The sequence below is a fragment of the Rhinoderma darwinii genome, chromosome 9 (assembly GCF_050947455.1).
Source record: "Rhinoderma darwinii isolate aRhiDar2 chromosome 9, aRhiDar2.hap1, whole genome shotgun sequence".
Lineage (NCBI taxonomy): Eukaryota > Metazoa > Chordata > Amphibia > Anura > Rhinodermatidae > Rhinoderma > Rhinoderma darwinii.
Window position 1 is genome coordinate 48120872 of NC_134695.1, and position 72089 is coordinate 48192960.

Genomic DNA, 72089 nt, shown 5'->3' on the forward strand with positions numbered 1-72089 from the left:
GTAGAAGTTGATGGTGGTACAGTTGTAGATGTCGGTATGCTTTTGCTTGTTGTCACTGTAGTAGATGTTTCAGTTAAAGTAGTGGGTGAAGTTGTGCTTTTAGTGATCACAGTGCTAGTTGGTGTTTCAACACTTATGGTGGATGTTGGTCTACTACTCGTTGTAGATCCAGTTGATGTTTTTGTGGTTACCGAAGCTGTTGAAGGTTTAATGGTTGTTGAAACTGTACTAGTACTTGTGGATTTAGTAGAAGTTGATGTTGGTATAGTTGTAGATGTCGGTATGCTTTTGCTTGTTGTCACTGTAGTAGAGGTTTTAGTTAAAGTAGTGGATGGTGTTGTGCTTTTAGTGGTCACAGTGCTAGTTGGTGTTTCAACACTTATGGTGGATGTTGGTCTACTACTGGTTGTAGATCCAGTTGATGTTTTTGTGGTTACAGAAGATGTTGAAGGTTTAATGGTTGTTGATACCGTACTAGTACTTGTAAATTTGGTAGAAGTTGATGGTGATACAGTTGTAGATGTCGGTATGCTTTTGCTTGTCGTCACTGTAGTAGATGTTTCAGTTAAAGTAGTGGGTGAAGTTGTGCTTTTAGTGGTCACAGTGCTAGTTGGTGTTTCAACACTTATGGTGGATGTTGGTCTACTACTGGTTGTAGATCCAGTTGATGTTTTTGTGGTTACCGAAGCTGTTGAAGGTTTAATGGTTGTTGAAACCGTACTAGTACTTGTGGATTTAGTAGAAGTTGATGTTGGTATAGTTGTAGATGTCGGTATGCTTTTGCTTGTTGTCACTGTAGTAGAGGTTTTAGTTAAAGTAGTGGATGGTGTTGTGCTTTTAGTGGTCACAGTGCTAGTTGGTGTTTCAACACTTATGGTGGATGTTGGTCTACTACTGGTTGTAGATCCAGTTGATGTTTTTGTGGTTAACGAAGCTGTTGAAGGTTTAATGGTTGTTGATACCGTACTAGTACTTGTAAATTTGGTAGAAGTTGATGGTGGTACAGTTGTAGATGTCGGTATGCTTTTGCTTGTTGTCACTGTAGTAGATGTTTCAGTTAAAGTAGTGGGTGAAGTTGTGCTTTTAGTGATCACAGTGCTAGTTGGTGTTTCAACACTTATGGTGGATGTTGGTCTACTACTCGTTGTAGATCCAGTTGATGTTTTTGTGGTTACCGAAGCTGTTGAAGGTTTAATGGTTGTTGAAACCGTACTAGTACTTGTGGATTTAGTAGAAGTTGATGTTGGTATAGTTGTAGATGTCGGTATGCTTTTGCTTGTTGTCACTGTAGTAGAGGTTTTAGTTAAAGTAGTGGATGGTGTTGTGCTTTTAGTGGTCACAGTGCTAGTTGGTGTTTCAACACTTATGGTGGATGTTGGTCTACTACTGGTTGTAGATCCAGTTGATGTTTTTGTGGTTACAGAAGATGTTGAAGGTTTAATGGTTGTTGATACCGTACCAGTACTTGTGGATTTAGTAGAAGTTGATGGTGGTATAGTTGTAGATGTCGGTATGCTTTTGCTTGTTGCCACTGTAGTAGATGTTTTAGTTAAAGTAGTGGGTGAAGTTGTGCTTTTAGTGGTCACAGTGCTAGTTGGTGTTTCAACACTTATGGTGGATGTTGGTCTACTACTGGTTGTAGATCCAGTTGATGTTTTTGTGGTTACCGAAGCTGTTGAAGGTTTTATAGTTGTTGATACCGTACCAGTACTTGTGGATTTAGTAGAAGTTGATGGTGGTATAGTTGTAGATGTCGGTATGCTTTTGCTAGTTGACACTGTAGTGGAGGTTTTAGTTAAAGTAGTGGATGGCGTTGTGCTTTTAGTGGTCACAGTGCTAGTTGGTGTTTCAACACTTATGGTTGATGTTGGTCTACTACTAGTTGTAGGTCCTGTTGATGTTTTTGTGGTTACTGAAGTAGTTGAAGGTTTAATGGTTGTTGATACCGTACTAGTACTTGTAAATTTAGTAGAAATTGAGGGTGATATAGTTGTAGATGTTGGTATGCTTTTGCTTGTTGTCACTACAGTAGAGGTTTTAGTTAAAGTAGTGGATGGTGTTGTACTTCTAGTGGTCACAGTGCTTGTTTGTGTTTCAATACTAATGGTGGATGTTGGTCTACTACTGGTTGTAGATCCAGTTGATGTTTTTGTGGTTACTGAAGCTGTTGAAGGTTTAAGGGTTGTTGATACCGTACCAGTACTTGTGGATTTAGTAGTAGTTGATGGTGATATAGTTGTAGATGTCAGTATGCTTTTACTTGTTGTCACTATAGTAGATGTTTCAGTTAAAGTAGTGGATGGCGTTGTGCTTTTAGTGGTCACAGTGCTAGTTGGTGTTTCAACACTTATGGTTGATGTTGGTCTACTACTAGTTGTAGGTCCTGTTGATGTTTTTGTGGTTACTGAAGTAGTTGAAGGTTTAATAGTTGTTGATACCGTACCAGTACTTGTAAATTTAGTAGAAGTTGAGGGTGATATAGTTGTAGATGTCGGTATGCTTTTGCTTGTTGTCACTGTAGTAGATGTTTCAGTTAAAGTAGTGGGTGAAGTTGTGCTTTTAGTGGTCACAGTGCTAGTTGGTGTTTTAACACTTATGGTGGATGTTGGTCTACTACTCGTTGTAGATCCAGTTGTGGTGAATGGGGTTTTACTTGTAGATGTTGCAGTGGTGATTGTTTTTGTAGTGCTGCTATATTGTGTTGTACATGGCAATTTCTCCACTTGTGTAATACATAATTTGTCACATATAACTATATATTCACAGCCAATATGGTTTTCATCGCTCACAATTGTTACAGTATCTGCAAAAAGGAAACAAACATAGATATTGTCAGGTTACTGAAAATTTTAAATACCAGTGACGGAATACCATTTTAACTCTGTAACAAATATTCTTTAGTACTAATGGTACCTTTACTTCAAATATTTCAAACCTCATTCGGCTATGAGTATTTCCCTTTCTCAATGAAAGAGGCTATTATTATTGTAAGCTATATTTTTCAATTATGAATCCTAATAAGGATTTTCTGTGTACTTCTTACTATAGGCCAAGCACACTAATAAATATGAACATAAAAGAACTGTCTGTTAGTGGACATACTTGTATATCAAACAAATTTTATACCCGGTAAATCCAATATGATGAATGTTAGGAGATTATTTTTTTAATATTCAAACATGTTTTGGACTCAGGCGACTCCCACTCAATACCTTCAAAAGTTGCGGTGAAGGCCTTTAACAGGGTTGACTGGGATTTTCACTTGGCGGTTTTGAATGCATTTTGTTTCCAAGAATGTTTTTTATGATGGGTAATGATAATTTATGGCATCCCTAAAGCAAGGATGAGGGGGAATTATCTTTTATCTAAACTATTTGTTACTTTTGAGACTGCAGAGAATTTTGGGAAATTTTCTGTCTTAGGAGTTAATTGGGAGAAGTCAGTGCTATTGAATCTGAATAACAAATATGTAGACACAGCATGTAGATGCAATTTTGCTAACTCAGGGATCTGAAAAGAGTGAATTTGAGAAATGTTTTTAAGATGGAAGCGGCAGCAAGTGATAAGTGTTTGTATGTGGGGTCTGAAAGATAACGTGAAATCAACATTTTTTCTAAGGCAGCAGACTTGTGAGACTGGGGAAAGTGTGGAGCCATTAACCGTGACTGATAGTTCTAGAAGGGGCCTAAATGAGATGGGGAAAGATGATGAATTCCGTTTCCTTAATGTTAAGTTTTAGGAAGCAGGAGGAGAAGAAGGATGAGATAGCTGATGGACACTCTGGACTCCCCTCTGCAGGCGCAAACGCTAATTCTCAGTTTTCTCAAAACTAGTGCCTAACTGCTATCATGTCTTCTATATACTGCACACAGAGTAGAGGAGAATCCTGCTCTCCTATCTCTATCTATCAAATATATAGAAGTAGCAGCATGGATTACATCATACAGCAAAAAGTGAGCAGTGTAGCTGAGAATCCAGCATTGGAGTGAGATGGAACACTTACTAGGAATCTTTTGCAGCATCTGTTTCTCTTTCACTGCTCCTGCTCTCTCCTACTCCCCACTCCCCTCTACATAGACTTCTATGGGCAGCTGTAACCTAATCCCCCAGTGAGCTGATAGTCTGTCTTGTCTTGAGTAGATGTAAAGAATAAGTAAATTCAGAATGTGTGAACAGTTGGGAACATTTGGGAACAGTTGGGAGGGGTAGGAGCCTGATGATTGGAGAACGAGGCATTTTTCTATAATATGATATATTACAAAGTTTCTTATATTCACTTGTACTATTGATTTATACAATGTTTGTTGAAAAAGTTAGTGACCATTTAATATGCCTATATTCAATGGGTCTGAAAAAAGTGTAAGGAAGTTTACAATTTGAATATTCACATAGTGACATAGTCTCTCTGCCAGACATACACTATTAGGCTAAAATAGTTTTTAAAAAAAATTGCACACGTTTTTGTAGGAAATATAATCAAACCTTTTGCTATATTCACCTTTTAGTGACCAGCCTATTTTGGCCTTAATAACAGGGGGATTTTTTTCCGTTTTTGATCGTTGCATTTCAAAAGCCATAACTTTTTTATTTTTTTCTGCAGACATAGCAAGGTGTGGGCTTGTTTTTATACGAGACAAGTTTTATTTTATTAATGGTATCATTTTGGAATACATAATTTTTTTTAGGGGGTAATGAAAAAAACAAAATTTTGAAATTCTTTTCTTCACCTTAAATTTACACGTTAATAGTATTTTATAAATATAATAATAACTTTATTATGTGAGTCGTTACATTTACGATGATACCAAATGTATATATTTTTTTATGTTTGACTACTTTTGCACAATACAAACACTTTTTTTGCTTGTTTTATTTTATATTTTTATGGAATTCACAGTACGGGTTAGGTAACATAATAGTTTTATAGTTCGGGTCATTACGAACACGGCAATACCAATTATTTGTACCTTTTTTTTAAAAATTTGCGTTTTTTTCCATAATAAAGCATTTTGTAAAGGGTAAAAGTGGGTTTTGAAACAATTTTTAAACTTTTTTTTTGTCCTACTATGAGGCTATGTATGTGCTTTTATAATACACTGCACTACTTCTGTATTGCTGTGTATTATGCCTGTCATTGTAAAATTGCCAGACATTATATGCCACTGGCAGGGCCTTATAAGCATACACTAATAACAGACTTGGAGGTCTTTGTTAGGCCCCTGTCTGCCATGAAATCCATTGTCACCCCAAGATCACATTGCAGGGTTGATGATGGGGTAACAGAGGGAGCCTCCTCCCTCTGAAACTACTTTGATGCTGCGGTGGCTATTAAAAGGGTGATGCTGTGGAATACATACCCTTAATGATTGCTATAAAAAGGGCGTAAGGGTGGTCATTAAGGGGTTAAAGGAAGAATTATATTATTTCCTATTGTTTATTAGAGATGTGCCCACATCTTGTTCCCATTTCTCCTGTGCTTTAATGTTCACATTGTCTTTACATTTCCTCATTAAGCTTCTACAAATCCTTAACAATTTTATATATACCCTTAGTGTACATAATAAATCAATAACATCACATGTGCCCACCCTTAGTTTGTGTTTTGCTGCAACCCCGGTACCTGCGTGTTTCATCTAAAGATATATACATCTGCCTGTGTCGGTAATCCTATATTTCTGTCAGATTATTATTATTATTATTATTATTATTAATAATAATAATAATAAAAATAATAATAATAATAATAATGGGTTTTATGCCAAAAAATGACTGGGCTTCACATATTGTAAGTATGACTAGTGGAATGCATGTGAATGAAACCTGTGGGTTCTGCGCAGTTTGTTTTTTCTCTCTCTGAGACAGGTGTATTACTGAGGATGTGCCAAGGTGTCCATTGAACGCAGGATTAACTGAAATTGGAGATACAAAGGTGAAGGAGTAGAGTCTGACTGCTCCCCAACCTGCGTGTCATCCAAGCAGAGCATACTATTGAACATGGAGAAAAGGAACCCAGGGAGTAAAACCCAAAGAACATTAATGAAACCCTACCGAAGTAAATGACGTAACTGACACAACATCTTGGAGGAAACAAGACTGAGATTGTGGAAGGGTGAGGTAAAAAAATCTGTTTCCCAAACTGTAGGACGGGACCCCTTGGGGGGTTGTGTGAAGACCTCCTGGGGATCGCAAACCACTCACCAATGTCCCGGTTTCAACTGTATCTGCGTCCTAAGGACACAGATACAATTGAATCGAATGCTAGAGCAAGGAGCTGACGGCTTCTTGTTCCAGTATTCACTATGTCGTGAGTGGCTCAGTGCAGACAGGCGCGATGTAGTGACGTCATTGCGTCTGTCTATGCCGAGCCACACACTGCACAGACCTGGAGGAGGAGATAGATCTCCTCCACTTGTTGTGGGAACGTGGAAAGGTGAGTAATTATTTTATTATTTCTTTATTACACAATATGCAAGCATTATACTTGGTATGGGGTGCCACTATGGAGCATTATACTGAATGGGGCAGCTATGGGGGCATTATACAGTGTGGGGGCAGCTTTAGGGGCATTATACTGTATGGGGCAACATAATGTATGGGGCAGCTATAGGGACATTATACTGTGTGGGAGCAGCTATGGGGGCAGTATACTGTGTGGGGGCAGCTATGGGGCATTATACTGTGTGAGGAGGCACTGTAGAGGCATTATACTGTCTGGGGGAAGCTATAGGGGAATTACCCTGTTTGGTGCAGCTATAGGGACATTATACTGTGTGGGGACAGCTATATAGGCATTATCCTGTGTGGGAGCAGCTATGGGGGCAATATACTGTGTGGGGGGCCCACTGTGTTAAACCCCTAGCTACACCTCTATTGGCCACTGAAGGACAGGTTGTGTTACGTGACACACCATCAGCAGCCATAGTCGGGCCTCAGCGACGCACAGAAGCAGAATACCTTAAGCCCGCTCTATCCCCTGCCCGCACAATTATCGTTGTTTTCGATATTGCAGATACTTATTTTTCAAATGGAGGTAGGTACCGGTGTCTAACTGCGAATAATGTTGACATACGTCAGACTAAATGGGCTAAGTACGCTCATAGGAGTAATTAATGCCATAAATCAAGGTTATGATTTCCACTATTCTCTAGACAAGGCCTTCTCAATCGTTTTTTAATTTGATGTCAACATAGCTATGTGCAGTGGCTGTATAAAATTCATAGATTCATACACTTTTTGTGACTTTGGCACCAATGTGTTTTATTAGGTACACTTTTTTTTGTTTTATATAATCAATAGAAAGAAGGCTTAGGTAGCCAGCCTTATACCATTTTTGTTGGTCCCCCTATAATCTTCCTACCCAACTGATATATAAATATATATATATATATATATATATATATATATATATATATATATATATATATATATATATATATATCCATAAAAAAAATATATATATAGATATATATATATATATCTATATATATATATATATCGATATATCTATATATAGATATATAGATATACATATAGATATACATATATCTAGATAGATAGATAGATAGATAGATAGATAGATAGATAGATAGATAGATAGATAGATAGATAGATAGATAGATTTTCAATCAGTCCAAGCATTCTCAGTTGATATACCAACCTTGTATGTGGTACAGTATCAAATGCTTTGGAAAAAAACAAGATATATGACATATAGGACTCACACGGTTCCAGAACTTATCCACACATAGAAGCTGATCAGATTAGTTTGACAAGACCGATCCCTCATAAACCCATACTGATATTATTATTTAAGTATATTCTAATTAAGATACTCCAGGTTATCATCTCTTACAAATCCTTTAAACATTTTATCCATATTGGACGTTAAACTTACTGGCCTAAAGTTTGCGGGCTAGTGTTTTTACCCTATTTTAAATATTGGCACCACAATTGCTATGCGCCAGTCCTGTGGAACAGACCCAGCCATTAGAGAATGTTGCATGCCGATATTATTGCATAAAAGATTTTGTTTCTGGTTTTGATCCATTAAATTTAATGTATTACATATATTACACATACTGTTGATGAATCTGGTAAAGGAAAAAATGATTGCCAGGTCTCATCTGGCGTTGTTGTCCACCACTTTTCTTCTGAAAAAAGTGGCATAAAAAGTTTAGAAATTACTCGGTGCAACATTTGTGAATGTGTTTGAAAAAGGTGTGCAGAGGCTTTATAATTATGATGTTCGGTCAGAACACAATACTTTTGAGTGTATTTATGCCAGAAACGGGAATATATTTAAAAATCTGCCCCAATGTTTCAAAAGCCCACCCAATGGTTTCCTCGCTAGTATTAACATCCAGTTGGGCTACATTTGCAGGTTACATCAAAGAGACTCTCCGGCAAGCGCTGAAAACCAAGCGCTGTCACATCTTTTTTTTTTATAGTATAAATTACTGAAGTCCAATGGATAGAGTGGAATGGACTCTTGGCCTCCAACAAAATGATTACCCCATTTAATGTTGGAGGCGATTGTTCTAACATCTTTTTTTTTTCTATGCCCAGGGGTCCCACTTGGAAAGTACAAGAGTTGAGACTCGCACAGCTGTACCCCTGAAACTCCCTGCTTAAATCTAAGACAGAAACATTATTTATTTCCCTAATTTAGATAAACAGTACTCCACCTTTAGGAAGAAAACTGTCTTTCTAGTGTCACCTTTAGATGTCCGATAGCATAAATTATGTTTTAAGTCTCTTTAAAAGGCTGGACATTGATTTGCATAATTTTTCAAGAGAACATTGCATTTAAGATCCTATTCGCTGGATCTTTGCAAGGAGAATCAGTGCCTTCAAAGAGCCTATTAATAAAATCACTCCAACAAAAAACAAGTTGATAGATTTTAGGCAGAACCAGTTTACATAAGTGCATCTTACCTTGAGCATATCTTTTGTTGTTAAAGAAGCAGAAGCATGCTGTTGTCGTTGGTGGTGTGGTTCCTGTAGAAGTGATAGTCACTGTGGATGTGCGAGTTGTGCTACTTGTACTTTCACAAAGAATTCGGTATTCATTCGTAGTACCATTGACTTCACAAACACGGATAACACAAAATCCATTGCCAATATCTTTGACATAGATTGTTTGATTGTAGGCATACATTTTTCCATCGTATTCACAATAACAGGCTGCGGAGGGAACAGGTGTCAATATGAGAATGTGTATACAGAACATTGCAGATAGACTAAAGCAGTGATCAAACTGTATCTAAATGTCATGTTAATACCGTTCAGCAAGTATTCCTACAGAACACAGATATCAAATTGGTAGAGAGGGTACTTTCAGTTGTCACAACAAAGGTGCCTTTTTTCGTGCATAGCGTGTTTCCCTTCCTTAGTTCATGTGTGATGTGCATCAATGTAACGGCTGATGGATGTACAGATTGACTGGCAGATGTCTAGTAATTTATTTTTTAACAAGTTGATTATATTTTATTTTAGTATGTTTTTTCTTTTGAAAAAAATGTTGTTCAAAAAAATATTATACATATGATCATATAAGTATATTACTTTATGGAATCCCATTTTTTTTCTATAAGGGAAATGCATGAACAGCAATCCCTAACCCCTTTAAAACTGGGCCATTTTTGGCTTGGAGGACCAGAACAATTTTTTAACTTTCCCTCTTTGCATTCCAGCGAGCATAACTTTTATTTTTGCTTCATCTTAAATGTTTTTTTATTGACAACGACTATAAAGGGGGTTTTACACTGGGCGATTATCCGGCAGACAAGCATTCATAGAACGCTCGTTGCCGATAATTGCCCTCTGTAAACAGGGCAGTGATCAGCAGATGAACGAGCAATCATGCTCGTTCATCTGCTGATCGTATCGTTTTAGAAAAGTTAAATATTATTGTTGTCGGCAGCACATCTCCTGGTGTAAACAGGGAATTGCACTGCCGACATGATAATAATGTATGGGGACGAGCGATCAGATTAACAACCGCTCCTCCCCATCCATAGCTCCTTGTGATAGGTGGAACCAAGCGCCGATCAACGAGCTATTTCATTTATCGGTGCTTGCTGCACCGGCCAAAATTGGCCTGTGTAATAGAGCCTTTACTCTGATCACATTAGCATCATGGCTGCTGTTTATGCCAGAGCCATGACTGCTTTGACGGATCTGTTTTCTAACAGATACAAAACAGACACTGATGGATTCCAGTGACTTTAATGGGTCAACTGAAATCCACATATGCAGCTTTATACTTAATACTGTATATATGTAGGTGTTATGTTGAATTAGAAAAAAATTGAATACTTCTTTTCAAAAAACAGTGCCAATCTTATCTATGGGCTTTTCTATGATATTGCCGTTCAGATCTATTCAGGTGAATGTGGCTGATCTGTACTACCAGGCATAGCTCATGGTAAAAAAAAGTGGTGCTGTTTCTGAACAAGTAGACCCTTTTCTCTAACCCAGGACAATCCATTTAGGATATATTTAAAAAGACAAGGTGTATTTATTTACAGTTATTCTTCACAGTATATATATATTGATAATGGTAGATTTCAATATTTATACAATTATATACTATACAAATTTATCATTTATATAAATACATGTATGTTTGTCTTAAAACTTACCAGATACATTATATTCACAAATAATGCCATCGGTTGTGCATTCACTGAAAAATAAATAAAAAATATAAGCTTTATATGGCAGGAAAATATGTTAGAAATTTGTTTTTGTTTTTTAAAAAAAAAGGAAGTACTGTATATTCTAATAACTCACCAAACATAACAGTTATTGCAGGATTCAATTTTGTCTCCTGGTTTATAGTAGTATCCCATATTATCATAGCAGCCACACTGAGCCACACACTCCATACTAGTCTCTTCAAAGAAAGGCTGATCTTCAGGGCAATTAGGATAGCAGCCTAGGGAAAGATAAATATAGATTGACTGGAAGCAGCATAAACAGAACTAAAAGGGTATGTTGAAGCAACTCAAATTTCTTCAAATAATTTTTAAATAATTTTAAATTATCATAAAACTGACTGAATAATTAACATATTGTTTGTCTGAAGCCTTACAAAAGGTTTTCCCAGAATCATAAATTGGATATAGAATGGAATAGGTGATTATTTTCTGTTTGCTGGGAGACGCTGGAACCCCCACCGTTCGTGAGAACGTGGGTCCCGAACCTCCAGATTCTCCTCACTGCAATCCCCGCAGTGAAAAGGAGCTTGAACTCGGCTGTTTTCGTCATTCCCATAGACTTTGAATGGAGCGGCAGCACGCATGTTCGACCGCGGTTCCATTCAATGCTCTCCTTACTGCGGTCAAGTAGTGAGGAGGAATGGGGGATTCAGAACCCATGTTCTCATGATTGGTGGGGGTGCCAGCGGTGCCCCCCCCCCACCCCCAGTGATCAGAATATTCTCACCTATCCTGTGGTTAGGTGATAATTTAGGATTCTGGGAAAACCTCTCTAAAAGAACACTCCAAACAAAACTGATTCACTGAGGCAGATGTCTCATTGTATTGACATTGACAAATATGAAGTCCCGGCAGCACTTTTTGTGACACATACAGTACGAATGTGTTGGAAAGAGTGTCTGGGGCTTAAGATATTAATAATTTCCAAAAGTTCCCCAAAAATTCGGACACCATTCTAACCAGAAAACAAGGAAAACAATGGCAGGTCCAATGCCCATACTATGCTGCCCGTATATAGGGCAACATAGTCTGCTGACTGATGCGAATTAAAACACTTGCAGATTCATCAAAAATATTGCGCCAATATTGATGTCTTCCCCACTGTGTTATGCATTGAGGGGGGACATGGCTCAGGGATTCAAAGAACAAAAATAAGTAATGCACCTCAGGTACTAGAACTGTTTTCTTTTGTTTAATGTGTACATTTAAGAATTTAGAATCAGCTTGGAGACATAATTTATAACTATCTTTTTTATTGCCTTTTAACAGAATGCATCAGAAGAAACTGATAGAGGTCTGATTGTAGTTTTAAAAAGAATGTACCTATTTGACCACCTGCCTTTGTAATCAAATAAAACACTGAATATGATAAGTTAAAACAAATGAATTTACAATTTTTATATTCAATTTGCCCCTGAAAAACAATATTTGATGAAGGTCTCTATAAAATTCATAAACTCTATAAATGTCATTATGAATATCAAGCAGAAATATATTAGAAAAGACTAAATAAAAATTGACTTACCTTCCACTTTAGCTGGTTCAGATAAACAATGTCCAGATGGATTTCTGCAGGTCTTCATGCAGTTGACTCCACAAGGTTTATAGTGCCACTCACAATTCCCTTCCTCGTTATAATAGTCACAGAACACAGCTGCAGAAAAAAATATCAATCACATATTGTATGGATATCTATAAGATATTAGAAAAATATAATTTACTGCCTAGCGGCCCAAAGTCCTCTAGGAAAGGCAGAACTGGTTATTATTACAGACCCACACAGTAACATGACCCCGTAGCAGCCCGCAGCGTGTATGGGCCGGTAAAATTGGTGACTATGCTGTTAGTGATGTATAGTATAGCATTAGCAGTATCCCTCCTTAGCCCTTGTAGTGTACAGACCATGCTCAGGAGCTGGGGACTGCTGTTTAGATTCCTTATGTGGCCCCAGTAATGGACGATGCCCAGCAGAGCTCGGCTCCTGCATGGTATGCTGTCTGTACACTATAGGGAGGGATACTGCTACTACCCTGTATAAATCCATGAGGTGTGGTCAAATCACATATTTTGCATGATTTTACAAAACTCGCTGCAAAACCGTTGCCTTTTGTTGTGATTTTTGCAAAATTGTGGCAAAAAAACTGATTTGCCCACACCGTGTAAATACACTCCTACAGCTCATGTGTGTGTTATTTTATTTTATATATGTGTGTGTTATTTTATATATGTATTATTTTCATAATATAGCCGCTTATTAATGTCCGTATTACAATGGCAATAACCGGACCCCATTGGGTTCTCCTTCACCTAACATAGATAACAGTAGAACCCTATGGTGATCTACATAAGTTCGATCCAGTAGATCCTTGTGTTGTGGTCCTATAACGGACGCTACAATGCTGCTGTATTTCGGTCATGTAAAACCGGCCTATGTTACAAGTCACATTCTGTGTGAAGCCATGTCCCAAAACCACAATTTTTTTTCACCAGGGATAGAGGGCTGGTATTCTTGGGTGAAAAATTTGGCAATCCTGGGTCTATATCGGTGATACTTACGGCAACGGTTTGGAGTTCTCCAATCAACACAGATACAATGAGAGAGACAGGCCTGAGCATACACTGCGATAGCTGTACAATAACAGTCACAATCCCCTCCTTCATCACAAGCACAGGAGTCTTTCACGCATGCTTCATAATAGCTACTGGGATCGACCTGTGAGAGTAGAAGTGAAAAATCAGTGATATATACCTGAACAAAAATGAGTATGTAGATGGTGCAATATTACCACATGGCTTTGAGACTATAAACAAGTTTAGTTAAGTTTTTAGTCAGTGGCTTGTCGTGGATGAAACCAACTTGACAGTAATAAAAGTTATCCTCCATTTTTAGATACTTTACATACATTTTTAGGGATCTAGACCACCAGCAATTCTCTAAGAGTTGTTATTAACACATTTATTCCCACTGTCAATGAGCACAAACTAAGCACAGGGCAGGTAAATTTGCTCTGAAATCATGTCAGCAGACTAAAAGTTACTTTAAAGCGAGCCCCCAGTACCAGACAACATTTTAAATATGATGGTGTATATGGAGTATTAATACCTGGTGACCTCCAGTTGTGCCCCACTGAGGAGGATCTGACATTTTAGGGTTCCCTCTGTGCAGTCCTAAAATGGCCGCAGTGCTTCTTAGACTACGAGTCTAAGACACTTACCACTGTTTTCGGATTGGTCAGAGCCCCTCACGTGAACAGTTCTGTCAAATCTGTGAACAGAGGGAGTGTCTTGAAGTCCTGGTGCTGTTACTGTGTTCTATGCTTTTCTCTATTTTGTACTGGGGAATTGATTCACCCCCTGGTAACGAGCACATAGCCTGATTTTCTGGAATTCTTGGAGTGCTGTGTTCATCTATTTCTGGACTGTATATATATAGTGAAGGAAATAAGTATTTGATCCCTTGCTGATTTTGTAAGTTTTCCCACTGTCAAAGACGTGAACAGTCTAGAATTTTTAGGCTAGGTTAATTTTACGAGTGAAAGATAGATTATATTTAAAAAAAATACAGAAAATCACATAGTCAAAATTATATATATTTATTTGCATTGTGCACAGAGAAATAATTATTTGATCCCTTTGGCAAACAAGACTTAATACTTGGTGGCAAAACCCTTGTTGGCAAGCACAGCAGTGAGACGTTTTTTGTAGTTGATGATGAGGTTTGCACACATGTTAGATGGAATTTTGGCCCACTCCTCTTTGCAAATCATTTGTAAATCATTAAGATTTCGAGGCTGTCGCTTGGCAACTCGGATCTTCAGCTCCCTCCATAAGATTTCGATGGGATTTAGGTCTGGAGACTGGCTAGGCCACTCCATGACCTTAGTGTGCTTCTTTTTGAGCCACTCCTTTGTTGCCTTGGCTGTATGTTTCGGGTCATTGTCGTGCTGGAAGACCCAGCCACGAGCCATTTTTAATGTCCTGGTGGAGGGAAGGAGGTTGTCACTCAGGATTTGACGGTACATGGCTCCATCCATTCTCCCATTGATGTCGTGAAGTAGTCCTGTGCCCTTAGCAGAGAAACACCCCCAAAACATAATGTTTCCACCTCCATGCTTGACAATGGGGACGGTGTTCTTTGGGTCATAGGCAGCATTTCTCTTTCTCCAAACACGGTGAGTTGAGTTAATGCCAAAGAGCTCAATTTTAGTCTCATCTGACCACAGCACCTTCTCCCAATCACTCTCAGAATCATTCAGATGTTCATTTGCAAACTTCAGATGGGCCTGTACATGTACCTTCTTGAGCAGGGGGACCTTGCGGGCACTGCAGGATTTTAATCCATTACGGCGTAATGTGTTACCAATGGTTTTCTTGGTGACTGTGGTCCCAGCTGCCTTGAGATCATTAACAAGTTCCCCCCGTGTAGTTTTCGGCTGAGCTCTCACCTTCCTCAGGATGAAGGATACCCCACGAGGTGAGATTTTGCATGGAGCCCCAGATCGATGTCGATTGACAGTCATTTTGTATGTCTTCCATTTTCTTACTATTGCACCAACAGTTGTCTCCGTCTCATCCAGCATCTTACTTATGGTTTTGTAGCCCATTCCAGCCTTGTGCAAGTCTATGATCTTGTCCCTGAAATCCTTAGAAAGCTCTTTGGTCTTGCCCATGTTGTAGAGGTTAGAGTCAGACTGATTAATTGAGTCTGTGGACAGGAGTCCTTTATACAGGTGACCATTTAAGACAGCTGTCTTTAATGCAGGCACCAAGTTGATTTGGAGCGTGTAACTGGTCTGGAGGAGGCTGAACTCTTAATGGTTGGTAGCGGATCTGTGCACAATGCAAATAAATATATAGAATTTTGACTATGTAATTTTCTGGTTTTTTTTAAAATATAATCTATCTCTCACTAAAATTAACCTAGCCTAAAAACTCTAGACTGTTCATGTCTTTGACAGTGGGCAAACTTACAAAATCAGCAAGGGATGATGTACTTATTTCCTTCACAGTATATATGTATATATATATATATATATATATATATATATATATATATATATACTACACACAGATATCACAGACTGGGGTCTGAATTAAATAATGGGTCATGTTTGCGTCTGGATTCATTTTAGGGACTGGTCTAAATTAATTTTGGGGTCTCGGGTCTGAATGTATTTAGGGGTCTGAGGTCTAAATGCATTCTGAACTGAATTCATTTTTGTGTTTGGGGTATGAATACTATTTGGGGTCTGGATCTGCATTTATTTTGGGGTCTGATTAAAAGTCCTTAAGTCATTTTTGGGTTCTGTTAGCAAAACCCCTAGGCAGTAATTACCTACTTGTGCGCTACTGTTGCCTTTAATAAAAATTATAGTAGCCCTGTCTTCAATACCTTAATTGTTTAACTTTCTATCTTTTTATTATACTTTAAGGTTATTATAAATTTTTTTAACATATATTTGCTGTTGTAATGTTTAACTGCTAGATAGGTAGTTATTAAAATTACCTCAGAATGGCAGGGTTTGAATGAGTCACTCAGGATGATGCCACACTGTCTTTGAGCCCATGACTTTCGGTGGGGGTTAATCTCACAGGGTTCCACCATGATTTCAGTTTCTGGACATGATGGTAACAGTTTCCAGCTATTACCAAATTCGATCACATCTTCTACAGTACATTGACCTCTGGTATTAAAATCATTGTTTGAATTGCCATCGTAATTTCCACAGAGTCCACAGACCCTATGCTATTAAATATAAAAAAAGATAATTATATATTATTATGCATAATAAACTATGAGAACAGTGTACACTAGATATTCTTCGCACCATGCCCTTAACACCATATATTTTTTAGGTCCAACATTCTGGGCTAATTAATTTAATCACATATCTTTAAGGGATCAGAGCTTTGTTTTTCAGATACAGTAGAGCGCTCCCAATCACCTGCTTCCCACCACTAGAGCATAAAGATACTATTACACAGCTCGTTGATCATCGCTCGTTTGCTCCTATCACACAGAGCAAAGATTGGATATGTATAGGGACAAGGGCTCGTTACTACGATCACTCGTCCCCATACATTTTCATCAGGTCGGCAGCACGTCTCCCTGATTACACAAGGAGATGTGCTGTCGACAACGATGATTTTTAATTCTGCATAAAAGAGCAGATAATCCGTTTGCTCGTTCATCGACTCATCATTGCCCTTATTACACAGGGCAATCATCGGGAACGATCGTTCATATGAACGCTCCTTTGCCCGATCATTGGCCCGTGTAATAGGGCCTTAATGCATACTGTTTTATTATTGAATTCACTGTATAAGGCCAGATTCACATGAGCGTGTTCGGTCCGTGATATACGGTCCGCATGCCGGCCGCATTTCTAAGACCGAACACAGTATAGGGAGCCGAGCTCCTAGCATCATAGTTATGTATGAAGCTAGGTGTCACTGCCTCCCTGCGGAACTACTGTCCCGTACTGAAAACATGATTACAGTACGGGACAGTTGTCCGGCAGCGAGGCAGGGACTCCTAGCGTCGTACATAACTATGATACTAGGAGCCCGGCTCCCTGCACTGTGTTCGGTCCGGGAAATGCGGCCGACATGCAGACCGTATATCACGGACCAAACACGCTCGTGTGAATCCGGCCTAAATGGTGTGGCTATGTAGGAAACTTGGAACTATATATCAAGAAAATGGAGCTCTGACCCCTAAAAATATATATTTTGCAATTAATCAGCACAGGATTTTGGATCGATTTTAAAAATAAAAATGGTGTTTAATTGGCACTAGTAGGATTCTATGGTAATTATAAATTTACAGGCTATGTAAACCTTTGAAAACTTATTTTTTTACTAAAACAATGTATTATGATGTTTAACCCCTTACCGCCGCAGCCGTTTTTCAGATTTTCATTTAAAAAAAAATTCTCCCCACATTCAAAAAGCCATAACTTTTTCATTTTTCCATCTATACAGTTCTATGAGAGCTTGATTTTTGCGGGACAAGTTGTAGTTTTGCGTAGCGCCATTTATTTACCATATATTGTACTGGGAAACGGGGAAAAAATTATTTGTGGGGTAACATTTTTTGAAAAAAACAGCGATTCCCCCATTTATTTTTTTGCGCTTCGTTTTTACTGAATTCACCGTGCAATTAAAACAACATGTTAACTTTCTTCTGTGCCTCAATCCCATTACGGCGATAACAACTGTATATAGTTTTTTTCTATGTTTTACTACTTTTACAAGGAAACAATTAACTGTGGGAAATACAATTTATTTTGTATCGCCAAATTCTGAGAGCCATAACTTTTTTATTTTTCGTCGATTAAGCGGTATGAGGGCTTATTTTTTGCAGTATAAGCTGTAGTTTTTAATGCTATTATTTTGGGGTACATTCGAGGTCACTTTGTATTCAATTTTTTGTTGGAGATGAGATGACCAAAAAATTGAGATTCTGGGGTTTAAATATTTGTTTTTTATGGCGTACACTGTGCGGGTTAAATAATGATACATTGTAATAGTTCCATTTTTTACGGCTGCGGCGATACCAATTATGTTTATTTAAATTTTTTTTACAATGCTTTAGGTGGAAAATGGGGAAAGGTTTTTTTTGGGGACTTTTAATATTTTTTTGTACATAAAATAAAACGTTATTTCACCGATTTTTACTTTTTTTATTAATCCACCTAGGGTACTCGAACCAGCAATCATTAAAACGCTTGCACTATATACTGCAATACAAATGTACTGCAGTATATCGTCTTTCTGCCAGAGGCAGGTCTTAATAGGAGCACAAAGATGGCAGACCTAGGCACCTTCATTAGGCCCCCAGGCTGCCATAGCAACCATCGCCACCCCGCGATTGCATTGCGGTGGGCACGCTGAGCTGCTAGAGGGGGTCGCCCCCCTCTTTCTAACGATTTAAATGCCGCGGTCGCTATTGACCGCGCCATTTATTGGGTTAAATTAGCAGCTTCTATGTATCCTGGATACATAGAAGCTGTACCATGCGCGGAAACCCCAATCTCTCAGGTCAGCAGTACTAGCGGCCTTAGTGATAGCGGGTCCTTTGTGTCTCTTACATGCAGCATCCACCTGTTATTAATCACATCCAGGGTCATAACTTAGATGTGATCTATAACAGGTGGATCCAGAGTGTATAGATGTATATATGCCTAGAGCAGATATATACATCTATAATGCCAAGCACCGGAGATAGCTCCAAATTTAAAGAATAATTACTTGAAAATCTCCTGTGATCTTGATAGCAAGACTTGTTTTTTTATCCCAAATCAGGACCAATCCATTGCTTGTAGTAATGATCAAATAAAGGCTAGTGTTCTTGATCTGAAATGGTGACTCTGAAACTGTCCCTTCATCAGTTAATTCTACTTGGCCATCTGATAATTGGAGAATATGGTCCTATAAAAAAAGACCGGTTTAGTATTAAGAAAATGTAAAAGAATAGAATGATGAACTGTGCACAATAGTACAATTTTTCATATTTATTTTAGTTACTGTACAACATTTTTCTTTAGCCATTATTAACTCAGAGAAATATTCTATAATTACAGGTGACCGAAGTGTGCAGCATAACAAAACAATGTTAAGCTTTGGGCCATAAATTTGATTTCAACCAATGGCAACATTTACAAAATTTGTATGTTCTGTCTGTATGCTCTAAGGGTAGCTATCGGCAGGGCTGGATTCACCTATAGGCACAGTAGGTATGTTCCTTAATGTGGCTCTGAAGGGAGGACACCTACTGTATAAAACATTTACATCTGAGCATGCTGCTTGCAATGCCGTATGGCGACACACAAGCCTGCAGTCGGGACCAGAGTATCACAGCTGTATACACTACAAAGAGGATCATAGCTCAGGTTAATATATTGCAGACTATGTCACGTCTACCCTATTTTTTTTAGAACAGGCAAACTTTTTTTAAGCCATGCACGACTATGTACAACACTGCCTAATCTGTTACCATGTCCTTCCCACATTCCAAAAATAACATTACAGATTAGTTGGTATTCACACACACGCATACGCAGAGCAAGTGTGCATCCTCTGTACGTTGTTGAGTATTTTTGATGAAAAAGCAAATAAATTAAAGAATGACTTCATCTATGGTAAATGCAGCGACTTTAATATCTGCCAGCTCAAATCACTTCAGGCATGAAAATACAGTCTACTGCATCATCGTTTCAAGGGGGTGTCCTAAGATCAACTTTTATCACTTATCCACACGATAGTTAACAAATGTCTGATCGCTAGGGGCCCCACAGCTGGGACCTTTCATCACAAGGACAGGGCTCCCGGGCCCCTGTTCCTCCTCAGGGAGGAAAACTTTGAATGGGAAGGGCACCGTGCACGCTCGACTGTCGCTCCAATCAAATTTCTGTGCTAGTGCAGTGAGGAGGAACAAAGACTCGGGACCCCATATCTAGTTTTTGTGGGGTCCTAGCGGTGGGGCCCTCACCGATCAGACATTTATCACCTATCCTGTTGATAAGGGATAAATGTTGATCTTGGCACAACCCCTTTAACATTTAGGGGTATTCCAATTTCAGCAAATATCTAATATTTTTTGTGTATCAGCTCCTCACTTATCAAGCGCTCTGAATATAGTAATTAAATTGCAACCTTTATATTTTGCTATCTGTTCTCACCATGTCCACTTGACACAGATGCACAAGTATTACAGGACAAAGCTCTGATCTAATGAACTCTGTAATTACTATAACTTGAATAAATCATGCACTTATATAAATCTTGAATAAATCATGCACTTATATAAATCTTGAATAAATCTTTGAAAATGCGCCTACTCAGTCTTCTGTACTCGCCGCAAGTCAACAGAGGCTGAATTGCTGGAGTTTGGATCCCTATTTCTGTCCCTATTGGATCCCTATTTCTGTCTCCCTTGGTGTAGATGCGGCAAATAAAGCTTCATAATAGAAAATGTACCCGTCAGTGAAACACAACAAGGCAGGATTTACTCATCTCTGGCCAGGACAGGTTTTCAGCCTCTGGATGTCCTCCATGAATATTTCCATTGAATGACTGCAAGCAGAGATCTTAGAAACCATGAGGAACTGATCCACAAAGTATATGAGAAAATTCTATAACTTTCATTATACCACAAATAAACGTATTTTCTGAAACCTGAATGCCACTTTCCTGTTACATCTTGTACATTCATTGAATCACAGGCATGGTAATGTGTAAAGGCTGTGATATCATTTAAAATAGGAAATTGAAGAATTTACTACTACTACTACAATCTAATGCCCACATATATACAATTTTTGTAAATAGGAGTTTAAATGTTTTGTCTAACTTTGGTATATCCAATTGAATTGGAAAGATATATATTGGTGTCTGCTGTTGGGGTCCAACAGGTTGTTTAGCGTAAATATTAACCCACCTGATCATTTATTTCTTAGGAGATAAGCAGTGGTATATTTGTCAAGTGGCTCCTTATCCTTTTTTTGCTATTACTATTTTTTAGGAAATACATTTTGTATATAGTAGTTTACCAGAAATTATTAACTTACATATAAAAACACTTTGATGCTCTTTGAACAAGTTGAACCAGTATCACTGCACTCGGTGTTTTCAGAAATAATTCGAAAAGTTCCATTTTGAAGATCATTACCACAGTAATCCTGAAACCAAAAATGTGAATAAACACAATATGAACAGTGCAAGTGACAATCATAATCCTCCAATAATTTCAATAGAATTTATTTTATATAAACTTGACATCCAGAAGACACAAGCACCCCTTTTGTCAATGTAGTCGGGTTTAGTTTGAGTCTCAGATATCCCCTGCTAATCTAAGAATTAGGATTCATATACTGTACACGGCCGTATTATGGCTCTGTTTTGTACAAAGCCGTAATAGGGATACCATAGAGGTGTATATGTTTCTCTACTGTACCCCTGTAAGTCTCCGATATCATACAGAAGAATTGCTACTAGGGGAGACTACTGTAGCTCCCGACGCAGTCTGTATGGCAGCACTTGGAAGCCATGTGCAAAAGTTTGGATCCTTCTACCTATCAACTAACTCTGTTTGATGGGGGGATATGTCTCCTTTTCATTACTGTGTTTATTTGATTGGCCTGTGCTAGTGGTTGTGTTTTACTAACCCTGTAAGGACCTCACCAGTTCTTGGGCTTCAGTACCCAATTTTTTCTGTTTTTCCTCGCCACTATTCAGCCTTGTTTTTATATTAATTCACGAGGAAATGGCAGAAGAAAACCCAATTCAGCCATGTTGTTTTTTAAATTATTATTTAATTTAATAATCATCATAAATAATGTTATGCATTTATTATGTGGACATTGTGGCACTATACACATGGGCACTGTGTGTGGCAATATCTATATGGGCACTGAGTGCGGCAATATCTACATGGGTACCGTTACACTGTCTATGTGGGCACTGGCACTTTATATGTGGGCACTGACATTTCATATGACACTTTATATGTGGGCACTGTGGCACTTGATGGGCACTGCAGCACTATGTGGGCACTGGCACTACCTATGGGGGCTCTCTCTACAGTGGACACTGTAGCACTATCTACAGGGGTATTGCGGCACTATCTACATGGGCACTGTGGTGCTTTCAGGGAGCTGGGACAAAAAAAAACCCTGACAAATTAAATTCATAAATTTTTTTAACGGCCATGAAAAACGGTCCGACGGCAGGGAAATGGATGCAAAATAGCCATGACAGTTGATCTGTTTTTTTCACTGTCGTGTAAATATATAGCCATATACTCTTCTGATTAGACCCTTATAGTACGTCACTGGATGGGAATGCACTCCCCCTATTGACACTGTATGGGAATGAGAAAATTTTGTAATCTTAAGAGCTTTTGTATATCTGCATTGCAAACATAGACGGGGTGGCAATAAGAGCACACCTAATATTACGTACCTGAACCAAGGTATATACACACTGTCCGCTGTATCGGTAATGCCTTTTGTCAAATGTTATATAATTTCCTTCTCCATAAATCAAGCAATCTGCTAGGGCTCCTTGGTCATCACAGACCCATTTGCGGTTATCACAGGTACTTGGAGAAGAAGTAATATTAAATATTGTTTAAGCATGTTTATCATGAACTGAACAAATCCTGAATAATCTCAGGGATAATCACAGATACAGGAGAAGTATAGTGCTAAAAAGTGAATGTCCGCCCTTGAGTACAATATATCTTTATAGTGGACGGAATTTTGTTTTTCTGATACAGAGCTTCAAATTCCCTGCATAGACATGGATTTAAAAAACATGCTAGGTACCAGCAGTACCACTAGAGGGAGCTTAGAAGCTTACTGCATACTGTTATACATTGAACTCAATAATAAGACAGTATGCAGTAAGCTCCTAAACTCCCTCTAGTGGTAGCTCAGGGAAGCCAGTATTTTATCTTTTAGATCTGAGTCTGTGCTGAGGATTGGGAGCTCTATATAAGACAAAAGGGTGCTCTGACTGTCATAAAGATATATTAATAAATTAATCAGCACCAAATTTTGGTAATTAAAACCACATGATGATAAAATATGGAGATACACCCCAAGGGGGTTCCACACTTAGCTGAAGTTAGAGAACAGAATATGAGCATATAAGAATCTTACACTTTAATAATCTATTTAAGAAATAAAATGCTATAAATGATTAACATATTGGCAACCATTTTATAGCACATACAGTCGTTCTAATCAAATCTTATATTTATGGCCAGCTATAGTGAAATTATTTTTGCGCCAAGAGTCTGATCTTCAGAAATCTGCTGATGTATTTCTAGATACATACCAATTATTGCAGCCAATCTTGGCAACTTCATTGTGGTTATATATCTTGTCATTATAAAAACAGGTACAGCGATCACTAGGCACGCATCCTCCCTTGCCGTCTGCCAACATATCTTTAGGGCATACACAACCCGAGACACACTCATTGCTGTACTGTGAAATATAACAACACGTATTATTAGATAATACAAACATGACCCTAATATAGATTTAAACCTCTGTATATTAAGTCAATTACTGTTAATTTTGAGATGAATATAGCTTTTCTTTATTAATAAATTCTGAGTATTATAAAAGTAAAGTATAACTTGTAAAATGGTGTGGGTGTAAGATGTTATCTGCCATTTCTATCAGCTGTATATAGCTGAATGGATGGTCTATAGCCTTAGTAAATGACTAATAACAGTTACCCTACCAGATTATCAGATTACCTGATTGAAATATGAATGAAAATATACAAAATATTTTCTATGGCGGTATCTATCCAGTGGTGGTTGACATGCCACATGTATAGCCAATGTAAAGTAGATGCTCATGGGTCCTGTAGCCAAGGGGAACCCTGACACCTCTACTAGATTTCATATAAGGGGTTGCACTATTATTGCTGGCTTGCAGTCAGGGCTAGCTTTACATTGGATGGTGCCCTGTGCGCTATCCTTTGTTGGTGCCCCTCTATACCGTGTACATGCTGTAAAGTGTACAAAAAAGCATATCATACAGTGCACAACGAGAAGCACCATGCAGTATGCTGCCCAAATAGGAGTGTTATATGTTGGTTGAAAAAACTCTTCCATACAGTTGCCTAATTAATAACAATGATATACAGTGCCACCAAAAATTAAATACTGTACAGTGGCAATACCAGACAATGCCTAAGTAAATACCACCAAACAGTGCTCAAATAATACCAATATACACTGACCAAATAACATTGAATCTTGTTACATAGCTGTGTCCCAAAAGATTAAAATGCATCGCAAAGTTCAGAAGAGACAGTTAAACTGTCTGCTAACATGTTGTATATATATTCATATACAGTAGCGTAACTTGACGCTCCCAGGACCCAAGGCAAAAATCTGTAACAGGCCCCTCAACATCACACGCCTTTAATTGTACTGGTGTTTTCATATAGGACATAGGGGACCTTTTGAGCCCCCTCAAAATCCACGACTAGATTTTGAGCCCTATTTAATTACGCCCATAGAATCATATGTACATGTTACGTACAAAATATCTTGCAAAGTAAATTTTAGATGGAATTTCAGATGATGAGCTTAATATATACTTACACAGTCTACATTTAAATTTTGACAGCTGTTTAAACATTCAATTCCTGTAGATCCCACAGGTTCCAGTGAACAGTTAAAGTAGACCATGGGTAGTATACAATCTAAAATATAATGGGAATATATTAGAATATTTGCTCTTATGAATTCCAGTAATATTCATTATTGCTATATCACATATCTATCTCTAGGAAAAAAACGGGAACATTTATTTGCCTATCTTCTCCCCAAAAAAAATCTTACTTAACTGGAGTCATTAGTTTGTCTAATTTAAGTCTAGTTTAAAGAAATTAAATAAGCAGCAGGAAATATTATTAATATGCCTGGGGTCCCCGTTAGCCTTTGTTTATTTCCTGCAGTTCCTGAAGTGCTGTAAATCCACGTGACCACTGCAGTCATTCCGGAAAATAAACAAAGATGTGTGGGGACCCCCGGAGCATAGGCGCTGGAGCGGTAGGGTATTTAACAGGTGAGCAATGTTACTTTTTTATTTTATAACATTACACGCTGCTAATTTCAATTCTTAAAAGGGTTATGTGGGGGCCAAAAATTATTAGCAGTGTAGTCACTGCAGTATGTGAGTATACTCGCTAATCGTGCTGATCCTGAGATTGTCATAGATTTTTATAGCGCTGCCGGGGGACCGGAAGTCTAGTTGCACGTCCTTCTTTGATGATGATAAAACTCTTCATCATGTGAACGACCCCGCAGTACTCTATGTACAAGCAGGAGCAGGAGTGCAACGAGCACATGGAGTACAGTGGGGCCGGTCCCATAACAAAGAGTCGTATCGTCATCAAAGAAGACTGTGCAACTAGACTTCCAGTCCCACAGCAGCGCAATAAAAATCTATGAAAATTTCAGAAGCGGCGCGATGGGGGACCAGAATGTATATTAGCGAGTGTACTCACATACTGCAGTGACTACACTGCTAATAATTTGTGGTCCCCACATAACCCCTTTAAACTTTCAGGCAACTCCTTGAAGGCAATCTTTCTTCTGCAGTTACAGGTTTCATTGGAAACAGTCAACAAGGTTTTTGTCAGACACATTCCTAACAGCTTAGCTCAGGCTGGACAAATCCTAGGAGCCAAGTGGCCAATAAAGTGGCTAAAAGTTTTCAGCTGGCACCAAAATTATTTTCTAGTGATTTCTATGTAAGTTCCTATTGCCTTAGTACTTTAAATTCAAACTTGCTTTTTGAGCCATACAATATACCTGGCCCCTAAAGTTTACAGTAATTTTTCCTGACATATCCTACAATATAAGTTACCAAAGAAAACATTATTTGGACATTGAGCCAGTAGGGAATGCTGGGAGATTTCAGATTGAAAGCCAGGCTATAGAATTGTAAATGGAACTCTGGACTATAATACTAGTTGTAACTCAGTACAAGATAAATAATTCAATGTATAGACAAAGTTATTTAATGTTAATTTTATCTAGATGATATTTATATATGAACTGTAAAATGTTGAAAATATGTTGTCATTAAAGTAAAGATTTTGGGGGAGATTTATTAAGGCTGGCGTTTTATACAACAGTCTTAATTTACAGTTCGCTGGAGTAAGACGCAGCACAATTTTTAAGATGCGGCACATACAAGGTCCTGATGCCGTTATATATGAAATTCAGCACACAAGATTCAGCCTCAGAATGTTGTGTGCTGCGTCGCATATAAGGCTTTGGCGCTGCCCGGCGTGGGAGCCTGAGGAGATCTGGGGGGAGAAGCGGAGCAGTAAGATAACACATTTTTTTTACATTTTTTATTTATTTTCATTTATTTAATATTAATATCAGATCATGGGAAGAACTGTACAGGGCCTGCCTTTACTCTGTTATGCCCCTGGCCACAAAGTAAAATCTAGCCCAGCTAGGTACTGGCTTAGATTTCCGCTATAATGGCGAGAGTGGCGAAAAAGTTAAACATGTTCCCAGTAAATTACAACTTTTTAATAGTTTGTGACTTTTCCACGTCAGAAAACTGGTTTCGAAAAGTTTATAAATTCCCCTATATTCTTTTGTGACATTACACATCAATCCTACAAAATGTTTTCCCCCCAACAAACATTAACACATCCCATAAGGTTTAACTCAGGGAAAATATGAGAGTTCTAAGGCTATTTTCACACTGAGTTTTTTGCAGGCAAAATTTCTGCCTCAAAATTCAGTTTGGAAGTTTGAGGCAGATTTTCCTCTCCCTGCACGCCGATTTTCGCCGCATTTTCAGCGGTGCTTTTTGGCCTCGGCCATTGAGCACCGCGGGCATAAAACGCCGCAAAATACGCTTTCTCTGCCTCCCATTGATGTCAATGGGAGGTCAGAGGCGTAAACGCCAGAAGATAGGGCATGTCCCTTCTTTCTCCAGCGAGATGATTTTACCGCTCGCTGGAAAAAGACGCCTCCGCCTCCCATTGAAATCAATGGGAGGCATTTTCGGGCCGTTTCAAACTCTGTGTGAAAATAGCCTAAGGGCACGTTCAGACGTGGCAGAATTTTTCCGCTGCAAGTGTTGGTGCAGATTTGGGGCAATTACGCAACGAATCTGCACCAACATTTGCATATTTGATAGGTGATTCAGACGTTGCCAATATCACAGTGGACTTGCCACAGATTTCAGTTTTTGCATTGCAAAGGCTGAAATACGCAGTGAAATTCCACTTCTTCTCCGCAACAGACAATGCATGCTGCGGAGGGAGGGAAGATTCTGCACCGCAGCCTATGATCTGCAGCGGAGTTTTTCGCAACGTCTGAACTTGCCTAAAAATGTATAGAAACAAATGTAAAAAACGTCCGCAGCGGAATTCCACAGCAATTCCGCCACGTGTGAATGTGCCCTAAATCTCCCCAAAGTTTTACTTACCTGAAAGCCGCCATGTCAGAGATTACGCACTGTTCCCTACAAAACTCCAGCTGAAGATTGCACTGGCCATGATAGCAAGACAACCAAGCAGCACTGGCATGAGCCACTTCGCGTCTAGCATAGGAAATACTACAACTGCCAACTGTCGAGGTTAGCACCGATTATTAGGCCATGTGTAGCATATGCAGTCATTTTCCCTAATTCATTTGTCGTTTTTATCATGTATTTTAATCATTATTCCATTATTACTATATATATGCTACATGTGAAATTGAGGGTTAGTCTATGACTCAGGGCACAGGACACGTTGTGGTTTCTGAGTAGTGGTAATGCATTCTCTGAAGTGATGGATAATCATCATTTGGCAGTATATCAAATATATTTTACAGGGTTTGGCCTTGGCCTTCTGTTCCAGCAAAGATAATTCTTAATACTATACCCATTGAGAAAATTGTATGCTGCCAACTTTGTGTCACGAGTTTGGGAAAGACCCTCTCCTGTTTCAGCATGACAAAGTGAGGTTCATAAAAAATGGTTTGAAGTTTGTTGTGGAAGAAATGGACAGGACTCCACCAAGCCCTGACCTCAACTGTATCGAACACTTGGATGAATTAAAATGCGGAGCCAGGTTTAATCACTCAACATCAGTTTCAAACCTGACGAATATTCTTAAATGTATCAAAATTTAGTGGAAAGCCTTCCCCAAAAAGTGGAGCTTAAAGGGAACCTGTCACCAGCATTTCACCTATTAAACCAACAATACCTGATGGAAGTGGGTGAAAAATCATTTTTATGTAACCTATAATTATCTTCTTAGTAGGCTCTGTACATTTAATATTCAGGTTTTTTTTAGTGTTCTTGTGCCGTATTCTAATAAGCATAAAAGTGTCACATCTTAGTTAGAAATGTGTCATATCGTCATTCCTCAAGACTTTCTGAGTTAACCCCGCCTCCTTACTTTTGATTGACAGCATTCAGGGTGGGCATAAGAAGTGGAACGAACAAGACGGCCGGATTCTTACCATAAAAGGCGTAAAATGTTTGCTGACCGTTATTTACGGTCGGAGGAGGAGTTTAGGAGAGGGGATAACGGCAATTAACTTTTGACAGCAGCGGCCAGCGAGGGGTGAGTAGAGTTCAATAGGTGAAATGCTGATGACAGGTTCCCTTTAAGGGGTGTCTCTGGTTTGTTATGAGATGTTCAACAAACAGATATAGTTATGATAATCAGATGTCAACATACTTCTGCATGTAGTATACTATTCATGTCATATACTCGAATATTGTTCTTACCTTTGGTTTGCAGGTGACTGTAGTCACAATAAAGTCTCCCACTGCGGCAGATACTGTAAATAAAAGCCAGTGCCAAAAATTAATAAAAATATATAGTGAAGGCATTACACCATTTCCCAGTTTAAGTACAAAAAAGCCACAAAAAAGATGAGATATAGTTTGCATTAGGCTCTGTTCACACTGGCGTCATGGCTTTCATTTTAAGCCATGATGAATCTGTTATATGTTTTTGTATCAGATCCTGACAGACTCCATTGACTTTATATTAGCTGTGATGCAGTTCGACAGTTTTACTGTATAGTTCATTGTGTATATACTACACATGAATGCAGAACCCAGAGCAAGGACAGCACAGCCATAGAGCCAGTAAGGATTGCTTAAGCCCTGAAGCCTGTAGCACTGAATTATAAATGCAGCTCTGGGCTTTAAAAGAGACTGTGCCCAGGATTAATACAAGATAAGTAAATATATTTACTAAATATATTTTACTAAACTAGTTAAATCGATTTATTTTAATGCAAACTGAAAAATAATGTTCTAATTAATCAATGTTCAACTATTTTAAAGTACTATTTTTGCACCATATAAAGAAGCACTCCGCTTGTTTCTTTTATTGCCTCCTCTAATTGTACAATGGTGTTTCGGTGGGGTGGTGCTTGCAGAAATACTTACCGATCCCCGTATTGTGTCATTTTCTGCACACAGCACCCCACTGAAACACCAATGCACAAATGGGGCAATAAAAGAAAGTGGAGTGCTTCTTTAATGTAAGTTTGTTATCGTCTTAAATATTTATTTATTATGTGGCTAAAAGATATAGAAGGGACATCAGGGAGATTCTGCCAGGGGACGCACAAATCTTTTTGGTCTTATGTCCTGCCCATTTATACAGGACACACCCCCAACCTATGGAATTTGAATCCCATATAGCGCATATCACCCCATTCATTACATCACAAAGTGAATACAGACCCCTCTAAACTATTGCGGACACCAGAACAGACCCCATAAACACATACAGATCCCAGACACTTTAAATAAATAAAGACCCCAGACCAGACCAATAAATAAATACAGACCCAAGACCAGAACCCCTAAGTAAATAGAGCCCCTCCAGAGCCCCTGAACTGATACAGACTGCAGACCCGACTCCCTCTAAATAAAAACCCCAGACCAGACTATCTCCTTAATATAGACCCTAGACCGGACTTTCCTGGGCCAGCGTCAGAACATTGTTTGTAGTGGTGCCCAGGAGTGAAGAGGAGTGCAGGAACTGTGAGAGGGAAGTATTTTCAACATCTGGGAGGTTTGTCTTTTCTTCCAGAAGTTTTTTTGAACTTTTTTTTAGAAAATCTTCAATATGTCGGCAAGTGTGGGCTAAACTATATGACATTAAACTCTGTTCACAGCACTTTTCGAGGGTTCCATCAGGGTCTCCATTAAGTAGTCTGCAGCGCTATTCTTGCAGTTAAAAATACCGGATCCTTGGGGTCCCCCAAATGACCCAATAAAATCCATGGGGTCCATTAGTGTCTGCTTGGATCTGTCCATAAATGAATCCATCATAGCGGTCATGGCACCGTTATAAACAGAAGCCATGGCCCTAGCGTGAACAGAGCCTTAGAAATATATATTTATGTACTTTTACTGTCACCTTACAGCTATATACAAATATTACAATGCACAGCTATAAGGAGGCATGGGACTTACTGTGTATAATAACGTTGAATAGCCATAATCTTGTATAGAAGAATTTTGACCATTAAGTGCTCAAAGGAGCTGTTCGGGCACAAGGCATTTTTTCATACTGATGACCTATCAACAGGATAGGTCATTATCATATGATCGGTGGGGTCCGACACCGGGACCCCGCTCCAATCAGCTGTATCGGCTAACTCCATGCACCGGATGCCCATGCCGGAAAAATATGTCTGCTTTCACAGTATAGCGGCCAGGCTGCAGCACGGCCGCTATGAAGTGTACAGAGGCATTAGCTTCCGACACCGGCCACTGCATAACATCTGGTGTCTGGAGGCAGCCAGAACAGCTGATTGGTGCAGGGTCCGGGTGTCGGAGCCCAACCGATCATATAAAAGACAGCCCCTTTGAGGAAATCCTAAGAAAATGATGCTATTCATACTTTATAGGTTACCGACCATACAATAATACATACCACTCAATGCCATTTCTGTATACTTTTCCCCCTGGGCTATGATATTTTCCTATATGGTAACAAGGACATTGACTCTGAGGAACACATTCACCATGTGGTGTCAAGTACAATCCCTCATCACAGATGCAGCCATCAATGGGAGTGAAGTCGACTCTGCATGAGATATCTGGAGTACTCAGAGACTTACAAGTAGGCTGGCATGAATACACATTACTCCGATAAGTCATTGATGGTGGGCAGGTTGAAATGTATTTGTCTAAAAAAAAAAAAAAAAATGTCTGATTAATACCTTAAAATAATGAATATGTCTGTCTTTCTGTGCATAATCCAGGGGTAAAGAATATTTCCGAACCCTAAAACTAATGTTCAAGAGGATCAAAATGTTAAATAAAAATTCTAATATTTTAAATGTGATGCCATTCCCACACCATCAGTCAGCGGGGTTCCCTTTTGCTTTCTGTTATCAGCAGAAATGGCGTCACAATGAAAAGGGAAGTCAATTACAAACAAAAAATTTTTGACATTTCGAAACACTTGAACAGGATTCTTTTTTTATTTTCTTATACACACAATTTCCTACTTAACTACAGTATGTAGCTATGACTTTGCATAATGTGTTGGTGCTTATTGTCTAAAAAAAATACACTCATTAGGCTGGGTTCACACGTGGCGGAATTTCACTTAAATTCCGCTGCAGACACTCCGCAGCGTTAATCCGCAGCGGAGCCGTTTGTCCATTGACTTACACTTTAATTTAGCAGTGTTCGTTTAGACGAGGCGTAAAATTCCGCTGCGGAGCATAGGCTGCGGAGCGGAATTTGGTGTTCGCAGCATGCTCTGTCTGTTGCGGAGCAGTGGCGGACTCATGGCGGAATTTCTCCATTGACTTCAATGGAGATTCTAATTTCCGCAATGAAGTCCGCAGCTGTCATGCACATGTTATGTGTGCTGCGGATCCGTCTTGCTTTTTTAACTTGACATTTCTTCATTCTGGCTGGACCTATGTATTTCTAGGTCTACAGCCAGACTGAGGAAGTCAATGGGGCTCCCGTAATGACGGGAGCGTTGATAGGAGACGTCAGTAAATAGTCACTGTCCAGGGTGCTGAAAGAGTTAAGCGATCGGCAGTAACTGTTTCTGCACCCGGGACAGTGACTACCGATCCCAATATACAGCAACCTGTAAAAAAAATAGAAGTTCATGCTTACCGAGAACTCCCTGCTTCTGTCTCCAGTCCGGCCTCCCAGGATGACGTTTCAGTCTAAGTGACGGCTGCAGCCAATCACAGGCTAATAACAGGCTGCAGCGGTCACATGGACTGCCGCGTCATCCAGGGAGATCGGGCTGGATGCCGAAGGAGGGACGCGTCACCAAGACAACGGGCGGTAAGTATGAATTTCTTTGACTTTCACAAGGGAAAGTGCTGTCCCTTCTCTCTATCCTGCACTGATAGGGAGAAGGGAAGTACTTTTACCGCAGTCCGCAGCAGCTAGTCCGCATCAAATTACTGCACATTTTGTGCAGATCCGCAGCAGAATCTGCAACGCAGATTCTGTGCGGCATTGATGCGGACAGTTGCGGAGGAAATCCACCACGTGTGGTCATGCCCTTATACCTTTTTGTGAGCAATCTTAAAGGCTATGTACACCATTGAAATTTATATATATATATATATATATATATATATATATATATATGAAATTGTACATCAGTGTGATTGGTGCAACTTCCTAAAAACATTTGATTAAAAATTATTTTTACGTTTTGAGATACAGCTGCTTTGTATCCTGTATACAGAGCAGCTGCATCGTGCGCTGAAACCTGAATCTGTCAAGTCTGCGGGATTGACGGATTCTGTGAAAACAGGTCCTGCGTGTCTCTGACACACTGGATCTCCCTGTAATCGATCATATCTACATTTTGAACTTAGATGTAATCGATAGCAGATCGATCCTGCATGATAGAGACACGCAGGACCCGCTTTTACTGAACCCGTCAATCCCATGGCCCTGACGGATCCAGGTTTCAGCGCACGATACAGCTGCTCTGTATACAGGATACAAAGCAGCTGTATCTCAAAAAGTAAAAAAAAATCAGTAATAGGTGCAAGCTGTTTTTTTTTTTAAATGGCGTATATAGAGAAGGAGACGTCAAGATAAAGCAGAGCATGGTAAACGCAGGTGTGGCATCAAGTGCTCAGTTAGTGATTGCCATCGTTCCATCCTGTTGTTTCTACCCAGAATGCATGGCACCAACCCGAATAGACATATTTATTGTGTAGTAGAAGCTAAGCTCTCCAGCCTGTTTTTGAAGATGAGATACAAACATGCCATCCCTTGGATTAAAGTTGCAATAATTGGTAGATCTACTTACCACACATATCTACCCTCCAGGACGTAATAACAACACCACGCTCAGTGCAAGCTCGAACATAACTTGAAAGTGCTGCACACATACAATCCTCGGACGATTTGCACAAACAAGTGTCATACAAGCATTTCTATGCAGGAAACAAGAAATTATTAGAAAAAGTGTTGGTAATATTAAAAAATCTTGTCCATAATTTGTGTTACAGAACTAAGTGTTATTTTATTTTAGCCAGTGTTCTGCCTAAATAATAATAATAGGCATATAAAACAGTTTTTAATATTATAGTATATTATGCAGAGATGAGCAGCACTACAGTTCCTCCAGTGTTGACCTCTGATACAGAAGGAAGTCACATGTGGATGTCTGCAGATTAGTTGCTCTCATGTAGCAACAAAGAGGAATTGAGGACAGCAGCACAGAGGGATCAAGCAGAAGGAAGTTATTTATTGTGCTTGTTTCTGACACTGTAAGGGGGACTTTCTGGCTGAACTTGGTAGGGAGGCTATGGCTGGCACTTGCAGATTATTCTAGCGGGCCATAAGTGGTCTGTAGTTGACAATTAGGGCATGTTCTTTCTGAAACTTTGGGTACATTCTGGCTACTTCTAACTGTATTCTAACTGTATCAGGCTGTGCACATTTGTGTCAAATACATGACCAGGGTAGATTTTTATCCACTGGAAGAAAATAATGAATATTTATATTTATTGACTGCAAGCAGAGATCTTGAAAACTGTAAATAATTGATACAGAATGTAATTGAAACTAGACAGATAGACAGAGAGATAAATAGGTAGATGGTATGATAGATAGATAGATAGATAGATAGATAGATAGATAGATAGATAGATAGATAGATAGATAGATAGATAGATAGATAGATAGATAGATAGATAGATAGACAGACAGACAGACAGACAGACAGACAGACAGACAGACAGACAGACAGACAGACAGACAGACAGATAGATAGATAGATAGATAGATAGATAGATAGATAGATGGATCTAACGTTGCTCTCTATGAGACAATAAAGTACCCTCTTGTTACCCTCTTGTTTCACCTTGAAAAACGGAGTGCTGCCTGATTTTTGTATCGGATAGATAGATAGATAGATAGATAGATAGATAGATAGATAGATAGATAGATAGATAGATAGATAGATAGATAGATAGATAGATAGATAGATAGATGGATGGATGGATGGATGGATGGATGGATGGATAGATAGATAGATAGATAGATAGATAGATAGATAGATAGATAGATAGATAGATAGATAGATAGATAGATAGATAGATAGATAGATAGATAGATAGATAGATAGATAGATAGATAGATAGATACTTTACCTGATAGAAGGGGGTTGGATTTACAACAGAATGGCAGATAGCGAAAAGCTCATCTTTGGAATTTATCTTGGAGCACCACAATGAAGCATAGGCCTCTGTATTATAAAATGAGATTGTAGAATACAAATATTATTGTTTCCATTTTATAAATGTTTATATGCAGTAAATAAACGGTCAAAAATGTTAATATTAGCATCTGTTCATATCTGCACTAGGTTTTCCGTTATTCTGTTCTGTCATAGGAACAGAAAAGCAATAAAATCGGAAGCGCAGGATCCATTGCCTGACAGAAACCACTGTTGCCCAACGGAACCCCCTGACTTTAATGTGTTCCATCGGGTTTCCAACATTTTCCCGGCCAAAATAACATTGATTTGCAAAAAACCGAATAACCCCTTTGAAGGAGTTTTCCAAGCACATAAAATAGCTGACAGATTAAATGTGAAAATATTAAACATCTCAATATCCTTATGTAGCAATTATGCTACGTTCCTCTGCCACCACTGTCAGGGTCCATCGCTACTACTCCTGTGTACAGGCTAATGTAATGGGGCAACACGTCATATGACTGCGTAGACCAATTACAGCCTGCCACAGTGACATGTCATCCAGTGGCGTACTCACCATAGTATATGTCTACCACACGTCTGTATATGTTATTTTACTCACCTTTTTGAATGTTGATGGAACATGGATCAATAACATCTGTTGGGACTTTACGGCAGGTCTGCTCACTTCTCCATGAATGTGTAAAAGTGTCCAAATCTTGCACAAACATTCCATTTGGTATAATAAAGTCATCGACCTGCTTATCATTGAAGTTTCCACATAGACCTAAATTATATAAAGACAATTGGTTACCTATAATATACCCAAATAACCTCTTCGGCGTGTTTGCAGTTAGATTTTTATCTCTGTCTAGATAAATACTCCACTCTTCTTATATTTTATCACGTCAAAACAAATAATATATTATTACTGAGGTCGCTTTTAGATGGCAATAATATAGGGGAATTTATGATCCAAGCCTAGTTCAGTAGTACCACAAGAGGTCCAGGCAGAGCCAGGTGGAGGGGTAGACGCAGTAGGCAGCCGCCTAGGGAACCAGTAAGGAATTTATCAGTTTATGGGGGAAAAAAACAGTACCTAACAAGGTAGGTTGGCCAGCGAACTCTGCGCATCTGTGAACAGGATGGAGTTAAATAGGAAATAATTATTATACCATATAAAACTTGGGATTGGTGAAAAAGTGGGGTTGACATGGGGCAATTAACTGAATGATTGGCAGCTGTTATTCTGAATTTCAGCAGCCAAGGGTGGGGGTTGCATTCTGAAACCTCCTGGCTTGGGCACCAGAAGTGCTTGTCATGCCCTTTGGCCCAGGTGCTGCTGCCGTAATATGAAGGCTTAAATGTGCCCGTACTACAGCAGACTGAAAGCGACTTTAAACTAGGGCTAAAAATCATCTGAATGTCACAGTAAGATCATGGAAAGGATGCAAATTCAATTATTCCTTGTGCAAGAGTAAAAAGTCACAATCGACCTTGCAACTATCCCACGCGGATCTGATTACTAGGTTCAAACTCTCGTTTTCCAAGAAAAAAAGCAGTGCAAGCTGCATTTTACATGTTGCATTCCCCTGCCTGGATTATGTATAGGGTAGATTATTTCTTGGGCAAAGTGTTCAGAAACACTTTGCCCAATATTTTTTGGGCTGTTCAGTGCTCTCTGGTCCTGCCTCTGTTTTTTTATTGCTGGGTACTGATTGGAGCAGGTGCCTGTCACATAGTAGCAGACTGAATGTGTAACAGGCACATTCTATAACCAATCACTGCACTTCAAAGCACTCATTAGACCCCAGCACCCACACAAGCATAGGCAGCCGCTTAGACTCAGTGCAGTGGATACAAAGACAATTTAAAGAGTTATTCTATTGTTAAATTGGTGCCCTAGGCAGGTGGGCACAATGCATCATGATGGTACTATTCAGCTTTCTTGGTGCCCAAAGCAGATTTTTTAAGAATTTGTCCCACCACCTTTGTTTCAACATATTCGGTCCAAGTTCAGTATGGATGGACAATCATTTTTTTTAATCGCCCCCAGTCGCCCCACCCCCTACTAGCCCTACAATACCTAGTGTTCTTATTAATAATACATACTCCCTATTTCCCATCCCCTCTCTTCTCCACACATAAGCAATTCTCAATGCAGGGCCAGCTATATATATAACGTTCAGCCATAACATTGAAATCACTGACAGGTGAAGTGGATAACTTTGATTATCTCATTACAATGGTGACTGTGAATGGGGTGGGATTGATTAGGCAGCAAGTGAACAGTCAGTTCTTGAAGTTGATGTGTTGAAAGATGAAAAATGGGCAATTATAAGGAACTGAGTGACTGTGACATGGGCCAAATTGTGATGGCAAGATGACTGGGTCCGAGTATCTCCAAAATGGCAAGTCTTGTGGGGTATTCACAGTATGCAGTACAGTGGCTAGTACCTACTAACAGTGGTTCTAGGAAGGACTACGGGAGAACCGGTGGTCCAAGGAAGGACAACCAGAGAATCAGTGATCCAGGGAAGAATGACCATTGATGGCTAGACGACTGGGTCAGAGTATCTCCAAAATGGCAGGTCTTGTTGTGTGTTTTCAATATTCAGTGGCTAGTACCTACTAAAAGTGAACCGGTGGTCCAAGGAAGGACAACCGGTGACAGGTTCATGGTGCATGCAGAGTAAAGGCTAGCCCGCCTTGTTCGATCCCATGTGGCACAAATTGCTGTAAAAGTTAATGCTGGCTATGATAGAAAGGTAACAAGAAAAAAAAGAGGAAATGATCCAGCGCTTGTAGAAGATTGTAAAAAGGAAACACAGTTCCAAGTTTATTCCAGCAATTTAAAAGTTCAAGTGCAAGGCGGTGGTAGCTGGATCATTTCCTCTTTTTTCTTGTTGCCTTGCCGTGTGCCGTCACGCAGGTTTCGACCGCAGTCTGGATTGAGACAACTAGTGGATGAGCTGTCGGATTCCTCCCTGTTTTTCTTATATGATAGAAAGGTGTCAGAACATACAGGGCGCAGCCGCAGACCATACGAGTGTCTGAATTGACCCCTACAATGGAAGAAGGTAGTCTGGTCTGATGAATCATGTTTCTTCTTCATCATTTAGACGGCCAGGTGAGTGTGCATCGCTTACCTCGGGAAGAAATGGCACCAGGATGCACTATGGGAAGAAGCCAGTGGAGGCAGTGTGATGCTTTGGACAATGCTCTGCTTAGAAACCTTGGGTCTTGGAATTCTTGTGGATTTTGCTTTTATACATAGCACCTACCTAAACGTTGTTGCAGAACAAGTACACCACACGGAAATGATATTCCCTAATGGCAGTGGCCTCTTTCAGCAGAATAATGTTATTACAGGATGAGCAAGCACAGTTTCCTTTCAGCCCATCGGTGCTGTATATTTAGGCAATCACTTTTGCGCTTGCGCGTTAGGTCCATCCGGACAGGACAGAACGGGCATGTGTGTTACACTCTTTTGTCGGAGGGCTTGTGCATATAGATTCCACCATGAACCACCGATGTCTGAAAATACTAGTGGTCAAATTGCATTTTTTTGCTATGAAACCACAGCATTTTTCTGCGATTTCACATAATTGAGGCATAAAAAAACGATATAAGCGTGTCATTGCGCCCTAATAGTGCTGCTGGACCTCATCCATTTCCCAAGGGATGCTGAAACTTTCTGGTCTTGACTTGTCCCCTCCTCTGCAGGTGCATTGAACTCTGCCTGTTTTGGTTCACAGCACTGCAGAGTCATAAAACAGATGATATTCTAAGATATATATATTTATAGATATAGCATAAGATATATCATAAGTTGCAACACTGTAGGGAAGATAGGCACCCCACAAAGGATCGCTGGGCGCTCATGGGTAATGAAGTTTCTAACATTAGAACTGGACTTATGTGAGTAGAAAACCCCAACCATTTCAGATAATTACACAGAAAAAATTATCCCGGGAACTGGAGTTTCAAAAAACTATTAAGTAGCGCGCAGAGGAGGTTAAAAAAGATACAGTAGGCAGATTGCCCACTGTATATTAACGGTGCATTGTCCTGGTCCTTAAAGCCCATGTTATCATATATATATATATATATATATATATATATATATATATATACGACATAGGCTTTAGCTGGCTGCCCAGGGAACCTGGAGAGAAGATAGAAGCGATTTTCATCACTTCTGTCTTCTTTGTTTTTATGTACACAGCGCTCCTAGAGAATTGTGTAAAGAATAGAGGCAGTGGCAGATGCCATTAGCGGGAGGCTGTTGCTGGGTCTCCCTAGACCCAGCACAGTCCTATTAGTGACAATAGTCCCAATAACAGGGCTAGTTTCCCCTGGTACTGGGCCTGCTGTGTAAAAAAAAGTATACTGTAAAACCAATTAAATGAAATAATAAATTGCCCAAGGGTTTTTCTGACCTTTGAAAAACAGGTCATAATAATAAAAAAAAAAGGAAAAAAAAAAAAGCAAATATTAATTAAATAATAAATACACATAAAATAACCCCCACCAAAAAAAAGCTGCAATCATTCTCGCAAAACACTTGCCCTGACCCCTTAAATAGGTAGACAGTGACGATTTCAAATAAAAAGTACATTTTAGGGTAATACCAGAAAAAAATTAGCTAAAAAGAGAAAAAGCATATTTTTTTTACAATTGTTTTTTTTTTTTAATTGTAAGCCTAAAAATTTGCAAAACAAATATTATTTAGAAAAAGCAAATATTATGTGTATAAAAATGAAAATAAACCTGAAATATTCACAAAAAACGCGTAAAAAAAAAAATCACATCGCTAGGCCAGCAAATAAAAAGTTAGAATCGTTTAACTAATGTGTGCTAATAATGGCTTAACAAATCGCAAATAATTTGAAAAAAATAGTTATTTGTTATTTTTTAAATAGATTTATCCATATTATAGGGCTATAGGGCTATATTCACATGACGTGAAAAAAAAGGACAGTTAAAAACGGATCAACAGTCAGTTTTTCATGTCTGTGTGGCATCAATGTATCTCAAAATTTGAATCCATTTCCCAGCCGTCTGACCATTTTTCACCACCATTTGCCATCCGTTTTTCATGGACATTAAAAAAAATGGATGAATTTTATTTGTTATGATTTTTCTTGTCCCTTAAAACACCACAGTGCCCATGTAGAAAAAAGCAGAGGATTGGAGCTGCACTGTGAACAAATGCCTGACTAGGCTGGTGCAAAGCTTCAAAAATAAAGGAGTGACCTCTCCTTATGTGTTAGATATCCAAAAAAGGGAACGTGAAGCAGCACTCAAATAAAGTGAATTTATTCATCCAACATGGAACCACAACGTTTCACCTCCTCTATGAAGGCATTTTCAAGTACTACTTTCAAGTAGGAGGTGAAACGTTGTGGTTCCATGTTGGATGAATAAATTCACTTTATTTGAGTGCTGCGTCACGTTCTCTTTTTTGGATACAGTGCCCATGTAGATAGTGATGCAATACCACTGGAGATAGTGCCAAATTGCCCACTGTAGATAGTGTTAGTGACCACATAGATAGTGGCCACTGTAAACAGTGCCACAGTGACCACATAGTGCCACAGTTCCCACTGTAGATAGTGCCAACATAGTGCCACACACAGTGCCCATGTAGATATCGCCACAGTGTCCCCAGTAGGTAGTGCCCATATAATGCCACAGTGTCCATGTAGATAGTGCCACACCCCCTGTATATAGCATCCCCCCGTAGAAAGCACCACACCCCCTGTAGATAGTGCCACCCCCTGCAGATAGCACCATCGCCCCTTTAGATAGTGCTACCCCCTGTAGATAGCGCCACCCCCTGTTGATAGTTCCACCCCCTTGCAGATAGCGCCACTTCCCCTGTAGATAGTGCCACTCTTCCTGTAGATAGCAGCTACTCCCACCGCTAAATGGCACCCCCTTCCTGTAGATAGCACCACTGTAGCTCCCTGTATGAGCGGAATCCCTCTGGCCGGGAATTCTGTTCCTAGAGGGAGCCCCTGATATCTCTGTCCATATATAAACAGTGATGTCAGGGGCTAAGCCTAAAAGCGGAATCCCCTGCCTGAGCGTCGAAAGCGCTGTGTCCGGGGATTCCGCTCCAGGAGTAGCCTCTGACGTCACTGTCCATATATGGATAGTGATGCCAAGGGCTTCTCCAGTAGTGGAATCCCCAGTCAGAATGTCGGCTGGGGAGTCCGCTCCTAGAGAGAGCCCTGACGTCACTGTCCATATATAGATAGTGACACCAGGGGCTTCTCCAGTAGCAGAATCCCTGGTCAGAATGTCGGCTGGGGATTCCGCTTCTAGAGGGAACCCTGACGTCACTGTCCATATATGGATAGTGACACTAGGGGCTTCTCCAGTAGCGGAATCCCCGGTCAGAGTGTCGGCTGGTGTTTCCTAGAAAGAGCCCCTGATGGTGGACAGTGATGTCAAGGTCTCTCTCTAGAAGTGGAATCCCCGGCACAGAGTTATCTGACACCGGGGATTCCGCTCCTAGTGTGAGTTTAGGTGGCGCTACAGGGGGAAGGAAGGTTAGATGGTATTTACAGCAGGCGGATTGCTATCTACAGGGTTCGTGGCACTATTTACAGCGGGGATGTTGAGACGTCGGGGGCTCCCCCTAGGAGGGGAATTTGCAGCCGAAGCGCTGGCGGGGATTCCGCTCCTAGAAGACGCTTAGGTGGCGCTATCTACAGGGCGTTTTGAGGGGGTTGTGCGTGGCGCTATCTACAATGGTGGGTGTATTCCGGGACTCTTAAAGCCCCGGCAGACATGAAAGTGCAGCGCTGCTCACATTGAAGCAGCACTGCACTCATTAAATCCCTTTCCAGGCTGCCAATGTTTATAAATGTGACAACTGCACGGGGCATCGGCAGTTGGAAAGTATATAGCTGTATGGCAGTCGTGGAGGGGTTAATGTCCTGGGACTTTTGAAAAAACATTGGGAAGTAGGAAAACTTTAAGTAAAGTGCTGATCATACAGGTCATTAGCAGCATAGACACAGTGTAAAATTATTTGTATACATTTTTTTGCAGAGCATAGTTTTTTTTTTTTTTTTAAATCCGTAAATCCCCATGGTAAAAGTGTCCTAGGCAGCCACCTACTCCACCTATCCCCGGTCCCAGCCCAGACTTAGATGACAACTATTAAAATATAATATTGGAAGTATTCATTTCCCATGCCCTTTGTATCTTTTGTACCCTGTCTTGCCATGTTTCCTCCTATGAATACATGTTCGCCAAGCATATATCTTCTCTTATAAACAACTTGTATGGTATTCAGTTTTGTACAAACTTACCACAAACTTGGTCAAAGTAAGAACTTTCTAAATATATATAAACTTGCATTATAGGTGACAGCTGAATTTCCAGTTTAACACCAATGTTGGTTTTTACAATGATGTAAAATGTAGACGGCTCAAAAATAGTCAGGTTACCTGTACATAGACACAAAATAAAAATAAAATAATCATTAGAAACACATACGTATATGTCAATATGTAAATGCAGTAGGTAGAATACAAAGTTAGTCTAACATCATTCATAAGTTTATAACAGATCTTGGCATGACGTGATTATGACATATTCCCTTTCATTAACATTGCACATCTTGTACTCTGCTATTGCAGTGGGTAAACTGACATTAATGGGTCAACCCATCCTGTCAGCTTACAGGTAACTTGGTATGATGATAGTCCCCTATAACGTATGCGCTAACTAAAATGTGTCAGCGGGTGCTACTGCATCTACGTAAAGGAGCCGTTCGCTTCTGGGCTTCATTGGCCAACATGCACCACTAATGCTAAGCCCCCTCTGCAACTGCCTGGGTTTAACGGCTAGTAAGTGTGGAGAAGACAGGTCTTCTAAATTGGAGAAACAGGGAATACTCAAAGAAGGGGTTGAAGGGGGTCTAGGTTCTGTATTAGTTTAGCGGGTCAGGTCTAGGTTCTGTATTTAGAGGTCTGGTCCAAGGTCTGTATTTAGGTGGTCTGGTCTATGGTTTGTATTTATTTAGGATGCTTGTACTGGAATCTGTATTTGTTTAGGGGGGTCTAGTCTGGGGACTGCAATAGTTTATAAGGTCTGGGGTCTGTATGAATTCTAGGGTCTGGTCTGGGGTCTGAATTTATTAGTCTGAGTTAAAGGGGTTGTCCGGGCACGGACCGTTTTTTCATACTGATGACTAATCAACCGGATGTCCATGCTGGAAGCAGATGGCTATGGTCACAGTATAGCGGCCGAGTTACTGTTCTGCAGCACTGCTGCTATGCAGTGTACGGAGCAATGTGCTTTCGGCACTCCAGGCACTGAAAACTGCATAATATCTGGTGCACGGAGGCAACCAGATCAGGTAATCAGTGCACGGTCTGGGTGTTGGACCCCCACCGATCATATACTGATAACCTATCCCGGACAACCCCTTTAATATTGGGCCTGGGCCTTGGCGTCTGAATTTTTGTGTTTCTATAGAGGCTGGAAATGACTGCAGAAGCAAAGGGCAAAGATAAATCATCAGGAAATTCTGCATTCATCAGGAGCAGTTGCCATAACGGTCTGTGTCAGATAGAGTAGCAGAAAAAAAAATCAGAACGACTCTCATTAGAGAGGATGTCACTTGTGAGTCACTGGATTTATAAAGGATTTGCCCCCTCTCCTGACATGTCAGTTGTAGGAAATCCTTGTATTCCACATAAATTCTTAGGTTAGCGATGGTTGGAGACTGTCAGTATGTAGACACACAGCTCTTTGAGAAGGGAAATCGTAACACCCATTTTTCAATGCTCACCCAGAAAGGTCGCGTTCACTGTAGTCACGGCACGGCACAGAGGTGGTGGAGAATAACAATCCAAGGCCTACAGTCTACTTAATCCGCCACTGGTAGTGGGTATTTAAAATATGTAGATCTTATCCCAGCAACTAGCACTGTCCAATTTTAAAGGACAGTTCCTTATCCATATTTGGCCACAATAGACAGAAAGTGTATGCATAGCCTATAGTAACCAGTCATGGTAATTTTTGATATGGAGAATTTTTTGTCTAGTTTTTATACATGAAGTTTGGTTTGTCTGACCATTATATACATTTTTCACAGTTACTTAGTACTATTAGTGCTATAGAATGCTCCTGTCTGCTCTGTTCCTCCCGCAGATCTGCCTGATCAAATCGGTTGATGTGTTTGGAGTGTTTATCCACCTCTACAGTAAACCTTTAATAGGGATAATTCAGAATATCTGGGGCTCCTAGTACTGAGATCCCCATCAGAGGGGTTTCACATCTCTTCCAATTGCTATATCCCTTCTGCTTCAAGCCTTAGTTGGCTACACTTGGATCTGACCGCGTTGGCCCATCCCAGTCTAAGGCCTAACTGCTATAACCCAGAAAGTAATCTGGCAAGAGTTGGAAAGGAACAGTGCTCAGAACAATGGGGCCTATTGATTCTAGCCATTGGCAGGAATCTCAGCACTACTATTTACTAACATGTCTCTATGCACATTTAGGGTATGTTCACACGCAGTGTTTTCAGATGTAATTTGTGCGTTTATGCCTGAAAAAAACGGCTCCATTGCGCTTACAAACATCTGCCCATTGCTTGCAATGGGATTTACGGTGTTCTGTTCACACGAGGCTTAATTTTACACGTCGCTGTCAAAATACGGCGCGTAAAAAGACACCCGCGAAAAAGAAGTGAATGTCACTTCTTGGGACGTTTTTGGAGGCGTTTTTCATTGACTCTATTGAAAAACAGCTCCAAAAACGGCCGTAAAATACGTCGCAAAAAATGCGAGTTGCTACAAACACGTCTGAAAATCAGGAGATGTTTTCGCCTGAAAACAGCTCCGTATTTTCAGAATTTTTTGGTCACTGCGTGTGAACATACCCTTACTGTTAGAAGCTGCAGATGGCAGACCTGTTCCAGTTTTTGAAACTTTAGCATTTTAATTGTTTGACAACTTTTAGAAAACACTAAAACTGCCTGTGGCTTTCTATCACTTTACTAATGTGTATCTCATAAAGCTGCACTATTAATTAATAAGTCATATAATTCAATTATGGATTCTTGTTTACTGTTGTTTCTCACCATTTTCATATGGTAATTCAATGTTCAGAGAGTTTAGTAAAATTTCTCCAGTGTTTTTGATGACTAGTTCCTGAAAAATAGAATAAAAAACATGTCAACCACTAGCTCAACAATTTCTGTATTTGGCAAACATTTAGATAAAATTGATAAAGTATCAGTTAAATAAAATATCAATAAAAATACTGTTTTAGATTAAATTGAGGCTCTCTTTGTAATTTTGCATCACACATTACATGAAAACATTGTGTACCACAAGTTCTTGGTTTAGATCAGGGGTCTTAAGCACGTGGCCCGCGGGACACAGAGCCGCTAGTATAGTCTCTGCTCCGGGACTCTGGAATTCCCTGACATCGCTGTCCACATATGAACAGCAATGTCTGGGTCTTCCCCAGTGTGGAGTCCTGGGCAGAGCGCTAGTATCGGCTCTGCTCCGAGACTCTGTAGAATTCCCTGACATCGCTGTCCATATATGGACAGTGTGTAAGGGTCTTCCCCATAGTCGGAGTCCCATGCAGAGCGCTAGTATAGCCTCTGCTCCGGGACTCTGTAGAATTCCCTGACATTGCTGCCCATATATGAACAGTGTGTCAGGGTCTTCCCCAGAGCGGAGTCCCGGGCAGACTGCTAGTATAGGCTCTGCTCCGGGACTCAATGGAATTCCCTGACATCACTGTCCATATATGGACAGTGTGTCAGGGTCTTCCCAAGAGCGGAGTCCCGGGCAGAGCGCTAGTATCGGCTCTGCTCCGGGACTCTGTGGAATTCCTTGACATCGGTGTCCATCCATCAACAATGATGTCAGAGGCTTCCCCAGAGCAGGAGTCCCATTGATGTCAGGAGCACAGCTGGAGTCCCAGGAAGAGCCTACTAGCGCTCTGCCCGGGAATCCAGCTCTGGGGTTGCCCCTGACATCTCTGTCCATATATGGTCAGTGATGTCAGGAGCAGAGCTGGAACCCCAGGCAGAGTGCTAGAAGCGGCTCTGCTCCGGGACTCCAGCTCTGGTCAAGCCCCTGACATCGCTGTCCACATATGAACAGCGTTGTCTGGGTCTTCCCCAGAGTGGAGTCCTGGGCAGAGCGCTAGTATCGGCTCTGCTCCGAGACTCTGTAGAATTCCCTGACATCGCTGTCCATATATGGACAGTGTGTAAGGGTCTTCCCAATAGTCGGAGTCCCGTGCAGAGCGTTAGTATAGGCTCTTCTCCGGGACTCTGTAGAATTCCCTGACATTGCTGCCCATATATGAACAGTGTGTCAGGGTCTTCCCCAGAACGGAGTCCCGGGCAGACCGCTAGTATAGGCTCTGCTCCGGGACTCAATGGAATTCTCTGACATCACTGTCCATATATGGACAGTGTGTCAGGGTCTTCCCAAGAGCGGAGTCCCGGGCAGAGCGCTAGTATCGGCTCTGCTCCGGGACTCTGTGGAATTCCTTGACATCGGTGTCCATACATCAACAATGATGTCAGAGGCTTCCCCAGAGCAGGAGTCCCATTGATGTCAGGAGCACAGCTGGAGTCCCAGGAAGAGCCTACTAGCGCTCTGCCCGGGACTCCAGCTCTGGTGTTGCCCCTGACATTTCTGTCCATATATGGTCAGTGATGTCAGGAGCAGAGCTGGAACCCCAGGCAGAGTGCTAGAAGCGGCTCTGCTCCGGGACTCCAGCTCTGGTCAAGCCCCTGATATCACTGTCCATATATGGACACTGATGTTAATGGATTACCCAGAGTTCCGGCGCAGAGCCTATACTAGTGCTCTTCTCTGGGACTCCGGCTCTGGGGTTGCCCCTGATATCACATTCCGTTCCAGGAGGATCCCCTGACGTCACTGTATATGGACAGTGACGTCAGGGGCTCCAACAGTAGAGGAATCCCCAGCCAAAGCGTTGGCAAAGCTCTGGCTGGGGATTCCACTCCTAGAGGGAACCCCAATGGAGCTATCTACTTGGGGTGTGTGTGGCATTATCTGCAGAGGGCACTGTGGCAGCATCTGCGAAGGGCACTGTGGTAGCCTCTGCGAGGGCACTGTGGCAGCATTTGTGGAGGGCACTGTGGCAGCATCTACGGAGGGCACTGTGGCAGCATCTATGGAGCGCACTGTAGCAGCATCTACAGAGGGCACTGTGGCAGTATCTACAGAGGGCACTGTGGCAGCATCTACAGAGTGAACAGTCGCAGCATCTACAGAGGACACTGTGGCAGCATCTACAAAGGACACTGTGGCAGCATCTACAGAGGGCACTGTGGCAGTATGTACAGAGGACACTGTGGCATTATCTAGGGGTGTGTTGCATTATCTACAGAGGGCACTGTGGCATTATCTACAGAGGGCACTGTGGCATTATGTAGGGGTGTGTTGCATTATCTACAGAGGGCACTGTGGCAGCATCTACAGAGGACTCTGTGGCAGCATCTACAGAGGGCACTGTCGCAGCATCCACAGAGGGCACTGCGGCAGCATCAACAGAGGGCACTGCGGCAGCATCCACAGAGGGCACTGCGGTAGCATCCACAGAGGGCACTGCAGCAGCATCCACCGAGGGCACTGTGGCATTATGTAGGGATGTGTTGCATTATCTTCAGAGGGCACTGTGGCATTATCTACAGAGGACTCTGTGGCAGCATCTACAGAGGGCACTGTGGCAGCATCCACCGAGGGCACTGCGGCGGCATCAACAGAGGGCACTGCAGCAGCATCCACCGAGGGCACTGTGGCATTATGTAGGGGTGTGTTGCATTATCTTCAGAGGGCACTGTGGCATTATCTACAGAGGGCACTGTGGCAGCATCTACAGAGGACTCTGTGGCAGCATCTACAGAGGGCACTGTGGCAGCATCCACCGAGGGCACTGCGGCGGCATCAACAGAGGGCACTTCGGCAGCATTCACAGAGGGCACTGTTTCTGCATCCACTGAGGGCACTGTGGCACTATCTAAAAAGGGGCTGCCCAATCTTGACATGTGTGTCTGCCAAACACTGCCAACTCAGGCACCGGACTGCATTTAGCGACACTTAAACTGGAAAACTGGATTGTTGAAATAAGCACGTGGAGAAATATCTAAAATTTTAAACATAGCGCTATTATTATAGTAATGTAGTATTATTATAGTAATGTAGTATTATTATAGTAATTCAAATAACTAATTGGTTAACAATAATTTTGTATTGTATCAAATTTGAAAGTAATGTGGCCCGTCAATATCCCATTTTTTCTATATGTGGCCCACTTACCTGGCAGAGTTTGAGACTCCTGGTTTAGATATAGTCCTGGTGGATAGGAATGTAGCTATATAAAATGCGGTTGTAAAATGTTACTCATTGCCATTACTTGCCAACCGTCCCGGATTCAGAGGGACAGTCCCAGGAACAGGGTGGTGGTATGTCCCGGTGTCAACTGTATTTGCCTCCTCAGTACAGTGTGTATATATATGGACACTGACGTCAGTGGCTCCTCCAGGAGCGGAATCCCGGGCCAGAGTGTTGCCGACACTGTGGCCAGTGCTGTCGGGCATCTCAAAGCCCCTAACATCATTGTCTATATATGGACAGTGACGTCAGTGGCTCCTCCTGGAGCGGAATTCCCAGTCAGAGCGTTGCAACGCTCTGGCAGGGGATTCTGCTCCTGGAGGAGCCCCTGACATCACTGTCCATATATGGATAGTGACGTCAGGGGCTTCCTCCAGGAGCGGAATCCCTGGCCAGAGCGTTGCCGATGCTCTGGCTGGAGATTCTGCTCCTGGAGAAGTGCCTGGCGTCACTATCCATATATGGAAGGTGACATCAGGAGCTACTACTAGAGCAGAATTCCCGGCCAGAGTGTTGCCAACGCTCTGACTGGCGATTCAGCTCCTAGAGGGAGCACTTGACATCACTATACATATATCGACAGTAACGTCAGGGGCAACTTGTTGAGCGGAATTTCCGGCCAGGGTGTTTCCGACACTCTGGCTGGGGATTCCGCTCCTGTAGAAGCCCCTGGCGTCACTATCCATATATGGACAGTGACATCAGGGGCTACTCCTGGAGTGAAATCCCCGGCCGGAGCATTGACGATGCTGGGTCGGGGATTCCGCTCCTAGAGGGAGCCCCTAACATTACTGTCCATATAAGGACAGTGAGCTCAGGGGGTCCACCTGACCACCGGCTGATACTCTGGTTGGAGATTCCGCTCCTAGAGGAAGCCCCAAGGGTGCTATCTTCAAGGGGGTGTGTCACTATCTACATGGGCACTGAGGCACTGTATGGGCACTATCTACAATGATGCTATCTACATGGGCCCTGTGTGTGGCACTATCTACATGGACACGATGGCACTATCTAAATAGTCACTGGCACTTTATATTTGGGCACTGGCACTAGGGGCAGCTAAGGGGGCATTATACTGTATGGGGCAGCTAAGGTGGCATTATACTGTATGGGGCAGCTAACGGGGCATTATACTGTATGGTGGCAGCTATGGGGCATTATATTGTATAGATACTGCTATGGGGCAATTATGCTGTATAGGGCAGATATAGGGGCATTATACTGTATGGGGCAGCTGTGGGGGTATTTTACTGCTTGGGGGCTGCTATGGGGCATTATACTGTAAAGGACATCTATGGGGCATTATACTCTATGGGACAGTTATGTGGGCATTATGCTGTATCGGGAAGCTATGGGGCATTATACTGTATGGGGCAGCTATGGGGGCATTATACCATATGGGGGAATTTGTGTGGGCATTATACTGTATGGGGACATCTGTGAGGACATCATACTGTATGGGGGCAGCTATGGGGGCATTATACTATATGTGGCAGTTATGGGGAATTATACTGTATGGGGCAACTAACGGGGCATTATACTGTATATTAGCAGCTATGAGTGCATTATACTGTAAAAAGTCCAGCTATGGGGCCATTATAGTGTATAGGGGCAGCTATGGAGGCATTATACTGTATGGGGACATGTGTGAGGACATCATACAGTATGGAGCAGCTATGGGGGCATTATACTGTATGGGGTCATCTGTGTGGGCATTATACTGTATGGGGCAGCTATGGTGGCATTATACTGTATGGTGCAGCTATGGGTGCATTATACTGTATGGGAGCAGCTATGGGGCATTATACTGTATGAAGCAGCTATGGTGGCATTATACTGTATGGTGCAGCTATGGGTGCATTATACTGTATGGGAGCAGCTATGGGGCATTATACTGTATGAAGCAGCTATGGGGGTATTATACTGTATGGGCTATCTGTGTGGGCATTATATTGTATAAGGCTATCTGTGTGGGCATTATACTGTATGGGGGCATCTGTATTGACTTTATACTGTATGAGGCAGCTATGGGGGCATTATACTGTATGGGGCTGCTATTGAGGCATTATATGGTTTGGGGGGTATCTGTGTGGGCATTATATTGTATGGAGGCATCTGTTAACTTTATACTGTATGGGGCAGCTATGGGAACATTATACTGTATGGGGGCAGCTATGTGGGGCATTATACTGTATGGGGGTATCTGTGTGGGCATTATATTGTATAAGGGTATCTGTGTGGGCATTATACTGTATGGGGTCATCTGTGTTGACTTTATACTGTATGGGGCAGCTATGGGGGCATTATACTGTATGGGACTGCTATTGGGGCATTATATGGTTTGGGGGTATCTGTGTGGGCATTATACTGTATGGGGCATCTGTGTAGGCATTATATTGTATGGAAGCATCTGTTAACTTTATACTGTATGGGGCAGCTATGGGGACATTATACTGTATGGGGAAGCTATGGAGGCATTATACTGTATGGGGCAGCTATGGAGGCATTATACTGTATGGGGGCACTGTGTGGGCATTATACAGTATGGGTGAATTTGTGTAGGCATTATACTGTATGGGGGCAGCTATGAGGGAATTATACTGTGTGGGAGGCATTATGCGGTATTATACTGAATGGGGTGCAGCTATAGGGGCATTATACTGTGTGGGGGGTCTATGGGGGCATTATACCGTGGAGAGGCATTATGGGAGCATGATACTGGGTGTGGGCTGAACCGCGGGTGTGTATGGGCAGAGATTGGACGGGGTTTGAGGCAAATAAGTTGTCCCTCTTTGCGATACTTGAAAGTTGGGAGGTATTCAATATATACTGAGCAGCAGCCTACACTTTTTCACACAGTAAAATCAAGAAATGTTGACACATACCCCCAAATTTATCCCATTTCTTTGCCTTATAAAGTACAGTTATTACGCTGCACCCATAGAGGAGGAGATAGTGTCACACCCATCTTGTAGATATTGCCACACTCCCCCACCCCTTGTAGATAGTACCATATTCACCCTCTCTGTATATAGTGCCTGAGTGCCCCCCAAACAAATAAGAAAACCTTATGCTCACCTAACCCCGTTCCCACAACGAACGGAGCTGCACAGCCTTATTAGTCCTGCAGCCTATGAGACTGGACCGTTGCGTATGCTGGCGCGATCCAGTGACATTATCTTGCAGCCCCATCCCAGTATTTAATAGGCTGCAGGCTTAATGTGGCCTATAGCCTATTGTATGGCAGAGCAGGGAGCTGATAGCTCCCTGCTCCGCTAAAGTATTCAATTGTATCTGCGTTCTAAGGATGTAAATACAATTGAATGTGGAATTCGCCAGGGTACCAAGCCAAAAATGTGGAGCTTGGGCCCCTGCTGCCTGCGACGCTGCTGGTGATAGTATGTGAGGGTCTTCGGGGGGGGCGAACTAATATACAGAGATAGGCTTAAAGTACTTAGAGCGAGACAGTGTGATAGTGACAGCATTTGTTGTCTGTATAGGTGACCCATGTCATATCTGTGAATGTCTAAGGATACTTACTAAATGAGGATTCTTAATAATCAGAACTATTTTGGTTAGACTGGTCTCAAACTCATTCAGATTAGACGACTTAATTTCTCCATGGACAGAAAATAAGGAGATTGTACACAGCTGAAAGAAAGCAATCATTTGTTAGTGAATGAACGAACAACTACATACAAAATACAGATAGCAGAATTTATTTACATGTTAAGAATTAATAAGAATATGTAGACCATAGGTCCTGATTTTAATATACCTGCATTTTTAAAAGTGCTCACTTTTTAACCCCCTTCTGTTTAATTTTAGTTTTTTCATCCCCACCTTCCTAGGGCCATAACTTTTTATTTTTCTATTGACATAGCTATAATGGCCAGGATCGGCGATAACTCCGATCCTGGCTGTTTAACCACTTAGGTGCCGGGGTCAATAGCGACCACAGCATCTAAGCCGTTAGAAAGAGAGGGGCAGCCCCCACTGGCAGCCCTTTAGCCCCACCCCCACAACTGATGGTTGTCATGGCAGCTTGGGGGCCTAATGAATTCACTCAGGTCTGCCAGCATTGCGATCTCATTAAGTACTGACAGGCAGGGCTTAATAGGAGTCAGTAAAGAAACACGATATATGGCAAAATATAAGCATTGAAGTATATTGTGCAAGTGATCCAACAATCACTGGTTCATGTCCCTTAGAAGGACTAATAAAAAAGTTTAAAAAAAACCCTGATAAATAATGTTTTTATTGTATGGAAAAACTGTTATTAAAAGTAAAAAAAAACGTCCCCAAAAGTAATGTAAAAAAAATACCCCATAATTGGTATCTCTGCGTCCATAGAAGTCCAAACTATTTCAATATGACATTATTTAAATAAAACAAAAACGCCATACTTGGTATTGCAATACACGCAGGATAAAGTTAACGTGTCGTTTTTACTGCAGGCTGAACACCATAAAAATTAAACTCAAGAAATTTTGGGGAAATTGCCGTTTTTTTCCAATTCACCCCGCAAAATAATTTTTCAGAGTTTCCAAGTACATTATATTGTACAATAAATGGTGCCATTTATTGTCCCGCAAAGAAAAGTTCTCATATGGCTATGTCAATGTAAAAATAAAAAAGATATGGCGCTTGGAAGGCGAAGAAGGAAAAACTAAAAATCAAAAATTCAAAATGACCTGGTCAATAAAGGGTAAATATAATTTAGTTTTGATTGGAACTGCATCAGTTGCCGCTTGCTGATAAGTATAATGTACTTTGTACATTAGTTGTTGGTTGTTCCATGTTACTGCAATGAAGAGTTCTGAAAGTTATTTTCTTTTGAAGAATTTATTGATTCATATTTGTATCCCCGTATTCTAGGCATTGCTGCTGGGAAGAAGGTCCAGGCCATAGGCAGAAGATCCATCTGTGAAGCAACTAGGGCAATCTCACTACAGAAAGGGTGGGTGGCATGCAAGATGGGCAAAGTAAAAATAACCTTAAAACATTGTTCTTCTTGCACAAGGTTATTAGAGTTTTTCATCTATTTTTGCAGTAAAGCTGAAACTGTTCAAAATGTACTAAGAAAAAGAAACAATGCTAAACCTTCAAGACCATGCCATTAACATAGCATACTCTAAAAGATTATATAAGTATTATTATTTTTTTGTTTTACATTGTCCCTTATGGATAACGGAAGGCATAGCAGTTGTTTAAAATGCCCCAGTTTTCCCTTTTACTAGTACTATATAGCCAAATATATGTGCACACATATGATGTATAAATGTTATTATGATATATTTTACTGCATATTATATATACCATCTTTGTCTATTTCAGTTATTGAATGCTTATTACCTGGGTGAAGATATAGGAACAATCTCCATGAAAGTTGTAACCTCTCTGATCAAAAGTTGTAACATGGGATCCCCCTTCAATTGAACAAGAGCCAGAACATGGCTTTCGCGTACAATCCCATATTCCCTCAAAGCATGTACTGTTACAGAGACAAAGGTTCAGTGTTATTACTGTTTAAACAGAAAATAAACTTTAATGTAGTAATATTTTAAAGGGATATTCCGTTTGCAGCAAATATTTTTTTTTTCTTGTGTAATAAAAACTTATACAATGTTCCAATACACTTGTTGTATCAATTCCTTCTGGTTTTCAAGATTTCTGCTTGCAGTCATTTAACCCCTATCCGCAAGTGCCGGGGCCCACTACCCTTGGGGCGCCCACTCGGCCGCCCGCTGCTGTCGCTGCCGTCGTCACGGCATCACTGTCCATATATGGAGAGTGATGTCAGAGGGAGAGAAGATGTCAAAGGCAGAGCGCTAGCGGCTCTTTCTTCCGGGACTCTGTCTCTAAGGAAGCCCCTGACAACACTGTCCAAATATGGACAGTGATGTCAGATGAAGAGAAGGAGTCCCAGGCTGAGTGCTAGCAGCTCTGCTCCTGGACTCCGTCTCTGGGGAAGCCCCTGACATCACTGTCCATATATGGATGTGTGGCACTACCTGGGAGTTGGGGGCTGTGTGGCAATATCTGGGAGGTGGGGGCTGTTTGGCACTACCTGGGAGGTGGGGGCTGTGTGGCACTACCTGGGAGGTGGGGGCTGTGTGGCACTACCTGGGGGGGCTGTGTGGCACTACCAGAAAGGGGGGGGTGTGGCACTACCTGTGAGGGGGGCTGTGTGGCACTATCTACCTTGGGCACTAAAGGTATGGGGGTATCGATAGGGTATAATGTCTATATGGTGCACAAAGTGACTTTTTCTGCCATTTTACTACAGCCGTGAGTTCCCCCACAAAGGGGCCTACTAAGTCTGTGTCGCCCAAGGCCCACATAAAACTGGAGCCGGCCCTGCCAATCTACACCATAACATAATAGCACGTCATGGTGTGGGGGGTGATGTTTGGAGCGGGCTTACTCGCTGAGCCTGCTCCAAACGCAGCAGGTGTCAGCTGTGTATTACAGCTGACACCCGGGACTATTGACCAGAACAGCGTTAGTGCTGTTCCTGGCTGTTTAACTCCTTAGCTGCTGCGATCAATCACGATCGCAGCATCTAAGACGTTAGAAAGAGGGGGCGCCCCTCTCTGACAGCTCATCGGCAACGCGATTGGGGGTTGCCGATGGTTGTCATGGCAGCCCAGGGGCCTAATAAAGGCGCTGCCTTTCTTAATTTCCTGTTATGCCCTGCCTGTGGCAGGTCTTAACAACAGCCTGTAAAAATTACAATATACTGCAATATACAAGTATTGCAGGGTATTGTACCAGCTATCCAACGATCACTGGTTCAAGTCCCCTAGGGGGGGGGACTAAAAAAATGTGAAAATAAAAGTATAATAAAGTTTTTAGTAGTGTAAAAAAAAAGTTAAAAAAAAAATGTCATATCTTTCCTCTAAAGTAATTTAAAAAATAAAAAAATTGGTATCACTGTGTCCGTAAAAGTCCGAACTATTACAATGAACCATTATTTAACGCGCACGGCGAAAGCCGTAAAAATAAAAAAATTGCACCGCTGTTTTTGGCCACGTCATATCCGACAAAAAATGTAATAAAAAGTTATCAATAAGTCTCATGTAGCCCAAAATTGCACCAATAGAAACTACAGCTCGCTCAGCAAAACATAGGCCCTCATTCCGCTCAATCAATGTAAAAATAAAAAGTTATGACTCTCAGAATGTGGCGACAAAACACTAAATTTATTTTTAACAATTAGTTACTTCCCTGTAAAAGTAGTAAAACATAAAAAATACTATATAAATTTGGTATTTCCATAATCGTATTGACCGGTAGAATAAAGTTAACATGCTATTTTTACTGTACAGTGAAAACCGTAAAAACGAAACTCCGTCAAAATATTGAGGGATCACTGTTTTCTTCCTATTCCACACCACAGCTAATTATTTTCCAGATTCCCAATACATTATATCGTACATTAAATGATGCCGTGAAAAACTCCAACTCATCCCGCAAAAAACAAGCCCCCATACGGCTTTATTGACGTAAAAATAAAAAAAGTTATGGCTTTTGGAACCTAGGGAGGAAAAAATTAAAGCGAAAATCAAAAAAATGGCTGTGACGGGAAGAAGTTAATAGGTATTGTCACAGTTTACTTCAAGTGAATGAAAATATGTCCTAGTCACTTGATGGGCAAACAGTTTCCATTGTGCTCTGTACACTTAACCCGTTAGTGACCAACCATTAGTGTTTTTACGGCGGCTACTGACGGGCTTTATTCTGATGCAGTAGCCTTTTTATGGTGCTGCATCAGAATAAATATCCCTGCTCTCAGCTACTGCTGGTTTAACCCCTCAGATGCGGTGCTCTATAGCAAACGCCGCATTTGAGTGGTTTTGGCGGAGGGGGCTCCCTCTCTCAAACCACCGGCACCCTACTATACGATTGCAGCATGACGGCGTCTTCTATGTCAGCTGGGGGCCTAATAAAGGCCCCCAGGTCTGCCTCTAGTTAATGCCTGCTAGGCTATGCCAGAGGCATGGCCTAGCAGATGCCTGTCTGTTTTAATCGGACAGGCAGTACTACACTGCAATACAGAAGTATTGCAGTGTATTATAAAAGCGATAAGGTGATCGCATAGTGAAGTCCCCTAGTGGGACTAATAAAAAAAGTTTAAAAAAATTGTAATAAAAGTTTACAATAAAGAAATAGAAATCCAAAGTAAAAAAAAATGAAAAACCCATTTTTCCCCATTACAAAATACATTACACATATTTGGTATTGCTGCGTCCGTAACTACCCCAACTATAAAGCTATTACATTATTTAATCCGCTCGATGAACCTCGTAAAAAATAAAAAAAATCGTGCAAGAATTACTTTTTTCTGTGCATCCAGCCTTAAAAAGAATTTGATGAAAAGTGATCAAAAACTTGCGGTTACTCCAAAATGGTAGCAATAAAAATTACAAGTTGTCCCGTAAAACCAAGCCCTCATACAACTGCATCGGCAGAAATATGTAATAGTTATCGCTTTTCAAATATGGGGACACAAAAACAAATAATATTGAAAAAATGTTGTTTTTACTGTGTAACAGTTGTAAAACATAAAAAAAATATATAAATTTGGTATCGTTGCAATCGTAACAACCCGCTGAATAAAGTCATTGTATTATGTATACCACTCGATAAACTGAGTACATTTAGGACGCAAAAAAGAGCAGCGAAATTGCTGGGTTTTTTTTCTATTACGCCCCAAAAAAAGTTTATAAAAGTTAATCATTAAATGATATGTACCCCAAAATGGTGCTATTACAAAATACAACTTGTCCCACAAAAAAAAAGACATTATACAGCTATGTTGACGCAAAAATAAAAAAGTTATAGTACTTTGAATGAGACGATGGAAAAACTTAAAATATAGCCTGGTTAAGTGGAGACTTAATCCCACAATGGGGTTAAGGTCTTAAAGATGAGATGTCACCTCTCCTGACATGTCTGTTTAGGTAAATACTTGTATTCCCCATAAAATAATAATTCTGGAACACCTTTTCATAGAGCTCTACGCTGTGCTGTTCCTCTGTTATTCCTCCTAGAAATGTGTGAATAAATTGACAACTAGGCTTTTGGGTGTGTGGCCCTACATAGACAGCCACTGTCCAATCGGTTCTTACATTCTCAGACTATGTAGGAACACACCCCTTTGACAAATTGAATGGTAACACCCAGTTGTGAATAGCAAAGGAACGGCACAACGCAGGGTTCTAAGAAAATATGTTCCAGCATAGTTATTTTTTGGGGAATACAATTATTTACTAAAATAGACAAGTCAGAAGAGCTGACAAGACCTCTTTAACGGCACATGAAATACTAAAATTGCTGCTTGTTACTGGGCCGTAGAAGAAAAGTTGTCAAAATGACTCCCCTTCTCTGAGATCACTTCTTGCTTTGCAGCTAATGGCTTAAGCTGTACCTCACAGACTTTCTGCTGTGCCCACTTCCTGCAGGCACTCTGCACTTAATATTGAAAATACTAAAAGAATTCTGCTTACTTTCACATAAGTCAATCTGCTTTCTGATCCAAATGCAGGGAGAAGAAGGTAAAATGGCGTATAGAGCTCTTAGTCTTACCAGTAGTATGTGCAAAGTGCATGCAGAGAGGGCATAGAAGGAAGTCTGTGAGGTGCAGCTTCAGCCAATGTCTGCAGAGTAGGAAGTCATGTCAGAGAAGGGGCATTGTTTCGGTAACTTCTCCTGTACAGGCAGCCATTTTGTTATCTCATGGTGTCTCAAGCACCTTGGAAATTTGTGTTAAAATGACCAGAGTGAAAGAATTCATGGTTCTGGTATGGTAAATGACCCTAGTTTTTAACAACAAAATGAAAATAATTTGACAATTTAGACAAATATGAATACTGCTGAGCCTCTTTGTCCCTTTTTTGCATCAGTTTAGTGAGACAGTAAGCAGTCTGGAGGAGATCCAATGACAACCATAAAATACACAGGGTTAAGAAGATTTGCATCTGTCGCCCAGTACATTCCTGGATTGTTGCTATTCAATGGCCCAAACACATTCTGCGTAATATTTTATTAATCTGAAGTTTAGAATAGCAAGCAGTGACATGTTGTAACATATCACAATTAAGAGATAGAATTCACATGAGAAACTATCAATGTTACCAGTTTTTCTCTAAGTCACTGCTGTCCTGCAGGGAGAATGGGAGATGGACACAAAAGGCATGGCAAACCAAAAGGTAAGTACATTTGTCTCTTAATATGCATTTGGATCATGGTCCAAAGCAAAAGGGGGGGGGGGGTGCGCATGACCTGAAGAAATATCCTCTTCTAAACACTGTTACTTTTTTACATATTTAACCTATACATTTTTACCAGTTTTCACATGGAAGAATCAACTCTGCCCCTGTAGGATAGAGGTTTCCTGAGTACTTGCAGAAGCATTCAGATGCTGGGATACATCCTTTATCTCTAACATCATCAAATACAGTGCCTGGAAATAAAAATAAGACATATTGGTATCCATCACTTAGACTTTGTCTATCTTTTGCAGTTTGTGTATTGGACTTGTGTTCAAGCACATGAATTAAAGTGTAGCTAAACGTTTGACAAACTTCTGACATGTCATAGTGACATGTCAGAAGTTTGCATTGGTGGGGTCCGAGCACTGAGATCCCCACCAATCGCTAGAACGAAGCAGATGAAGCACTCGTGTGAGTGCTCAGCCGCTTCGTGTCTGTTTGGCTTTTTCCGGAAATAAATGTCTCTGTGTACGGACTCAATAGAAAGTCTATGAGCCCATACTCCGATACATGGGCTTTCCGGAAAAAGCCGAACAGAGATGAAGTGCTTCAGCTGCTTCATTCTAGCAATTGGTGGGGGTCTCAGTGCTCAGACCCCAACCAATCCAAACTTCTGACATATCACTATGACATGTCAGAAGTTTGTAAAACGTTTAGCTAAACTTTAAAGAGCTAGTTAGGACTTTGATATGAATGAGGCTGAAAATATTTTAAATGGATCGGGGTTAACTTCCAGGCTGCTGATATTGGCAGAAAATATCATATGAGACAGAAAGGGTAGCAAGAAAAATTTGGTAATATATAACCTATGTGATGACAGTGTTTCAAAACACCATGCCTGGTTAAACAGAAACCCTATGCATGCATGCTGGTTTTGAAACTTTTGTTATCCTAAAATTGGGGCAAAAATTTAGCGATCAACAAAAATCGCAGCAAAACTCTGCAGTCTTTTGAAATAACAACGTTTTGCCTAACCGCCGTGTTTTTTGCCACTATTTTTCGATAAACATGGCAAAAAGGACGCTAAGGAACCAGTTCTTGCAAATTCTTCATTAAAGACTGGTTATGTTGTGTTTTAAATCAATAAAAAAAATGGTGCTTAATTGACAGCCTACTTTTAAGAAAGCTCTAGGGAGAAAATAGATGTTGAAGCCCTTACCTATAAATACACTAACTTTACCCATTAAATACCTGACCAATGCTAATATAACAATGATATCCAGAGTGAAACCATAGTCAAGACAGTCATATTTCAATAGTGGCAGCCCCTTACCCTCCTATCCACTGTTCCCCTAATGCTCAAAATGTAAAGAAATTCACACACTTTTTCCTTTTTAAACAGTAGTCTAAAGTTTACCATAGGGCTCTGAGGAAAACAATAAAATATAGGAATTCTTATCAGCTAACCATTTATTTTTAGATAGAATCTATATGGGTTCTGATCTTTCAAATTAGCGTGGTTGAAAATGGTAAGCAAAATCTTCATACATGTATGATACCTTTATGCTTATAGTGTTCCTCTAGTGAAAAATAAAGACTTCACAGAAATATTAGAGCCTCATGAACTGTACTTTGCGAAGAATTCCCCATAAAAAAAAAATAATAATTTGTGCTGATATTCCACTTCCCACTTCTACCCTATTCTGCTGTACACACTTTACACACTATTTGACTCGGTATTGAGGCTGCTGTAATCACAGGACTTTATTAACTAGCAGGTTTCCTCTACAGGTATGGAGAAAGCTTGTAATTTCCTATCTATCTATCTATCTATCTATCTATCTATCTATCTATCTATCTATCTATCTATCTATCTATCTATCTATCTATCTATCTATCTATCTATCTATCTATCTATCTATCATCTATCTATTCGTTCCTGCAGCTGACATAAGCAGGGAGGAAGTAAATGGCTGTAGTAATTCAGGTCCCCTCCTACTCTGTTCCAAATTAAAATTAACAGAATTTGCATTCTACAAGTAAATTAAGCTAATAAACAGCACAGAGCACAATTTTTTTAATTTTAGAAGATAAACTTGAATTTACATACTGAGGGGATATACTGAGGTTTTTAGTGGATCACTGGAGGAATGCTGTAAAGGTTGACAGAATTTTTTTAAAACCACCTACCATTAGGGCAAAAGCAACCAACGACACATTTTTTAACACAGGCCCCTGGTTCTTGGTTGCTGCAGCTCTTCTCACAAGCTGTACCACATTCTTTATACTCCATGGTTGGTGGGCATTTTATTTCTTAAAATAGAGAATAACAATATGACTTTATTAGGAGACTCTTTTTGCCATATGTAAACAAATAAGGATTTACATTAGTTGTTACCTTTGATAACTAAATTATATTCACAATATATTCAGCAATGAATAGCAATTCCCTAATACAGTCTGTGTAGATAATAAGAGGCAGTACTGTTATTTACAGCAGCCTACAGTCTGTGAGACTGGAGCACACACTACTGTAAAACAGTCTGTAATCTGCTCAGAAACTGATAAGGAATCTGTACATGGTAATAGTAGGAACTTAAATAGCAACTACACTTTCATAAAACTTTTGCTATGTCATAGAGAAATATCAAAGTTTGGATCGGTGGGGGCCCGGGTGCTGAAATCCCCGCTGTTGCTGAAAGGAAGGTGCAAAAGCACTCAGCTGAGCGCTTTGCTCCTTCGACTGTGATCAGCGCTTATCGTCAGACTGAAGGCGGCTCACATAGAACGTTTATGTGAGTCATCTTCAGTTTGAGAGGGAGCGCCAATAACAGCCGAAGGCGCAGAACGCTCAGCTGAGCGCTTCTGCACCTTTGCTTCAGCTACGGTGGGGATCTCAACACCCGATCCAAACTTTTGATATGTATCTATGACATATCAAAAGTTTGATGAAAGTGTAGCTACTCTTTAAATTGCCACTGCCCCTGCTTTGAGCTGTGTTTGCCTTACTGCATTCTAACAGCTATTTTTTATATGTATTCTACTTGCTTGTTTTTATGATTTGTCCATATGTTATATTTTTAAACCCTCTATATTTTATATGTACAGCACCCTAATAATTAAGGATGCTATTAAATAAGTAATAATGATAATAAAGCATTGGTAAACCTCTATATTCCAATGCATTACACCCTGTCAGTGTGAATCTAACAAGCACCAATTAGGGACCTCTCTTTACACCTTTAGGTGGCGAGGTTGATATTGATCACAACATTTAAGAGGTTAAACAGCCAAGATTGGAGATGTCACTCACATCACCTTCTGGTGATGCCATTAGTGTGACGTAATAATATGGCAGTTGTTGGGAATTCCCTGAATACCGCAATATACTATTATGGCACGGGACGGGATTCGAGTTCTACAGTTTAATGACATCTCAATTGATTAGGATGCAGATCCTGAGAATTACCTTGTTTCAGACCCGTCTGTCAATAGGGAAGTGGTTGGCATTGACAGCCACTCTCCATTTAAATAGAAGCAAGTTAAGTAAACTACAGTATGGTGGCTCAATGGTTAGCACTGTTGCATTACAGTACTGGGTTCCTGGGTTTCAAACTGACCGAGAGCAACAACTACATGGAGTTTGTGTGTTTTATTGTTGTTTGCAAGGGTTTCTTCTAAGTATTCTGGTTACCTCTCACACACCAAAAACATACTAATAGGTCAATTCCTACGAAATTGACTCTATTGTGTGTTTAGTGAAATTCGATTGTGAGCCCCAATGGTGAGAGTAACTGGTGTAAGTGATGAGAATCTGTGTGCAACATTCTAGAATAATTAAGCACTCTGAAAAGTATATGTCTTCATGGATTTCAGGTCCTTACCACATATTCCTGTGTTCCGCCAGTTTTCTGGCTTTCCAAAAGCTCTAGCACACTGTTTGGAATATTCTGACAAGGTGCTACAAATGCAAAATGCATGCTGACTTTCACTATTGTTACAAGCGCAGCTGTCCCTTTCACAGATCTCAAGGTAGGAATTCATATCGTAACGTGTAGTACAGTCAAACAGTTCAGGACTTTGCAATATGGTTCTACATATGTCGTTCTACAAAATAGGAAGAAACACATTTTGATAATTATTATCTTTTCCTTCATAAAAATGTCACATACCGTAATTTGTGAGCTTATCTGTATCCCTTATACAATGCTCCAAATGTCCCCTATACTTACATACAATATTTTTCATATTCTTTTAGAAGTGAAAATTCTCAGTCTAACCACTCAGATGCCGCAGTTGATATTGACCACGTCATCTAAGGGGTTAAACCGCAGCATCCACTGGACATATTATTAAGTATTATCGCGGTAAGAACACTGTGGTTAGGAAGTAATATTACATCCAAATGCGCGAAGGGAGTTAACATACTAGGGCTATTTATTCTCTCAATCTGGTCCCTGAAATGCAAAACACTGCCCACTCCTCTGACATCTCCTGTAGGCACTCTGCACATAGTATAGTTAATATTAAAAGTTCTCTGCTCCCTTTCAAGCAATTCTCTCTGCTTTCTGGCCCAAACACAGGAGGAAGAAGCTAAAATGGAGCAGAGAGCAGAGCTGTCAGTATTACCAGTATTACATATGTGTAGAGTGCATGCAGGGGGAAGGCTGAACAGGAAGTCTGTGAGGTATAGCTTCAGCCAATAGCTGCTGGGCACTGAGTGATGTCAGAGGAAAAGGCATCATTTTTACAACTTCTGAACAGCCCAATAATTTGCAATCATTTAGTTATTCCCTGTGGACTTAAAAAGGTATTCCCATCTTCGTTAGGAATTGCCATCACTTTATGATCGAGGAAAGTCTGACCTCTGGGACCCCCAACAATCCTCAGAATAAAGGGGTGACTTTCGCTGATTTCCCCCATACTGATTTTTCTTGCACAGAGGAGTCGGCCACTTGCTGTGCTGGGAACTGCAGCAAGCCTTCATTCAAGTGAATGGGGTCGGGTTGCAGTTCCATGCACAGCCAGGAGGCTGGAGCGCTGCTGTGCAGAGAAACATAGACAGAGACACAGCACTAAATTTAACGCTGCAGCCCCCATTCTCAGGACTGGTGGGGGTCCCAGAATTTGGACCCCCACTGATTATAAAGTGATGGCATATCCTAGCGATATGCCATCACTTTATAACATGGCAATAACCCTTTTAATGTACAGAGCACCTTGGAAAGTTGCATTTTAGGAACCAGAGAGAAAAAATGTATGGTATGTTAAATAAATCTAGTAGGTCCATTTTACTCATTGCGAAAATTTGTTTTGCTGTGTCATTATCCAACAATTATATTACCTCTATGAAAAAAGTAATTGCCCCCCATAAGTGGCAATGTGCCCCACTCGCCAATCCGGTGACAGAAAGTTGTTCAGTCATACTTTATGGGAGTTATGCAAACAGCAGAGCATCTTACTCAGCTCTTTCTGTAACTACCATAGAATATAATGGATAGAGTATAATGTAGTGCCCTCCCTAGCTGCTCCTTCTCTAAGTAATTGCAGGACAGATCAAAATTCCTCATTTTATTAAGAGCCAATTAATTCCAACACACTTTACTTTTAGACTGACATATAAAATGCAAGTCTTAAAGGCTATGTGCACCTTTAAAAGGCAAAAAAAAAAATGAAATATAAAGGTTCATCAGTGTGTTTGGTGCAATTTTACAAATACTTTATATTTAAAAAAAATTTCAATTTTACATACAGTTGCTGTGTATTCTCTATACAGAGCAGCTGTATCGAGCGCTATTCAATGAATCCGTCATCCCCGCGGACCTGATGGGTTCAGTTGACCACACGTGGCGGATTTCCTCCGCAACTGTCCGCATCAATGCCGCACAGAATCTGCGTTGCAGATTCTGCTGCGGATCTGCACAAAATGTGCAGTACATTGATGCGGACTAGCTGCTGCGGACTGCGGTAAAAGTACTTCCCTTCTCCCTATCAGTGCAGGATAGAGAGAAGGGACAGCACTTTCCCTAGTGAAAGTAACCGAATTTCATACTTACCGGCCGTTGTCTTGGTGACGCGTCCCTCTTTCGGCATCCAGCCCGACCTCCCTGGATGACGCGCCAGTCCATGTGACCGCTGCAGCCTGTGCTTGGCCTGTGATTGGCTGCAGCCGTCACTTAGACTGAAACGTCATCCTGGGAGGCCGGACTGGAGACAGACGCAGGGAGTTCTCGGTAAGTATGAACTTATATTTTTTTTTAACAGATACATGTATATTGAGATCGGTAGTCACTGTCCCGGGTGCAGAAACAGTTACTGCCGATCGCTTAACTCTTTCAGCACCCTGGACAGTGACTATTTACAGACGTCTCCTAGCAACGCTCCCGTCATTACGGGAGCCCCATTGACTTCCTCAGTCTGGCTGTAGACCTAGAAATACATAGGTCCAGCCAGAATGAAGAAATGTCATGGTAGTAAAACCAATACGCTCCGCAGCACACATAAGATCTGCGGACTTCATTGCGGAATTTTGACTCTCCATTGAAGTCAATGGAGAAATTCCGCCATGAGTCCGCCACTGCTTCGCAACAGACAGAGCATGCTGCGGACACCAAATTCCGCTCCGCAGCCTATGCTCCGCAGCGGAATTTTACGCCTCGTCTAAACGAACACTGCTAAATTAAAGTGTAAGTCAATGGACAAACGGCTCCGCTGCGGATTAACGCTGCGGAGTGTCCGCTGCGGAATTTAAGTGAAATTCCGCCACGTGTGAACCCAGCCTTACAGCGGGTGTTGCGTGTCTCTGACACGTAGGATCCACCTCTAAACTATCACACCTAAGTTATGAACTTAGATGTGATAGATTACAGATGGATCCCGTAATACTCACTGTCAATGAACCCATGAGGTCCGCAGGACTGACGGATTCAGTGAATAGCGCTCGATACAGCTGCTCTGTATAGAGAATGTAGAGCAGCATTATTTAAAAAAGTTAAAAAAATATATATTTTTTTAATTATTTGTAAAGTTGCACCAGACACATTGATACACCTCTTTATTAAAAAAAAAAATAAGATTTGCCTTTCAAAGGTGCATATAGCCTTTAATAAATCTGCTCTGTTGTCTTCATAAATAGCTCCGCATACACATACATGTAACTTACAACTTGTTTGCATTCGGGTAAAATTGGGATTCTGGTGTGCACACAGTATTCTCCAGGAATTTCTTGCGTGTTTTTGGTCATAAAATCATCTATATATTCATTATTGTCTGTGAAAAAAATATCTATTAGTACTGTCAAAATCAAGAAAATTACTGGATCCAAACTTGTCCAATAATAAAGACTAGTTCTAGTGAGGTGACCAACAATGTGTTTATGCTTCTCTGAGGAAAATAGACCTGAAAAATTTCAAAGCAACACGTCGCTATGGAAATGATTTGCCTCTTGCCCTATCTGTGCAGTCCTACAGGGGAAAGGATCTGATTGGTCATGCACATTTAATAGCTGTCAGGCGAAAAATCGTTTGGCTGACAGCCATTTCTCCCGAACCCCCCATACACATGCACGCTCAGTTTGGCTGGTATTCTGAATGGGGAGACAGGAGTAAGCTGCTGCCGGGCTACTCAGTCTGCGGCTAATCTACCCTAAGAACAAAAGGATCGGGCATGTTGAAATCCAACTGCCCGATCCTTCTCTCACCCGAAATCTTGCATCAGGGTAGAGTTGGGAGACCCTCGTACACATTGGATGGCAGGTTCGTCCGAAATTAATCTAATGTGTCTGGTCACCTTTGTGGTTTAGGAATAGTGTGAAAATTTCATAGAGCACCGTTTTTTAACTTTTTGGCAGTTTTGGAGAAACTTATTTTTATGACTAGTAGGGCAAGAGTTTCTTTCCTCAAGAGAGATCACTTATTCAGTGTCACATCTTTAACAAGTATTCAGGACTGATTTATTAGGATTCCTTTACACACACTAAGGGCTCATTCAGACGAGCGTAATACTCGTCCGTGCGCTGTGCATTGAAATAACTGCCAGAACACGGATCCATTCATTTCAATGGGGCTATTCAGACATGCATGAGTATTCACCCGAGTGTCCGTTACGTGAAACTCACTGCATGTCCTATATGCGTGCATTTTTGCGCACCTAGTCACCCATTGAAGACTATGGGTGCGTGAAAACCACAGACAGCACACGGACGACATCCATGTGCTGTCCGTGTTTCACACATCAGTTACTTAAAAAAGCAGAGAAATAAATAAAAAATAAAAAAGTAGTGCTTGCACGGACATGAAAAACGCATGCCACACGCAAAGCACACCGATGCCAATACGCAACACACACGGACATGAAATTTAGGAAAAACGCTCGTCTGAATGTAGCTTAACATTTTTAAAGTCTTGTAAAAAAAACGCCTTGAAATTCAAGAATTTTTTACATAAAGCCTTTTACAAGAATATTGGTGGTTGTTTTTGTTTATTTTATTTTTGAACATCTTAATGAGAAAAAACATCAGAAAAGACACCATACCCCGAAGATGCTGCGTTTTGAAGAAAACTTTACTGACCCCACACATACCAGAAAAACACCACAAATCAAAACATGTATATATATCTGGCCTTCTTTTAATAATTCACTATAGACATAACATTACCTAAAAAAATGCAGCAAAAACCGCCAACAATAATGCCACGGTATATTCTAGTTGTATCTCATCACTTACTTATGTCAGAAAACCAACTAGTTCAGTGTTTGTAGAAGTTTCCCCGTATCTTGGTACATTGGGCAGGGTCCCATTTATGTGTTTTCTACTTCAAATCAAATCCATTATAATTAACTCTTTGCCATCGCAGCCATTTTATTTTTTTTCCAATTTCATTTCTTCTACCCGCATTCCAAAGCCATACCTTTTTTTTTTTGTCTTTAAAAACCTATGAGGGTTTGTTTTTTGCCGGACATGTTGTAGTTTTTACGCCATCATTTATTGTACCATATAATGTACTGGGATACTGTAGTGGGATGGAATGGGGAAAACACATACACCCACTGGCTATGATGTAAGAGTATGTTAAATAACAAAAAGTGGTTAAAGTGTTTTTATTTTGCTATTGTTACTTTGTTCTTTGTTACAGTAGAACCTCAGAGGACATGCTGCAGCTGTTAGTCAGTGTTACCCTAGAAACCAGTGTCTGAACTGGCACTGTGTTATTGCCAACAGTCCTGGGCAACAAAGGGGTGGGTATTATGCTAATATGTATGAAAAAGGGTTGTTTCTGCCGGGTTGGGGGTGTTCTTGGGGGGAACATGGACCGTAATTTATCCCGTGATTTGTTAAATTCAAATCTCCAGTTGATAATATATGTCAACTTTTAAGTACTTACCTTCTTTGAAACCCTCATTTAAATATTTCATTCCATTATAGTCTCCACATAAGCCACATGTTTCATTTCGGTATTTTTCAGGTAACTGTACCTAATAAAAGAAAAAAGTGGTTATGTAATCAGATGTGAAAAGAGCTTTTATTATTTAAGTACAAGTTTGTATTTGGCATTACAGAAAATGTGGTGTTGTGTTTGTATCCCTCATATGTTAGCTCAAATGGGAAAGTTGCGTCACCATATACATTAGATAAAAATCAGCATTCATACAGGCGAGAAGCTGGCCCTCTAGAGACTCCTCAAGACTGCTACTGACCCTTTCATGCTTGGTCCTTGGAGGACAACATAGCTCCTGCACTTCTTTCATGCCCTCCCGATGGATTTATTGCAGAATCGAGCTCTCATCTCTTTTGAAGTTGCCTGTATTGGATCAGGTACAAGTTCTCACACCCTTTTATTGATACACTTAGAGCTAGTTTGCCTATCAGAAACATCTAGACCTCTTTTTTTTCCTGGCCTGGGAATGAGACCATGACCTCTCTCTTACTACAGAAGAGAGATGGAAAATGTGCATTCTCACACACCGTTCTTCCAGTAGTTGTTGCTTCTAGGAAACTGGCTACAAATGACTTTCCCATTTGATATTGCGTTCTTCTGAAGACCCTTATTTTATCCCATTAAATACATTTTATGGGATTGTTCTGTACTTTCTCGATTTTGGTCAGAGGGCCAAAAAATTACATATTTTCTTCCCTCTCCATCACTGCATTCGCTCTTCGACTCGATACAAGAACTCTTTACTCAGACACCTAGTGAATGTTGCCAGGTCATGCATACCGTTCCTATGGAAGAGCGGGAATTGACCAATCATTCGGTAATGGGATTGATGTACGAAAAAAGACTAAACAAATCAAACTTTCAGCAGATTATCTGTAATTAACCGATCTTTATAACAGACTCATCATAATAGCTATATTTTTCTCAGTCATTATTAATTAAATGTAGCATGTAATTAACTATTATACAAGCAAATGCATGTGCAATAATGTAAACAAATAATGTTTGAAATGATCGACAACATTTCTTCTGAAAAAACTAGCATCATGATTTTGTTTATATCTTGTTGCATATACTGCACTTTTTTAATGTTTTTTTTCTTTTTGAAAAAACAAACAAAAAACGGCTAAAATGAATAGTGTGATAAAAGTCCCCAAATTTGTTAGAAATGTTACCTAAGAAACACTTTTTGAGCATCATATCTGGGTGAAATTAGCCTCTTTTATGCAAATATTTAAAAGGATGTGCTAAGAGACGCATGCATGCAAAGTATGCCACATTGTGCATATGCCAACCCTAAAAAAAAAACAATACCTCACTTATACATTGTTTCGAGATGCAATGCTATTTAACCCGTTAGTGGCCGCCAATATGCCTTTTCACGGTGGCCACTAACGGGCTATATTCTGATGCATACGCCTTTTCATGGCACTGCATCAGAATAAATCTGCGGCACCGGGAGCTGTTAAAACTCCCTGTTCTCAGCTGCCTCCGGTAGCTGAGAACTTGGGGCAGCGCTGCTCGAGCGGGCTGATCGAAATCTGCCTGTTTAACCCCTTAGATGCGGCGCTCAATAGAGAGCGCCGCATCTAAATGGTTTTGGAGAGAGGGAGGGAGCTCCCTCTCTCATGCCACTGGCACCCTGCTATGAGATCGCAGGGTGCCAGTGTCTTCTATGGCAGCCGGTGGCCTAATAAAGGCCCTCAGGTCTGCCTGTAGTGGATGCATGCTAGGTCATGCCTCTGGCATGGCGTAGCAGATGCCTGTCCATTGTAAACTGTGAAAAAGTAGTAAATATATGTGAATCAGAAAATCTGGCAGCACTCCATAGAATCAAGTGAAAAAAAAAAATCAAGCGTACTTTATTGCCACTAGTGCAACGTTTCAGCTCTGTCCACTAGAGCCTCTCTCAAGCAAATTACATTGTGCAAAAACAAGGAATATATCATTGTGTCAATCAGTCAAAACGCATCCAATCAAGAGTGTAAACAATATAATATCATAGGTCTACAGTGTATAGGTGATATATCAACCGTGTATATCCATCCATAATATTAGGTACTAGAACGACTTCCTAGTCATCACTAATCAATCACTAATAAACGTGTATTACACATTTTTTGTGATTTACACGTTTATTAGTGATTGACACTTGGTTTTTACCCTGCATATGCTTTATGCTATGTTAAAGTTTGTGACTAGGAAGTCATTCTAGTACCTGATATTATGGATGGATATACACGATTGATATATCACCTATACACTGTATACTTATGATATTATATTGTTTACACTCTTGATTGGATGAGTTTTGACTGATTGACACATGACATGATATATTCCTTGTTTTTGCACTACGTCATCTTCTTGAGAAAGGCTCTAGTGGACAGAGCTGAAACGTTGAACAGGTGGCAATAAAGTACACTTGATTTCTTTCACTTGATTCTATGGAGTGCTGTACCCAAAAAATACTCACTGGCATACATATGGCTCAGCGACACTATGGGTTAGATCAGAGGTATGAAAAAAATAGTTAGGAAATAGACCTTGATGATATTTACAATGATATAGAAGGATTTTCCCATTTGAAACAAAATTTATAATTCTAAGGTAAATAAACTCTCATCATTCTATAACTGTGTGATCTCTTGTAGGCCGCTCTCAGGCAGCTTACTATGGTTTTTTTTTGTGCTTGTGTTATGGATGCAACACCCAAACTTCCGGCGGTTCACTACAACTGGAGTTAGACCACCATAGACTTCTATTCTGCTTTAACTGCAGTTTTGATGAAGTGTGGGAAGTCCGGGCATTGCATTTGTAATATGCGTAATACGCCCGTCTGAAGGCACACATAGTCTTACTGACATCACCCATGCTTTTCTTGTTACCTCTACAGAATCCTTTGTGTTCCATTGCAATATGATGCCAGCACTGGAAATCACTATATCAAGTCCTTCATTGTCAATATCCAAATTTGAGCTTCTATATGGAATATCGACTCTGTAGTAGATGCAAAGAAGACACAATCATCAACATTTCTATACGTCTGTTCATTCACTTTAACGATTATACAGATAAATTGTAAATTATGCCTTTTTAATGTACTGCTTGTTTTAAAGAGAATCTGTCAGCTCTCCTAATATGTCTGTTTTAAAAAAGAATTCCTGCATTTCCCATAAAATTACAATTCTGGAACAATTTAGTTCTAGAACACTGCCTTGTGTAGTTCCTCTGTTATTCCTCCTAGAAATGTCTGAATAAAGTGACAATTGGATCAATAGGGTGTATCCTTACATAGTCAAATACTGTCTGACTGCTGACAGTGACAGACTGGCTGACTGCTGACTGTCACAGACTCTATAGGAACATGGGCAATTGACAAGGGGAATGGTGACACCGATATCATTTAATTAATCTCCAGGAAGAATAACAGGGGAAAGGCAAAATGCCAAGTTCTAAGAAAAGATGCTACATAATTGTTATTTCAGATGTAATACAAGTATTTACCAAAACAGACATGTCCGCGGAGCTGGCAGACCCTTTGGACAAATCCCAGGAGCGAACACCTAGAACATTACTACTCTTGCCAACATTTTTGGGTTGAATACTATTGATTTTTCTAAAAGTTCTTTTACCTGGTACAAAATTGAAATAGGCTTAAAGGGGATTTCCCAAAATCCAAAGTATTGCTAATTTTCCCTTACATAGAAAATAAATTGTTAATGCAAATACATTGATTTATCAGAAATGCATGTATCTTCTGCAATATACACCCCGAGTACCCTCTGCTTACGTGCATGTTTTACCGGGTTTCTACTGGTTACGTCCATCAGTATTTATTTTTTTACATGTGAAGCATATGTACTGATGTCTTTCTATAGTGAACCTCCCTCTCCATGTGCAGTGAGCCGTCGGTTGTGCGGTTTTGCTAGTCTAACTATACAGGGTGAGCATGCTTAGGCCCTATTCAGATGACTGGGATAATCGGCTGTGTGACGGACGTTTTTTTAACGGCCGTTGCACGGCTGAATTAAAATCAATGCATGTCTACAAGGCTATACACATGGCCATTTT

The 72089-nt window shown here is 40.5% G+C and overlaps 1 protein-coding gene across 1 annotated transcript; it reads right to left on the reverse strand.

The window, feature by feature from the left end:
• Window positions 1-9274: 9274 nt before the first annotated feature.
• LOC142660178 (mucin-2-like) lies at window positions 9275-52145 on the reverse strand. Its single transcript, XM_075836759.1, has 17 exons — window positions 52140-52145; window positions 51902-52012; window positions 45055-45124; window positions 42275-42412; window positions 35569-35733; window positions 31270-31434; window positions 24853-24953; window positions 23565-23716; window positions 22686-22824; window positions 21293-21403; window positions 18975-19154; window positions 16228-16467; window positions 13278-13434; window positions 12247-12375; window positions 10795-10939; window positions 10644-10687; window positions 9275-9297 (listed from the first exon to the last, which is right to left on the reverse strand). The coding sequence occupies exons 1-17, from the start codon at window positions 52143-52145 to the stop codon at window positions 9275-9277; spliced, it is 2076 nt and encodes a 691-aa protein (XP_075692874.1).
• Window positions 52146-72089: the final 19944 nt, after the last annotated feature.

Excerpts from the sequence above, each read along its gene's own strand:
- LOC142660178 (XM_075836759.1), bottom strand. Across the intron at positions 24,954-31,269 it reads ATTGTACTTGACACCACATG|ATTGTATACTACCCATGGTC; the intron begins GTGAATGTGTTC and ends ATTATATTTTAG. Across the intron at positions 9,298-10,643 it reads TTGTGAATATAATGTATCTG|GAATACTTGCTGAACGGTAT; the intron begins GTAAGTTTTAAG and ends TGTGTTCTGTAG.